Source organism: Lethenteron reissneri, chromosome 38 (assembly GCF_015708825.2).
Source record: "Lethenteron reissneri isolate LAM-NWPU_2019-01 chromosome 38, ASM1570882v1, whole genome shotgun sequence".
Lineage (NCBI taxonomy): Eukaryota > Metazoa > Chordata > Hyperoartia > Petromyzontiformes > Petromyzontidae > Lethenteron > Lethenteron reissneri.
In genome coordinates this window covers 11,024,449-11,077,099 of record NC_083816.1, presented here as the reverse complement: position 1 = coordinate 11,077,099, position 52,651 = coordinate 11,024,449, and the positions used below count along the sequence as shown (strand labels likewise).

The window sequence follows — 52,651 nt, the reverse complement described above, 5'->3', positions numbered from 1 at the left end:
GAGTTTTCTTCAAATTTTAAAACGAAGAGGTCGCATTACTAAGAATAAATAAATACCGTTACACTGTCACCCTGCGGTACAGTACATTAGTTGATGTATATGAATGTAAAGAGCTTGTCAGCTAATCGGATTCCTCCAGCCTCCACATCTGAATATGTAAACAACTGCATTGCGTGTCCGTGCTACCATTTCAACTCGCGTCTTCAAATTCCGGCAGCCGCGATCACATTTACCACTCCGCTTAAGCACGCCCGGGCGGTAGCCCCGCCCCCCTTGTTTCACGTCGCTCGACCAATGGGAGGGGGCGTAACGGAAGCGGCTTCGTTGCGGGCGACGTAACGCGCTCGCTGATTGGTCCCCGCCCGCCCCGCCCCCCTGAGACCACACGGCCTGCATATTAATGAGGCAGGGGGGGGTGGCAGAGACGATTTGGTGTCTTCCATGAAACTCACCCCTCGAAATCTCTCTCTGGCAGTGTCTCTCTTTCTCTCTGTGTGTGTGTGTCCGTGGGGCTTCTCTCTGCTCGCCAAACCCAACGAAGAGGTGGGACGAGGGTTCGCGACGGTGCACTAATTCATTGTGAGTCGTAACTTTTTTTTCTAAATGGTTTCATTTATTGTTGTTTTTAATTAAGTTTCCCCCACGCACAGACACACACAGCCTACCCCTCGTTGTGACTGCATTGGTTGAATTGGACGAGTCGCGGGCAACACGTGTGCGCGTGTAACACGTGCAACAGCTGGTGCACACACACACACACGCGTGTCAACGCGTCGGTACAATTGTTTATTAAAGTGTATTCAAGTGTACGGTATACACAGAGGAATGTGTTACTAGACCACTCTTGTCGATGCTGTGCGTTGTTCGGGAGCTAAAAAGCCAATATCGAGGACTGCTAGCCACTTAGTGGGCTTCAGGAGAGAGCCAGAGGTTCGTGGAGTTTTGCTTTTCCTACAGCGGCATTAATATACAACTTCTAACTACACCAATGTTACATGCGCCGTCAGCGTGTTATACAAAACAAGTGTGTTTATACAAGTGGCTTACTGTGTGTGTGTTTACACATTGGACACTTGCCATGCTAGTGTGTGTGGCTGGCCATACAGCACAAACACAGCATTGCTGTGTGACACTTTGGGAATACATGAAGCAAGTCGTGTTGTAAGTGTATGTACGCACGTGTGTATGTTGAACTTCTTTCGCACCGTACGTAGCCAACACGTGCTAATCGTAGGTACAATAACAACAACTCGCATTTGTAACTGAGTGGCGCACGCGTAGCTAAACGTTCAGTGTAGAATTACAACTCGGAGAACGGGGAGGAGGAAGCAATGAATACGATGGTTGTAACTAATAATGATCTCCGTGTTGCCAGCGATTTAGTCACAAGATACGTAGCGATGTTTTAACGAAGACATGATGCCCAAGTATCATACAAATAGCAGGTAAAGTTAAGCGTTAAGCGCCCTGAATCAGTTTGCTGTGTGTAAAACTTGGTTAGAAATGGTTAAAACAAAAACAACTACTATATTTTTGGTACATTTTCTAGGGATGCCATTCCAGGTATGGTATTATAGGTTAACTGCCGTGTTGTTTTAACGTTTGGTATATCGTCTAGAGACCTGGCTAACAGGAATGTAGTCGGCATCCTGTAGTCAATTTTCGATCTGCTTTGTTTTGACCCCGATGTAAATTGTCTCGTGACTTGCTTCCTGGTCGAGTGTTTGTTACAAGATGTGTCTTTGTTATAAAGTACAAGGTCGCATATCCACCGTGACCAATGAACCGACTTACACCCCCAGTGCAATGTTTGTGCGTGCTGTAGTAACTGGTCATCTGTAGATGTTCACATATCCATCCCATAGCTGCCAACCCATTTTCAGTGCCCTACCTTATTACAGACCAACTCAGACCTTACTGGTCGCCCCGTGCTCTTTATAAATCTCAGCGTTCATCCGACAAAGTCCCATCACAAGGGAGAGAAACACAAAGACAAAACATTTTTTTGGCCGTATTGAAACGTCTGTACGTCGTATTGACCTGAACTCAATTTCCTTATCCAGGAATACGGGGTGAACCGGATGGGTTGACAGGTATGCAACCTTGGGTTGTGCTGTGCGGTGTAGCGTGAGCTTTGATTTTACTCTGTTTATTTTAGCAGGTAAGCCCTCCCCCACTGAGCTATGTAGACCTTTTTCAGAAGCCACCTGGCTATCACAAATAATAGCTCAACGAAGTGGCTTATCATCGTGTGGAAATGTATAGCAGCCAAATACTCTTAAAACTCGTCATGTTGATTCTAAATGTGGATGAAAAAACCGGAGGACCCGGAGAAAAATCCGCGTGACCACAGGGAGAGACACGCAGACTCCAAATATACAGCAGCAGCAGGCGTCAGGATCAGGATCGGGATCGATACCCACGACCTCCTGTATATCAGACGAGGTAGTTAACATCTCATCAGTGTCAGGATCGAACCCACGACCTCGTGTATACCAGACGAGGTAGTTAACATCTCCTAGCCACCGTGATGATGATGATGAGAGACACGCAGACTCCAAATATACAGCAGGGTCGGGATCGGGATCGAACCCACGGCCTCCTGTATACCAGACGAGGTAGTTAACATCTCCTAGCCACCGTGATGATGATGATGAGAGACACGCATACTCCAAATATACAGCAGGGTCGGGATCGGGATCGAACCCACGACCTCCTGTATACCAGACGAGGTAGTTAACATCTCCTAGCCACCGTGATGATGATGAGAGACACGCATACTCCAAATATACAGCAGGCGTCAGGGTTGGGATCGAACCCACGGCCTCCTGTATACCAGGCGAGGTAGTCAACATCTCCTAGCCACCGTGCCACATGTTGTATCTTCACGCCCTCACCCGTATTGCTTTACTCCCTGTGGCTTTTTGACCGAGTACATTCGACACAAGGCCGGCCAGTGTTACAGCGTGGATGAATGTGCCAATGTGAATGTGTCTGTGCATGCTCCCATGTATTCAATGCGTGTTGCAATGTGGCAGGATATGTTACAAGATGATTTCACCGCTGCCAACAGGTGTGTTTAAGTCACCAGTATAGTTATCTCGTGAGACCAGATAGAATAAAAGCATAAGAAGGTCTCGGCTTTATGCTTTCGTGCATTGTAAGCTTAAATCATTTAATGAGTGTGGGAACTGAACACGGGGTTGGAGTTACAGAAGCCAACACGCAGGGCCCCTTTTATCTTGATTTCACGAACACGGATCATTTTACACTATGGGAACCTCATTTGCCAGTAAAAATAATATAATTGGTTTTTTACCCTTCTATCTGGCAACAAAACTGACACCTTTTTACAAGGAGTCATGTTTGCATAGACCGCAATACCTGCAGTCATAATGCAAACAAAAGACATAACTCTGATAATGTCCACTGGCGTCATCTGGACCAACCCATGTGAGACTAGGCTCTAAGGAAAGCTGTCTCGGGTGTGGACCAATCAACTTCAAGGACAGTGCACATTATCAGAGGTATGTCTTTTGTTTGTATTATGACTGCAGGTATTGCGGTCTATGCAAACATGACTCCTTGTAAAAAGGTGTCAGTTTTGTTGCCAGATAGAAGGGTAAAAAAACAATTAAATTGACTTCTGTGCTTATCAGCCCGCCGATCCCAGCTTGATGCCGACTTTAATCTGTCGCGTGGAAACATTGCTGCCGCGTATCGGTTTATTGCTGTCACTGTTTATTTTTCACGAACCGTTGCTTCTGTTAAACATGCAGCAGATATATTTTTTTATCTGAATGATTTCGCTGTAAAAATAAAGTGCGGCTCTCTTGAAGTAACCCTTCACGTTTGGTTGGGTAGTCGGGGAATGTTTTAAGAGTGTGATGCTTACATCTCTCCGAAAATTAACTTTGTACTCCTGTGTTGTGGTTATCGAAATTACACAGTAGAACTACTCCGCCGCTTCGTCTTGGTATTGGGAGGAGTGACAAGACGGTCTTATTATTCTGCGCATTCCACGGTACACTTTTCGAGCTTGCCCCGTGTGATTTCGTGGCCACGCTGTTTGCTCAACTGCGCATGGATGACCCAGGTGAATTGAGAGGGCCGGGGGTGGAGGCTGACGGTTGTCTGCTGCCATCCTGGGCCACGACCAAGTGGGTGGGTGGGTGGGAGGTAGGGTGGGTGGGTGGGTGGGAGGGAGGTAGGTAGGGTGGGTGGGTGGGTGGGAGGTAGGTAGGGTGGGTGGGTGGGTGGGAGGTAGGTAGGGTGGGTGGGTGGGAGGTAGGTAGGGTGGGTGGGTGGGTGGGAGGTAGGTAGGTAGGGTGGGTGGGTGGGAGGTAGGTAGGTAGGGTGGGTGGGTGGGAGGTAGGTAGGTAGGTAGGGTGGGTGGGTGGGTGGGAGGTAGGGTGGGTGGGTGGGAGGTAGGGTGGGTGGGTGGGTGGGAGGTAGGGTGGGTGGATCGGCCACTGAACGGCACGGGGAGTTCGTCTATCCTAGCGTCCGAACATTTAGGTTATTTACTTAATTCCAAAAACACCGCGACACACACACAGACACACAATGATAACACCGGATATTGGGATTAATGTTGTCACCACTTTGTGGGTTGTTCAGCTTATGCAGGCGTAAGTGAGGATAACATTTCAAAAAGTATTTTATCTCAAAAGAAACGAATGATGATTAATGTAATGCTCCTTCACAGGCTCCACGGATCGCGTGACCGTTCTAATCACCGCCCCTGGGTCGGCTGTTTCTGTCATGTGAACTCAAACAGTGCAGAAAGTGCTACACATTAAGACAGATTACACTTAAATTCCCTACATTCTGTAGTTAATATTTTGTAATGAGTAAAACGCTTAGTACTGTACGCAGCTTATCTGGAGCGCTGATTAGTTATGTGAGAATATAACAATGACGTAAAAAATAGAGACATTTGTACTGTAATGTAAAACAGCTACCAGAAAAATTATACAAATAATATGGAAAATTATAGTAACTCTAATTGACACGAAGCCTATACGATTTAAGGCTTGCTTTATATGTGTATACGGATAGCAAGGAGAAAATCTGTAGCGTCACTGGATAAACGATAATAGGAATATGGATGTGTTCTGGTCCTTGTCATCAAATTGTAGAGTTCATACTTCACCACTGGCACAAGACTGCCAGGTAAGACGAGCGTTGATAAATTGGGCAAGCAACCAGCCTATGGCGTGTGTAAGAGTTTCTTTTTTTTTAAATAGTGTACATATTTTGAATTTAAACATAGGTTCCAACTTCTCAAGCCGGCACCTTTAGCCTGTAAATTACATTACAGTACTGTGCTGCCCTTTGACGGTTGTATTTTTTTCATATTTCTAACGAAGTACTGCCTTGCGAACCGGAGTAGCCTTACTGAATCGTGGCACCCGTACCATATGGGTACACGGTGAGACGAAATGTCCTAATAATGATGATGATTGCTGTACACCATAATTTTGCATGTGACATCTAAGTACAGTGAAGCATTGTTGTACCGTGTATGACTTGGGAGTGGCAAGCATAGGTTGTGTTTCCCTGAAGGCCTGCAATGGTTCATTTTACACGCAAACTAACCGCTTGAGTTGAGCAGAGAAGTGAACAAGCAAATTGTGTTTTATGTAGGGACAGTATATATTTTTAATGAAGCTTCAAAACGATTTGACCAAATAATAAATAATAATCACTCGGTAATAATGTACGCCCTTTTTTTCAACTCGCTGTTGGATGATGGCCTCCCAACACCAGGTTGGCCATGGTGGTGGTGGTTGACAGATACTTCACCAGCCTGGTCATTGCGGGTTGTGCCATGGTGGTGGTGGTTGACAGATACTTCACCAGCCTGGTCATTGCGGGTTGTGCCATGGTGGTGGTGCTTGACAGATTCTTCACCAGCCTGGTCATTGCAGGTTGTGCCATGGTGGTGGTGGTGGTTGACAGATACTTCACCAGCCTGGCTATTGCGAGTTGGTCCCCCAGAACGGTTAAGATATCCATAGCAGGGAATCAAACTCAAGTTTCAGAGTTCATATCGGGAGTGCTTCAACCACTATTCCACTCTTCCCCTCCTGACCAAGTTGCATGTAGACTACATTCAATGCTGTACGTATGCTAAACTACTTTTATACATGTAGGCTTTCACGACCAATATGATTCATACATTTTTTTTGGATTAGATCATGTAGGTTTAATGTCAGTTGGTGGAAGGTTATAGATTTGAGTCACATGATGGGTTGGGAACCAGTTCACGACAGTGACAGATATCGCCTTGTCCCTTCAGGGTACTTCAGCCAGCTCAGTAGTAGTAATTTAGTCAGTAGCGTCGTTCAGCCTTCTTGGCCTATTGTATTGCACACAAAGTGTCACACCATTGGTCTTAGTCAGCTGTCATCGATCTAGCCTCTTCCCATGTGATATCCAGCAATTGAAGGTCCTTGGTTATTGATCTCTGCGAGTTCATGCGCCGCTTTTTCCAGATGGCAACCCACTCCATGTATGATCGTACACCTCTGTACATAGCACCTGTGTATGATCCAGGTAGAATTATCTGCTTTAATAGGGGAGAGAGAGAAAAACATGTCAGCTGACTAAGAAGTCCAAGTTGTGTTGATGGAGTGTTTGGTCAAGTTTATTTGCCACAGGCAAAGTCTTTTTAAAAGTTAATTCTAAGTGGGTGGTAATCCATTCGACTTGAATCAACACAGCTGACTGATGTTTTAAACTCCTCACACAGCCTTTGGGTAGTTTGTAAGTAATTGTATTTATAGCAGCGTATTATTGCCTTACACAAATTCTGGCGGCCTTTACCTTGCCAAAAAATGTTTACGGTTTCCTTTGCGTGAAATGCTGCAATAAGTGATATAGAAAGTTGCCTGGCAGCATTGGCCTTGTTTTATAGTAAGTAGTAATGCACCACAGTATTTGTATTTGCACTCAGAGTTGTCAATGCTCGCTGACAAATGTCATCGGGCATTTTTAATGAACAGTTTATTGGTTGAGCAATTTTACGTTAACATCTCAAATGTTAAATATCACATTAAAAGCATATTTTAGTAAGCTATGTGTAAATTCTCCAATATCGCAAAATGTCGTTGAGCGTTATACATAAGCCCATTTTGCATAAAACTAATAATAATTATCTTTATTCATTTAAAGAAGTGTTGCAGCGGCTTCATACTATTGTTCAAGAGGGTCCTGCATTTCGATGTTTGGCCAATTTCATTGCCATGAGTGATTGGCATGTCAGAGTAAACTAAGGTCCCCAGAGAAAACGTGAGCGTACGAGGTGGGAAGAACACCCTCAGCTCTGTACCGATAGATGTTGCCATCTCCTGGGCACCTCGTACATAATACTTGACTTTTAAATCTAGATTTAAAACTCTGTTTTGTGTTTAGTTTGCTATCCTTCCCCTGTACCTCTATCTAATTAGCATTGGTTGGCTACGTATGATGTGAAAGAAGTTCAATATACATACAGAACACATGAAGCCTACAAGGGATTATGGAATTTTAAAGCTGGTCATGAATGTCAGCCGGCATATTTTATAAGGTCAACTAACAGGCATCACACGATAGAGGTTTGAACTGCCTCTGATGATGCAGTCGGTGTGCACGATGTGGCAGGAAGCCAAGCAAGCACGTGCCCTGCTGGTGATCTCCAACAAAGGTGAAAGCGCTGCACAGAAACTAGTGCGTGTGATCATTGTTATAGCCGTAAAGGGATATTTGATATTACATGGCCACTTGCCGACAATGAGTAATTGGATTTGGATTCCCGCCGGGGAGTGCTGGCCCCGTGCCTGTTTGTGTACGACGTAATTTGGACTTGTCTTGCGATCTGCCGAGACTAATTAGCAGACTGCTCTCGTGACAGCGATCCTGAACTGAATACATAATGTGATGGCTCAGAGGTCAAAGTTGAGGTGGTGACCCCGTTAATCCTACAGACAAGGGCGCTATTACACTACGCCTGCCAGCTGTCCTTAAGAAACAGACCCTTGTCCTTGTGTGACTTGACCGTTTCTAACATTTATGGGGCTCTTTAGTAAATGTTTTACAAAGCAGGAGAATGGTCAACTTTATTTGGCTCGGTGTGTAACACTGTCATGCCGATATTGTAATGTTTGAATATTCATAAGCGGGAGTCGTTGTCGTCAATCAGCACTCCATCACACTGTGTGTCAATAGAATGAGTAGCACTTGGTTGTGAGTTGGTTGCCCTCTGGAAATGCTCACCGCCTGCCAGAGGAATGGGGATTTCCACCAATGGCCAAGGGCTTGTTAACAGGAGTCGAGTACCGCTCCAGACCTACCTCTTGTGCAAATCCAATTAATTCAATGTCTTTAAAAAATGCAAGGAATGAATGTGGTGAATGTGTTGTTGGAAAGGCGGTTTATACTTTTTTAGCTGCACAAAAAATCAAAATCTGTGGAAAAACCCCATAAACGATTTTGCCATTTTTCCCACAAAATACTTTATCGATGAAAACATTTTCTACCGATACTCTAGCCTCTGTCCAAGGGCTTCAAAGAGGAGTTGAATACTGACCGCCCCCTGTTCAATTGAGCGAGTAGCTACTTGATATTTCATGTCTCCGTCTTCTTTTACCGCTGTAATCCCGCTTTGCTTTCACTGCTGGCAGTCAAATCACGAGTCTGCAGCCTGACGAAAACGAATCGCACTTCGATGCAAAATGTGTGGTTTCTTCAGGGACCAAACATATTTCGTGGGTGCTGAATGTGAACGAGCCGGGTATTTGAGCTGAAGAACTGTCGAGTAGTCATGAGCAAGCTTAACCTGACCACATACATTACTGCACTACAGTGCACAATGTATGGTACAACTAAAACTCTACAGTATTGCTGACCGCACTGTTCAGTTATTTACACCGAAATAGTATGGTCGTATAGAGGTGCCCATTCCTACAGGCTGCAGTGTATTGGATATTAGGTCGGAGGCTTCAATACGTGTCTCAATTCAAAGTCGTCAGTTCACATGAAGCGGAGTGAATGTCCAAATGGAACCTTTTTTTAGCCAGTATCAAAGCATGAAAAAATAAGGATAGGTTTTTACTCTTACTGGCAATAAAATAAAAGGGGGAAAACGTATTCTAATAAAATAGGTGTTAAGATGTTCTAACACCGAATAGAAACTTTTCGCAAGGAATCATGTCTGCGCTAACATGTACTTGTGGTGAACATGCAAACTAACATGCTCTGATAATATATGGCACTGTCTTTGTGATTGACCTACACCAGAGACAGCCTTCTGTAGGGTGTAGTCTAACCAGTGTCACACCAGAGAACGCCAAAAGGCGAACCCACACCTGTTTTATTGCCAGAAAGGGTAAAAACGCCGCTTGTTTTTTCAGATTTAATCTGTTGAAAAAGCTGATGCAGCTGTACCATCTTAGTCACATTTATGCCACTATCGCCGTATACTCGAGCTTAAGCGAGTGTTTTTTTTCATTCTTTAAGGCTTCAAAGTTCATGCTTAATGGCAAGTTAACGATCCATTGGCCTGCAGACCAGTGCATTCGTCAATGATTTCTACTCTTCCTCTATCCCTTATCTTTAATTACTGTACTGTACTATATTTGCTGTCTTGTTATATACTCTGCAAACGTACAGAGAACCCATTTCACAGATAAAGATACCATAAGGTCTGGTTTGGGCAGGACAGTCCTGGCTTAAGAAAGGCTCTGCTAGTGTCTTAAAGCTTAGAAAAAATGGCATTTTGTCACTGGTTTAAAATGTTACAGCCTCATGATGTGGGAAAAAGGCTATGTGACATCATAATATTTATTTACACTTTAGGAGGAATCCGATGAGCCATAAAGCTCTTTTTCACAGCTGTCCAGACACGTGGGGGCAGTGCTGGTAGAAGAGTGGGTGGCGCCAGCAGCGGAAGCAGCAAATCGACTCGCTCCGCTCGGCGCTAGTGGCTGAGTGGGTGTGGCTCTGTAAACATAGGTGGGGCTTCCACTTGGTTGAGACTCCAAGAAATTTGGTAACTTTAAGTAAAATACACTTTGGGTTATGAATAACCCAACCGGTAATGGATATCTGTGGTAATTTATATGAATACATTAACCAACCCCCACCCGCTTATGCACCAAATTGGCTCACTAGTGACGACATCACATTTATACCTCCATTTAAGAACGAAACAGGAGGATGTATCTACAACTCTGGCTGTTGCCTGATGATGCTCGTGATTACTGGCGAAACGTTGTACTCAAATTGTAAATGTTGTTGGTTCACTCTCCAACACACTGGTGTGTGGAACTTGTAACGAATTGGCACGTATACTGTGTGTAAGCGTTAAATATTTCCTTTCAGAAAGTTTATATTTGTGAAAAATCGACCCTGAAGGGGAATGTTTATTAAATATATGCAATTTGGGCCCCATTTAGAGCTTGTTCTGTGGGTTTTTTTTAAATTCTGTTTACGGGCACGATAGTTTTCAAACACAAAATACAACACTTGTAACTTATTTCCATGCGTTATGAGTACGGGGAATCATTCACCTCATGACATATGTCTAATAAAGCAACGTCAGGCAAAGCAGTCTTTTATCCACGTAAGTAGAGTACTATATTGTACAGTTGTTTGGTAAAATTTTCATCTTAAAAGGCCTAGTTCCTCTCTGTGTGTGTTGCCCATGTTCAACACATTTACCAGCGCAGCCAAGTGCACGAGGCTGAATCCAGCTCCGTTAATAATTGTAACTTTAATTTCACAGGTTACAAATAAAACAATCCTTTCAAATGATATTCTCAAGTAAGTGCTGTCATGTGTTTACGTTTTAAGCGGCGTGTTTATTTTGTGCATTCTAAAACGACTGCTTTTACAAGTGATTCCTCTTATAACCATCGTGCTTTACTCGTTTGTGTCCGGTGATGTTGACACTTGCCGGGCTCTCTCTGTCTCACAGTTCCTATAACCACTGTTTCATAATCAACGTTTTTGGGTTTAGATCGCGTTATTTATAAATGTGTCGTAACCCTCCACCACCCGACATGGCTTTATTTTGGTGATTTCGAAAAAGTTTATTGGTTTGGCCATGTTTGTTTGTTGTAGTACGGAGTAAGACTGATGGCCTTAATCTAAGTTGTCTTGTGGTCGTTGTTGTTGTTGTTTGACTTGCATCCCACTGGGATTTTTGCACACAGCGTTGGTGTACGGTGTTTTTTCTGCAATATGTTGCTGTCTTTTCTTGGATTTTCTGTTTGCACTTAGTCACATTCACTTTAAGATGTTTTCTTGTTCATGTTTTTGATTTTTGTTTGTTGCGGTTGCACCCGATTCAAGAGCCGAATGGCTCACAGGGCTATACTTAATACGTGAACTTGAACTAATGGCTCACAGGGCTATACCTAATACGTGAACTTGAACTAATGGCTCACAGGGCTATACCTAATACATGAACTTGAACTAATGGCTCACAGGGCTATACCTAATACGTGAACTTGAACTAATGGCTCACAGGGCTATACCTAATACATAAACTTGAACTAATGGCTCACAGGGCTATACCTAATACATGAACTTGAACTAATGGCTCACAGGGCTATACCTAATACGTGAACTTGAACTAATGGCTCACAGGGCTATACCTAATACATGAACTTGAACTAATGGCTCACAGGGCTATACCTAATACATGAACTGGAACTAATGGCTCACAGGGCTATACCTAATACGTGAACTTGAACTAATGGCTCACAGGGCTATACCTAATACATGAACTTGAACTAATGGCTCACAGGGCTATACCTAATACATGAACTTGAACTAATGGCTCACAGGGCTATACCTAATACGTGAACTTGAACTAATGGCTCACAGGGCTATACCTAATACATGAACTTGAACTAATGGCTCACAGGGCTATACCTAATACATGAACTTGAACTAATGGCTCACAGGGCTATACCTAATACATGAACTTGAACTAATGGCTCACAGGGCTATACCTAATACATGAACTTGAACTAATGGCTCACAGGGCTATACCTAATACATGAACTTGAACTAATGGCTCACAGGGCTATACCTAATACATGAACTTGAACTAATGGCTCACAGGGCTATACCTAATACATGAACTTGAACTAATGGCTCACAGGGCTATACCTAATACATGAACTTGAACTAATGGCTCACAGGGCTATACCTAATACATGAACTTGAACTAATGGCTCACAGGGCTATACCTAATACATGAACTTGAACTAATGGCTCACAGGGCTATACCTAATACATGAACTTGAACTAATGGCTCACAGGGCTATACCTAATACATGAACTTGAACTAATGGCTCACAGGGCTATACCTAATACATGAACTTGAACTAATGGCTCACAGGGCTATACCTAATACATGAACTTGAACTAATGGCTCACAGGGCTATACCTAATACATGAACTTGAACTAATGGCTCACAGGGCTATACCTAATACATGAACTTGTCTCTTGGCCTTGCACGACTTGGAGGAAACACGGCCAACGATGTTTCCCAGTACAGTATCCACAATCAATGGAATCTACTTCAATTTGAAGACACATACTCTTTGGTTCTTTCGGTAAAGTCACGTAAGTATAAAATCAAATATACCTAAGTGACTTCACCGAAAGAACCATAGAGTATGAATTCCTGCAGTCACGAAAGCTTCAAGTCAAGATTGAAGACTCATCTCCCTGTGTTATATATGTACTTTATAGATGCTACACCACTTACGTGATTTGTTTAATTAAAATCTGAATCTTTATTTATTCTGGATAAATCCGATAAGCTGTGAAGCTCTTTGCCACAGATGTCCAGTAGGGGAGGCGGCCCAGAAAGTTACAACAACGAATACGGTGCTCTGGTATTTGTTTCTAGATTCGGTGTGACGGTGGTTGACTCAAAAAGCCAAGAGTTCACATCTCAATCATGGATTTACTCAGACTCGCATCCTATCCTCCAGGGTCTATAAAAAGGGTACGCTTTTGTGGGAAGTTAACAACATCACCGCAGAGATGCAGCGATGAATTCGGGTAGCGTGCCGGTGCTGGCTCGATTGTGGCATCAACAGACTTTCAGAGATGGTGACAGCTTAGGGGTGCCTACATCCAGCAGTGGATCGAGCCCATTGCTGATGATGATGATGGAGAAAAGGAACCCCCACTTATGGGAATGTGGAATTTTACACCAATGGCTGAGAACCAGAAATGGGCTTCTTCTGTTGAGTATTTTACTCTTGCTATAATAGCAACTTGAAAGTTACTTGCAGGAGACTAGGTTTCAGGCCACCATGTGTGTGTCGACAAGACGTGGTCTATAGCTTTTCCCCAGACATTCATAAAAGCAAGTCCTTTCCGCTAAAAAGTGCCATTGATATTTGAGAGTGAAGTTTACCAACTGCTTGGAGCACTTGAAGTGCCCTTTATTTATATTACGTGTTGCCTTCACACATTTTTGTTTAAGTAGGAAATGGAAAAGGAGCAGTACACTACTCTCTTCCATTATTGCTAACATGATTTCACTGCAGTGCAGTATTTTTTTTATTCACCAGCCCTCTCACGATGCAACAATCCACCAAGCACCGTCAACGGAGATGATTTCGTTGCTCCGTCTCCGTTATCGCCATCCTTTCAGGAATGTTCCCTCCCTTGGCTGATAATCCGTCGTTGGTCTCGACCAACAACCCATCATCCTTTCCAGTGACGTGCCTTGTGCATGCCCACTTCCTGTTATTCACACCATATTTTCCCAATATGACGTCTTTATTACTTGCGTACAATGTCTGATGCATGCGTTCCTCTTTCTGTCTCTTCAGTTTAATTCCGCGAATGCATCTCGCCGTGCTTTTTTGCGTAATTTTCAGCACTCGTTCCTTTTTTTGTAATTTCCCAGGTTTCAAAGCAATGTGTAAAGGGGGTAATACTGATTCTAGATTTGAAGCTTTCGTGACTGCAAGGATTCATATTCTTAGGTTTTTTCGGTAAAGTCACGTAGGTAAAAAATAAAAATTAATAAAAAGTAAAATAAAATTAAAATCACGACGTTTCGGAGGCAACACAAGCTTCCGTCTTCAGGTGGAACCGTCACAGCACGATAGCTGTATCAAGTAACGGAGCTGATTTCGTTGCTCCGTCTCCGTTATCGCCATCCTTTCAGGCGCGTTCCCTCCCTTGGCTGATAATCGTTCGCCCTTAGGCTCGTCTGGATTTTGCTTTTATGCTTTTCATTCAAGCAGCTGGCACACCGTACTTAAAAACAACTGCATCATAATCTAGCACAAGATAAAAAAAAATTTGCACAATCCAGGTGTGGCTGATGAAATAAGCAGGACCTATAATAAACAGATAATCCTCATTAATGCCATCAGATCAGCAGTCAATCTGAATACAATGGTACTTCAGTTATCCCTTCAGGCCACAGCACAATGCGTGTGCACGTGTGCGTGTACTCCACGTGGAAAAAAATACGACTGAGATTGATATCTCCGCATGGACAAAATCAGCAGTTTTTGAGATGGATATCAAACTGTGTGTGTGTGACTGATTTCTGTTGGTCGCTTGTTACGACAAATAGATTAGTACAATAATACTGGATGTAACTGGTTAGTGCTCGGTGTGGATTCTTTTGAGTTTAAGCCTCGTCCAAGGGGTTGATTCAGCCCAGCACCGCTCCAGCATCAATTCAATGACTACCGCATTATTGGGAAGTGAACAGAAGTCACTAAATTGACAACTCATTTATTTGTAACTGTTTTTTTGTGTTTAGTTGTCATTCCCGTGCACCCTCCAATTATCATGGTTGGCAACACAAGAAGTTCAACATCGTGATAATTGGTTCTTTACCCTTCTATCTGGCAACTGAGGTCCCCATAGTGTAGATGCTTGCCCCGAGCTCTCATACTCTGATGGTGCATTGTCCTTGAGTTGTGCGCCTTTTGGCGTCATCTGGTCCAACCCATATGAGACTAGGCTCGAAGGAAAGCTGTCTCGGGTGTGGACCAATCAACTTCAAGGACAGTGCACATTATCAGAGTTATGTTCTTTTGTTTGTATTATGACTGCAGGTATTGCGGTCTATGCAAACATGACTCCTTGCAAAAAGGTGTCAGTTTTGTTGCCAGATAGAAGGGTAAAGAACCAATTATCATATTTTTACTGGCAAATGAGGTCCCCATAGTGTAAGTTCAACATCCACGCCTAGTCCTCATGTGGAGAGGATTGGCCCCTGTCATTGGAATGTGGAAATGCCACCACGGCTGAAATCGGGCACTCCCCCCCCCCCCCCCCCCCCCCACATTGCTCGTTTGAGTAGCTATTCTCGTTGATTCTGACTCGTTTCTTATTTTGTTCGTGTCGGTGCCAACATAGTTGACGACATTCTGCACAGGTAGCATCTTCCCCACAGGTGTAGATGGAGGCATTAAAAGGACTCGCTGGCTTTTCAGCGAGTGCTTTGGTATTTTTTTTCAACAGCACCACTTTTCTCACTCGTCATTGGCCGTATGGCACTTGAATGGCTAAATTGTTGACTGACCGGAAAAAAAACCCCACCATTAGGATTCTTTACTTGCCACTTATCTTGACAGCATCATTGTATAATTGATGATGCATGATGCCCATGTCAAGTCTGTCGGATGTACTATTTCTATTCCTTTACATTGGACATCCATTTTTTCTCTGCACATGACTGACTCTCTCAAGAAAATATGCCCACTCTTTCTGTCCAGCGTCTTGAGATGTCACATTTTGTTAACACTCATTAATTGGCAGACCACCCTAGTATATCGTGGACTGCAGAGCTGGGGGTGGTGGAATTTAGTACGGGCTCACCATGTGGCTGCCTTTCCCACTCGCCTGTGGTTCATCCTCGGCCCTCCGAGTCGTTCTCTGTCTTCGAGAGTGAGCGAACACTGTGTGCTTTACCAGTTCAAATTAATATTAAACTATTATCCATGAATGCTGCAAACACTCCAATTACGCGCGGTCCTAATTTTCTTATTTTGGGCAACTTTGCCATGGAACGGCATCCCATTACCTGCAATATTTTTCATGGGTAAGAGTCGCCGCGCGGCAAATTACGCCAATCATCCGCGTTTTTTGTCGCGCATGAGCGTAGTAAATTTGCGTGTCATAGGATCGTCGATTACGGCTCGCCATATCACAACGGATAAGAGGGGTTCTGTATATAGCACAGAAAAACGAGTTGTGCGTGTGGAGTTTTGTATTTAATGTACCACGTAAACCACCGGTACCATTTGAGGCAATGCTAATTGCTTTGCGCCGCACCACAACTCAAATCACGTAACCCAAACAACCTTCGAATGATTTTTCACATCCCCTGCGGGGCCAGAAGCGATTGTGTCATCGCCCCAACGCTGACACCGACGAGTGAAGACGGCGAGTGGCTTAGGCCCCCCCCCCCCCCACCGCGTCTTGCTCAATGAGACTTTGTACAAGAGTGACGCAGACCCACGTCCTACGCGCACCACACAAATGTCCAGTGTTTGCGCAACCCCTGACGATGCTCATTTGCGCGTTCACATCGCCCATGTGACAGCTGACCGGCTGGACTGATGGGTCCGAGTGGTGGTGGCGGCGCGGTGAGTTTAATATTCGCCGTCAGTTGTGGTCACTGCTGAGGAATTGATGGGTGGCTTTTTGGTCGGAATAATTGGATTGTTGCATTGATAAGAGCCAGTTGTGTTTTGCCGAGGTCACGAGCCCCCGATGTAGTTGTAACTCGCTTGTTTTTGTTTTAAGTTGTGTCGTTTGAATCGCAGGCTGGAGTTTTGTTGCAGTCTTCAATTTACCAGTTCATGTGTGGGATATGTATTTCAATGTGTTTTGGTCTTTCAATTTGGTTCACGTGTTCTCTTATATTTTAATGCCTTTTTCGCTTTCGGTCTTAAACAGAGCAAGATGACATTAACACACCGGTGGGCTGAAGTAGTAAACTAAATGGCACGTTGTTTACATGACAAACCTTACGGGTGGTGGAGGGTTACGACACATTTATACTTACGCGATCTAACTAAAAAACAACTTTATTATGAATAACATTGGTCGCGAAAGCCGACGTGTTAATGTGAAGTTACTTCCTGTTTCAGGAGCCACTTTGCGGTTCGTTTGTACCAGCAGGAATCGGAACGTGGGTTAGTTCATTGTGATGTGAAATATGATTGCCATGTACTGTATAGCTAGGGGTGTTTAATAACTTATTTGTTTAAATGTTAAATTTCCCGTTTTCAAATCAAACAAGGCCTACAAGTGACACATACAAGTCCAATGCTTGAAACGACTATTTAACAAAAGAAATGCATTTTTACCAGGAACTCTTAATTAGTATCCCAACAAAAAATACTACGTACAAACTTTGCTACGGATTGTGACTTCTAATTCACGTCATATGTACGATTACTCCCAACGTGTTGACAGACCCAGAAAAATAATCGGGCATGGGAGATTATTGGTAAATGAATGCCGCTGGTATGGATACGCAATACTCATTTATCTGTCCTTATCATCGGCCTGTGTAAGGAGACGTTGAAATTCATATTTAAAAATACAACACTAACAGGACACAGCATAATACAACACCTGCGCAGTGTGTTATACAAGTCCTGCACTTTTCCAGGTGTGTTCTGCGGCGTCGTGTTTCATAATAAGCAAACGCTCGTGAAAATATGATCACGTGTGTTTATTTCCCAACTTGACCCCTGTAAGTATTGTTGTTGGTGGGCGTGGGCGTCCTGCTCTGAGTGTGACCCCTTTTCCCCACATTTCCCTCTGCGTTTTAACGTTCAGTGCCACCTGTCTATCAAAGTACAAACGTTACAAGTGATCTCTCCCACCACCGATTGATACATCGTCTTAACATACGGAACTGGTTTCTAATTGTCGATTAGAAGATCGGTGCGGGTCTATCGCGTAGCAAGAAAATGTCGAGAATTTTACAGAATTTTCAGGTTTTCGCTATTTTGTGCTGTTTTAAACTACCGGTAATCATCTCAGCTGAACATTCTTGGCTCACGTCATCGCATGCCGTTCGTGGCTCTTCGTTCGTATGGCTGATGTCGATGCAGAGTAACAACTACAATTTCACATTCAGGTGGTCAAGCCAGATAACCGCATCAGGAGCAGCGGAGTAGTGTATCGCTGTGATGTCTTCTTCATATATTTATGGATAGGGCATGGCGTCGTGATACATTGTACTATCTGTTCTGAATGACCACAGTCGTACACTGTGCATCAGGTATCCGCATCTACTGTCATGGTTGGTGCAGTGGATGCGGTTTAGGGGGGGTGGACCATGAGCAGCTTCGTGGAAGATCACACCCAGGGATGTTATGCGTTGGGTTTTCACAACAAGGCGGTGTTTGTGCGTGGCTCTGCACAGTGCTGACTGACCGATGATGGCGTCGTCGCCTGCGAGCGTGCCGGCTGGAAGCGTTCTGCTGCTGCTGCTGCTGCTCTGCGCCCTGTGCGCCTCCCTGGACTCTGGCTACCGCAGTAACGCAGACATCGAGCGTTACCTAAAGGAGGTCAACGGAAAATTCCCCAACATCACCCACGTGTACAACATCGGCAGGTCCTCGCAAGGTGAGACACGTGCGGCCCCGTCGACAGCTAACGTAGTTTTAGCTGCCCGCTCCAATTATCCTCGTCATCATCGTTTGGTCGTCTTCACCATCATCATCGTCCTCATCGTTGGTCGATACCATACATGGCAGCTGTCATCTTCTACGATGCCATCGTCACCGTCATCCTTGGTCATCATTGTTGTCTTTGGCGACTGTCATCATCAGCCACATTAACTGTCATTATCATAATTTTTTTATTATTGTAATGTATTTGATTTTTATTCAGTTTCAAATAATTTGTTTTTTTTGTGCACTTTTTATGTAGTTGACACTTAAACACGTCTTACCATACTATTTTATTTAGATTATTTGTAAAAACAAATGATTATTCGCATAATGCATAGTTACTTTTGTAATCATTATTTTTAGTCATGTTCAGTATCTTCAGCATCAGCAACATCGTTATCTTCATCTTCCTTATCATTTTCGTCATCATCTCTTTGACATTTATCATCACCGCTATTTTCCAATACTGTCATAATCATCATTATTTCAAGATGATTTTAGCATCCATTTGTTCCCAACAGGGGTGACTCTGTGGGTCATTGCGATCGGGAAACACCCACAAAAACACACCATCGGCATTCCGGAGTTCAGATATGTGGGCAACATCCACGGAAACGAGGTGAGTTCTATCCACGCCTTGGTGACACAATAGCACGCACTTACGGGTGAGGAAAATCTATACACACACGTTGCTGCTGGACTTCGATGTATGTTGAACTTCTTTCGCACTGTACGTAGCCAACTGTGCTAATTGGAGGTGCGGGGGTAGGACAACAAACTAAACACAAGCAGTTCGAAAGAAATTCGTTTTCATTGCAGATTTAAAAGTGCATAGCTCCAGCGGCTTCCTAATAGCGGACGGAAGAGCGTTCCAGACGGCCGCATACGCATATCTGAAAGTGTACGATACAAAAAAAATTAAGTGCTCACAAACCGTGAAGACGACAAAGCATTAAACAGCTAGTTAACATTTGGCGGCACGAGGCTACGCGTCTTCCCTCTTGTGTCCTTTGCTGTACAGAGGCGATTCTGGGATAAAAATGGGCCCACCACCTAGAAGGGGAGGACCATTTATAACGTGGTGAAACCGGTATCCACACCCTTGGCGTCTTATTCTAAGTGGCATTGGACTGTAAGCGCAGACCTTGGCAGTCAAGATGACCTCTCGAATATAGATAACGCAAAGTAATACTTTGCTTGTATTCAACCAATGGGATGTGTCGAGTGACAGGTGTGGAAAGAAGGCGAAATGGCAACTCGTGTATCTTTTATACACAACTATAATTTTAAATTGATCGGAACTATATGTAGCCACATCTCAATATATCCTGGACAGAAACATTAGGTATATATAATTCTAAATTTTCTTGACGAGAGGCATTTGGTAGCAGAATTTAAACTTGAATTCCTCACCAATCACCCCATGCCCTCTGAATGTGTTAGGATGTTATCTCCCTCGCCTGGTATACAGGAGGTTGTGGGTTTGATCCCGACCCTGACGCCTGTTGTATATTTGGAGTTTGCATGTCTCTACCCTTCATCATGTGAAGTTTTCTCCGGGTCCTCCGATTTTTCCCTCCACATTTAGAATCATGCGTTGAGATGATTTAGCTGCTATAAATTACCGTGTGATAAGCCACTTCATTGAGCTATCGTGTGTGGCCAGGTCGCTTCTGAAAAAGAGCTATACACTATAGCTCAGCAGGATTTACCTTGTGAATAAAACAGTGGAAATAAAGTAAATCAATAAGTCGAGGTTGTAAATCCTGTCTTCGGAGGACGTCAAGCGTACACCACGCGTGTCCTTGGAGAACACTGTCAGTGGGCGTCAGCTCACGGTGTGCTCCGCTCGTCTCTGCAGTACTGCGCCGCAGTCGCATTTGGGTGTTTTTGCTTTCCGTTTGTGGGAAAGGAAAAAACGAGGTTCCACCTTCCGTAGCCAGTTGATACGATTTGACGTGGCTTGTTGCCTGCTGATCGGCAAGTTTCCAGATTCGGTGGCCTGTGAAGACCCACTCTTTCGGGAATCAAGTTTCAGCTGGTGTCATCTTCCCATGTCTTCTCTGCAAACGTTTATAGAACACCACAAGCATCCCATTATAGCCTCCTTGGCAAGTTACAAAGGGCCCACTGAGAATTGTCCGCTGACTGGCCACTGTTAAACTTTACCTTTGGTCTGGGACCAAAAGGGAGACACCGCTGTCTATTTATAGATATGAGCACGAGCCTCAAGGTTTGAGGTCTCAAATGCCCTCACTTGTTTGTGCCACTTTTCACAATGAGCACGGTGTCCAGCACAAAAACACTGCCCCAACGTCAATTTTCTTCCAATTTGTTCTCGGTTATACCACTGCTGTTGATCGATTAGCCAAAGCCATAATGATGATTGTCCAGTACATTTCGTATTTCGCGCCGTTCTAATAGCGGAAGGGCTATCACGAAGGCACTCTGCGTTTTGCAATTCGCGACCGACTCTTTTGGAACACGGAGAAACACCAGAGCGAAAAGGACTGTTTACAAATACGCAAAATGCGTTTTTCCCCGAAGCTGCCCATCAGCTTCAGTACGGATAATTACAAGCTTGCTGAGAAAACCACTTGTCGGAAAGCATTGCACAATCCATGCCTATGCATGGTTATATCCAACACTTGTTTGTAAATTATATTTTCCCTCAGGTTGTGAGTCGCGAGCTGCTGCTCTTCCTGCTGGACGCGCTGGTGGAGGGATACGGCCACGAGGAGGAAGTGACGCGGCTGGTGGACACCGTGCGCATCCACCTCCTGCCCAGCCTCAACCCCGACGGATTTGCCAGCTCTAGGAATGGAGACTGTGACAGTATCATCGGGAGGTCAGCCGCTCGCTCCTTCGTTCATTCATTCATTTGTGAATTTTTTTTAGTAAGAACTCGCCCCAACTAAAGAGGACATCGAAATACTTTACAGTATAAATTAAATGAAGGTAGTCCTACCTATAAAATCAAGACACATATATTAAAATGAGGGGGACATACTCGAGGAAATGCTCCAAGAAAAAAATTAGTCTTGCAGAGTTTCCCCGAACTGTGCGGTGCTCGGAGCCAATCTGAGGACCGGCAGAAGAAAGTTCCACATCTCAGGCGCCACACTCACAAAGGCCCCTGCTACCGCCCAGCGTAGAATGACAAATTCTAGGTTAAGCGAGCAGGGCCTGGCCTGAGGAGCGCGAGGTTACATCTTGTTGTAATCGGTAATAATAATGATAGAAACAGGGAAGATGAAGAAACAATGCATATGCATGCGTCCCCACCTTCATCAACTCACACCGACCAGCATGGTGAAGTATAGTCAGACAACCACCCACATGGCGTGGGGAGACCCGCACGCAGCAGTGTGGATAGACCCAGAGCTGTAAATTATAATTATTATTTTGCATATATATATGATGTAATAGTAGCAAATATCAACAGTCGCGGGGGCCAGGTGGCTCAGCAGATCATGGCTCCGAGAATCTTGCGTTTCAATCCAGGCAGCCGTCTTTGATTAGACCGGATCCTAAACTGTAATGCGCTGATGGTCTCGTTCTCATCATCAATTAATTGCACCAATAATATACCCGGTGATATTAAATTTGATCCTGAACTCGATTTGCCCAAATTCCTGAGTAGCCTACTTGAATCAAATTAGTTTCAATCTCTGAGAATTTAAAAAAATGGTTTGTCATGCAGCAAACATTGCCCTCTGTAGTGGGATATGCGGGAAAGTGCTAACCCCTACTGTGCAGAGCAGAGATGACAGACCATATTTAGAAATGTTGATAAGAAATGCACTGGCTCTCACAGAAAAGGTGATTCATTATATTATCCTCGCCTTGCCAAAGGTATAACTCCAACGGGAAAGACCTAAACCGAGACTTCCCGGATCCGCTGAGCCTGCCGAGCTCGGCTCCCCGGCAGCCGGAGACGGTGGCCGCCATGCAGTGGGCGCTGAGCGAGCCGTTCGTGCTGTCGGGCGGTCTCCACGGCGGCGCCGTCGTCGCTAGCTACCCCTACGACAACCTTAGCGCTGGTAGGTCCAGTGTGTCGCGCACGCTCAATAACAACATCAACTGCCATTCGCCCGCTAAGTGGCGGTGACATGACTGCGGTGCTTGTGCCGTGCTATGTGCCCTTTAAGGCCTTTTAAGGTCACGTGAAGTGTTGAACGCCCGCTAGCAGGAAGTCACGGGACACACACACAAAGACGAAGATCCCCCATGTAGCCTTAACAGAATGTTGGGGCAAGTGCTGTTAGTGAGTAGCACCTATGAAGGCCGGCGCAGCACACGGGGGTGGGTGGCCAATATCATGCCCGCCGACCGCCTTTTTCTCCCCAGTACTGATGTTTACACACCACACCAGGAAATGCACTGGTTCTATCATTTAAGGCTAAGTCGACCTAGGGGAGGGCCAGAACCGGTTCAGATAATTGTCACTGGTGTTGACTGTGAGCGGGAATCGAACCCGGATCGCCAGATTCGTAGCATAGTGCTCTCACCATTATGCCACCACTACCCATACCAATACCCGCCATTTGACAGACTCAGGTGCCATGGGTTGACCAACCTGAGATAACTGGCAGATGGACTAGCTGTGCCCCCTACTGTGCCGACTCGCTGTATTTAGCTGCCCGGCGCTCCGCTCGTTGTTGTGAGCGTCGCTTCTCTGCCCTCCGTTGTTGTTGGAGGGCGACTACCTCCAACTGACCAGTAGTGTCCTTCACGAGCTTTGCCCATAGAGACCGATCTTGACACCGCTGGTACCGGTCTTCGGCAAGTCCACTCAGCTCCACATTCACACACACACACGTGGCAGCCTGCCAGCTCACAGGTTCGACCGTAACCCTGGTCCTAACCCCAATCCTAACCCTGATCGTAAATCTGACCCTAACCCGAACCCCAATCCTAATCCCTAATCCCAATCCTAACCCTGAATCTAACCCCAATCCTAACCTTTTGCTGGGCGGCACTGGCACAAAGCTGGGATCCTGACATGGCCCAAATCTTAAACCAGCCCTCGCCCTGGCATTCATCCTGACACTAGCTTTAATCCAAATACTAACCATAGCTCTGCCAGCAACCCTAATGCGGACAGCAGTTTTGACTGGCAATAGACCTCAATCTTCGCTATCAGCACCTACTGCTATCCAGGTAATGTTCATCTTTTGTCTGTGTGCATGCGTTTGTGGTGAGAGGTGGCACAATAGTTAGCGCCACTTGCTGTGAACCCGGCTACCTGAGTTCGATTCCCAGACACGCTTAATATCAGTGGCATACATCTCAACCGGTCCTAGCCATCCCCTCAGGTCGACTTGGCATTAAATCAATACCTGTTGTGGGAGACAAAGCCATCCGGGGAGACAACGGTGGCCAGACGCGGTGCTGGCCACATCGCCTCCTCTCACGCCATGCCGACCTTAATAGGTGCTTGCTAACAGTACCTGCCCCAAGAGTCCATAAAGGTTGAACGGCGGGGAACTTTTGTCTTTGTTCACACGTGCGATGCGTGTGTGCGTGGATGTGTGGCGTCGCGAGCAGGCAGCGCTAATTCGTACAGCGCGTCCCCGGACAACGACGTGTTTGTGAGGGTGGCGACGGTCTACGCGTCCAAGCACGGCTCCATGTACCTGGGCAACCAGTGTGGATTCAACTTCCCCGGAGGCATCACCAACGGTGCCAACTGGTACCCGCTCAGCGGTACGGAGTCGCAGCCACGGCCACTCCCATCCATCCCCGTAACCCACACATCCCGGCCACTGCACCCCAGTTCCTGGCACCACACGCGTCCATTTGGGTCCCGGCGTAGGTAACGTCGTCGCTTTTTTGTACGAGTACAGCACTTTTTGTTAATCCACTGCTGGATGAGGAGCTCCCCCACGCTGCCAAGTGTGTCACGCAGGTTACTTTGCCCGTACTTAGCCGCACTGGTCAGTGCGGGTGGCGAATGCAGGTGGCATAGAAGTGCAGCACAACAACGGCTTTTTCCGCACTGCCTCCCGCCGCCCACCACTTGGTTCCGCAGCCCCGCGTTGACGGTCGCCCATACAAGCACTATACAGGCTCCAAATTCTGCTTAGCTTGTACAGTATGACGAGACGGAGTGCATTCCAAGTGATTTGGTCATAGGCAGCCGCTTGTGTATCAGCTGCGTGTGCAGAGCGTCATGCCACACGCTTGCAGTGTGGTGCCTGGGAGACCGAGTTGGTAGTTCACGCAGAGATCGTTACATTTGACGGCTACTTTGCAAGGCTATGATGTGGCTAGTCGTTGAGGTTATATGAACCATCTTTGTGGAAGTGTGAGTTTTATCTGCGTACTCTTGTTTGCTCTCGCACGTGAATATATTAATAACGCATGAGCCAAGAATGCGAAGCCAAACCCTCTTAAAATGGTTTTGAGACCTAGCAAAAGCTGACCACATTATTAAGTGCCAAAAACGAATTGTTATTGCCTCACATTCCAGTGAACTTTGAACTTTAAGACGTAGGCTTTCGCGACCTATAATATTCATAATAGAGGGGTTTTTTTGGGTTAGATCACGTAAATATATAAATGTTGTGGCTTGGCTCTCCAACACATCGGCGTGCTGTACGAGTTACGAATTGTCCACGTTCTGTTTACGTGACAACCCTTACTAGTTGGCTGTGTCAGGTGGTGGCGGGTTTTAACGACACATATATTTACTCGATCTAACCCAAACCCCCAAAAAAACTTTGAACTTAACAAAGACATTTATAGTATCAAAGTCTGGACCATAACATTTCTGGATGAATGTAAACAGTCGTTTTACATTTGAGAAGGCTATCATGCGTCAGTTGAATTGCCAGCAGTTTACTTGTAAAACCTGTCCGCTATTTATATCCCGACAAGAATGTGTTATGTGTTTCCTGGCCAGGTAGCAATCTGTCACGAACAAAAAGAAGCTCTCATGGCATAATATGGCCACTTCTGCCCTACAAGCAACTTTGGCCGCTTATTCTGTTTTCAGTAAAGGTTTTTGCTTAGTGGAGATTTTTGCTGTGATGTAATGGGTTAGCACGCTGGCCTTGCAATCCAGAGCTCGCTGGTTCGATTCTCCCTGGGAGGAACTTGAAACCATGTGCAAGTTTCTTAAATACCCCCGCCTCCCAATCCCCCCTAAACCCGCCCCCCCCCCCCCCCCCCGCGGATGGGTTGTTGTAACTTCCATGTGTGGTGGGGACGTAGGCGGCATGCAGGACTACAGCTACGTGTGGGGCCAGTGCCTGGAGGTGACACTGGAGGTGAGCTGCTGTAAGTTCCCTCCTGCGAGCAGCCTGCCGGACCTGTGGCAGGAGAACCGCGCTGCCCTCCTCGCCTACATCAAGCAAGCACACCTGGGTACGAGGTGGCAGCGACAATGATTTCCACTCTTTAGCCTCGCTGAGCGTAGTAAACTATATATATATAAAACTATGGTAAAACTACACCCTTGCAACTGCTTGCTCATGCCACTGCTGGAGGAATGGCCCTACACTCGAAGGAGCACCCGAGATAATTTTTTGCGTCCTCTTCCCCACTGGCCACAGACGTATTTGAGGGAGGGAGTTACCCACACTTTACCCCACCGCGACTGTCGCGAACCGTTGGTGCTGCTACGTGAACAGAGGCACGGGTGTAGTTATGAAACTTGGCCATGGTTTGCAACTGCCTTGACAGGAGATTGAACTTGCGACTTCTGGATTGCAAGTGCAGCGTGCTAAGCATTAAACCAGGCTGGTCTGTAAAAAATATATATAAATTTACAGCCCTTTGTCAGTCCACTGACATTTAAAGACCTGCCCACGCAGCGTCGGTTGAGGATTGTTTAACCATACATCACCACACCGGTCAATAAGTCACAAGTTCCAGGTGGTTTCACTTAATATAGAAACCTGAGAAGTTTGAGGCCTCCAGGGAGCCATTTCCTGGCGAAGTGCCTAAAAAAAATGGGACCATTAAATTTGCACGTGGCTCTCTCCTTGTACGCAGGGGTCAAAGGTCGCGTGCTCGACAGTAATGGCAACGGGGTGGCCAATGCCCAGGTGCACGTGGTTGGACGCGCCAACATCCTCCCCTTCAACACGACCGCGGACGGGGAGTACTACCGCCTGCTGTTGCCTGGCCAGTACACCCTGCAGGTGAACGCACACTCACGGGCCCACGCGCCAGCCGGCTGAGCAGTTTAAGCCATAATTGGTTTTTTACCCTTCTATCTGGCAACAAAACTGACACCTTTTTTACAAGGAGTCATGTTTACATAGACCACAATACCTGCAGTCATAATGCAAACAAAAAACATAACTCTGATATTGTGCACTGTCACAAGGACAGTGCACATGACTCCTTGTAAAAACGGTGTCAGTTTTGTTGCCAGATAGAAGGGTAAAAAAACAATTATATTTTTACTGGCAAATGAGGTTCCAATGGTGCAGTTTAAGCCAGTCGTGGGGGTTCTCAAGGTCAGGAGCCACAAAGGCCACAGAAGCCTTTTAAGGTCGCGGCCAGTGTTGAGCCCACTCAAGCCTGCTGATGAGCTGTAAAATGCAGAGCTCGTGTTGCAGCATGCAAACTGCCAAATATTTTAAAGCAAATTTGATAACTTATATATCTCTCTAATTGACCTCACGATGTTATTTTTTAAACAAGTTTTTTCGCCTGATTTTAAATTCGCAATCGGGAAATATTTAAATTTGTAGCATCAAAAATAATCTCAATAACCTTAACGCTGGTTTTCACTTAATATGAAAACAGCCCTCACTTCACCCACCACCCTTTTGCCCCACAATACCCGTGCCAGGTGACCGCCAACGGCTTCCAGCCGTTCTCGGTGTCGCTGCTGCTGGAGGACGGCACGGAAAGCTACGCGGCTACAACGTTCGACCTCATGCTGACGCAGTCGAACGCGGTGCCGGCGGTGATCGCCAAGGACGGCAAGGCGGCCGCCGCTGCCGCCAGGCCTTGCCACCCCCTCTTCCCACTCGCTGCCGCTACCGCCGCCGCACTCGCCCCCGTGCTGCTCGCTCGGTGGCACGCGTGACCGTCCTTATAAGTCCGCACGTGGGATATTTATTTGCAGTAAAAATTAAACGGAGCACAAGTGGGCATTGTTTGAAATGAGCACGTAGGAAATGCAGTCGTGTAACCCCTTTTCAGGTTCTGAAGTGTCAGGGGCATGTGGGTCGTAGTAATGTCGCGCGTGTACACAGCGACGTTGTGGCGTGGTTCGTTTGGGCCCTGGCGCAAGGAATTAAATGAGGCCCCCTCTGTCCACCTGACAAGTGTGGTGCTAATGCCAATAGGTGCTCACAAGCAGCCACTGGCCCTAACTCTTCAAAAGCTAAATGGTGGGATTGTTGTCTTTATATATGTTCACACATTTACTATACACTTATATTGACACACCCTTATACATGTATACAAGTTGAGTGTATGTGTATTGTATGTGTTTGTATTCTGTATCAGTGTGCACATGTACATTTGTGGATGTGTAATCATGTGGTCAAGTTTAAAGTGAGTACCATGTGGGAGGTCGGCAGTGACTATCCTCCACGTGGAATGGTCTCTACCATGGCAATGTGGAATATCCACCACTGGCTCAAGATTACCAGTGCTCATTTGTGACTTGACTTTGAATATTCACCTGCGTAACATATTAAGTGAGCACATGAGATTTTGTCTGGCGCATGTTGAAGACTGTGATTGGTGCAGTATTGGGAGAAGTAGTTCATAGCATCATCACCGTCACCATGTCAAGGACTTTACCCATACATTGGTGACCTGGTCTCATTTGTACAGAATAACTTGACTTGTAGCTCCATATCAAGACAACTAGATACAGAATCTGCATGTTAGTTGTGAGATCCTATGCTATTACACCGTGCCTAAAATAATTTGCATCATTGTAACATTTTACATCCATAACTACGTTTTGTCGTGGAATTATGTGCATAGCATTTGTAATCGGCTACGGTCAATCCACGGCCAGATAAAGGCCTTCCCAAGCCACTTCCACTTCTCAAAATCCTGCGATGCGTCGTTCTCGAACACCTGCACATGAACTGGTTTAAACTCCATCTCCTCGTCGACGTACTCTTGGATGCGTACCGTTCCTTGGCCTCCACTCCGTTATTATTGCGGAGCATAATGCTTGCACCAACACGAAATAAGCTTTTGTAGAGATGTTGAACAGTTGATCGTTGTTAATCATTTTGTGCCAGTAATTTTCACCTCGATATACTGTACCGTCATGAAACACTGTTTAATGGAATATTTTAATTCCTGCAAATACCAAAGAGCGTCTGTTTTCGAGGGGTCACTCCGGCTTTCACGCATTAGATGGTGAATCTGCAAAGGATATACTTGTTTATGTTTAAGCTTTGTAAAATGGTCTCACTGGAATCCAAACATGTCTGAAACGAAACTTTTTTTTTTTGTCAAAAGGCTAGAGATCGCTGTCCTGGGGAAAATCTGTCTTCCCACGATACATACAAAGGATCAACTTCTCACGAAAAAATAATATCCCCATTCTACAAAGGCAGCAACAATTAATTATTGGGTTTTTTTTGTGTGCCTGGTACTGCGCTTCATTGCAAACCCATGCCTAAAATGCACTGCGTTTTGGATGCAATAAACCGAGAATACAGCGAGTATGCCATCGTGTGCCAAAAAATACTATAGCGGGGACATGGGTTGGGAACTGCTGACCCCTTCCTCCACATCCTCTCGTAAGATATATACAGTGGTAAACCGTTTCTGGAAGATCAATTCCATAGAATTGTGGATATGAAAATGCAATACAGATATTTTGCACAATTACACTCATTAAAATCTTGGCCGTATTTGTGGAAGCGCGTATGCACCTTTATATTATATATACTAAAACATAAATATAGTTGTCATTTTGTATCAATTTTGTATCAACTTTTTACCATTGCCACACCACGGAAAAGGAGACCATAGATAGGTGGTAATGGATGGGGAAGGGAGCGAGAGAGAGAATAATGGAAAAAATATTAAAACGAATGGAAAAACGTGACCAAATGGTCTGGAAAGATGAAGATGGGGAGGAAGAGGCGACTACCTCGGGGCCTCGACGCTGCACAGTGCAGCGTCTGGTTTCACGGGGGCGGCAGGGGGATGATAATTCGGAGTGGCAGTGTCCAACGGATAAGTCGCGTGATTTACGGGAGCCTCGATGTGATTTGTATACAGTATATATATGGATTACTGCTGTGAAATGTACAGCATGCTTGGTATAATTTGAACTTTTGCAGAACACATTCTTTTAAGGTGACACTTGTGAAGTGTGCTCATTCGAGTTTTTCTGCTGTCTTGGCAAATGATTTATGAGCCCATTTAAAAGGGGGGTAATTGAAAACAGGTTTTTAGCATATGGGCTTTCCAGTTTAATTTTACAAAGCAGCATTTTATGAAATAATACAGCCTTGGGCTGGTATCAACTGCATGGTTTCTCATCGGCAAGCTGTGTCCTCATGAACCAATGCCACTGGGTAAGATGATGTTATGAGCAGGAGCCCATTTGGCAATATCTGATGTTGAAGCAGAAGCATTTGTAACACCCATCATTTCTGATGATTAAATATTTTTTAAAGGGTCTTTCAAAAATCCATTCGTGGAAACATTCAATTTTTCAGATTTGAACCAAAGAACTTCAATATCCTTGCTTCCTGAGAAAGCCAAGTGCAAAATGGAGGTGAACTTATTTTTTTTTTTGGCTAAGGCCACATTTTTGTCAATAAACCCTGCACTCTAATAATTGACTGAATCATTACGCAGCCTACTCCAAAAATTAATTATGAATCGTAATATTGACTGCGAAAACCTGCATGTCTTGACGGATAACTTTGATAAGAACACGAGTACTACTGAAAACCGCAGTTACTCGATCAAAGAAGACAATGTAGTGTCGTGTATTTTTTTACTGCCGTCACTTCCATTTACTTGTGATTGTACATCACTTGTTTTGCAATGCTACACGTGTTTACGAGGAGTGTGTAACGTAAGTTTTGTTTTCCTCACCCCACTGGGTATTGCCATTTAACACGTCAGCTTTCGCGACCAATATCTATAATACGAAACAGGAGGATTTCTCCACAAACCTGGCTTTCCGTCTGATGATGCTAGTTGTCATTACTGGCAAAACGTCGGACTCGGATTGTAAATGTTGTGGATTTGCTCTCCAACACACCGGTGTGCTGTACTAGTAATGAAGTGTCACGTTTTGCTTACGTGACAAACCTTACTAATTAGCTGTGTCGGGTGGCGGCGGGTTCAACGGCACATTTAAGCGATCTAACCACAAAAAAAACTATTTTGGAGGGTATTGCCATGTTAATATAGTTTTCATCTGTTGAACACAACTACAACAGATGCGTTATTGGGGTATCCCGTATAACAATTTTCTCAAGTAGAAAACCAAACTATATTGACACTGATGATTTAAAATAGGTGTTTTGGTCGAGGGTGGTGTGGGTTTACTGTGGGTGAGTTGTGGGTACGGTACCTGCTTTACCAAACCCGTCCTGTTTAAGTTGCAATAAAGCACAGCTTGTATCTGTGCCAGGCACGGGTCATTACAGAAGATGGAAAAATGAAAAATAATTGTTGCCTCTTTTTTGGAAAGGAATGTGATGCTTGTGATCAGATGGGATATGCTCATGGGTAGTGTTGCGATTCCATCGTTGGTAACGGGAATTTAATACTTTTTTCATTAATCTATTTGACAGGAGAATGCGCTGCTATCACTGCGCACATGTTCGTGTGGATCTTATCTGTCACAGAAGGCAGCATTGAATCATATGATGTTACCAGTGTGTTTTAAAATAGTACTAATATGCAATCAAAAAACTATTTCAAATCGTTAACAAAGCTATATATGCAACAGGTGTTAAGGCTAATGACATTACATAATTGTTGCCTCATTAATACGCCATTTAATGACTTAAGATTTTATTTTATAAGGAAAATCCATTTCTTACATGCCAAAGTTCTAAAGATAGATTTAATTTATTACAGCACGAAGGGCCCAATGATCTTTTGGGGTCTATTTCATGGGTGTCCTGCCACGGTACTGATGTTACACAGTACAGATCTTGGTTACTATCATACTTACATAGATCACAATACAGACAGCAAGTATCGGTACAGAAATAGGGAATTGATATAAAACGTAAAACAAAAAATACATGTTAATAAAATACCTCTATGTAAAGATTTATATGGCAATTATCCAAATATGCACCACGTAATTGTGCATTTTTGCACGCTGGCAAGTTGCCTTGATATTTAAAATTACACAGTTGACACCTGCAAGGGACCAATTTTTTAAAATGGTTTCTTGATGAATTCAGTGTAGTTAATACAGGTCGTGAAAGGTTTGCCATACTACGGTATTTTTGGGTTTCTACTATTTTCGAAGATAATTCACATGCAGTGTGCGTTTGCATCTCGGGTGTTTGTGTGGGTGTGTGTTTGATTTTATACTTGGCATGTGTTTGACCAAATTGTCACCAAAGCAGAGCTTTGCACATTTTTTTTACTCTTCAAACATTTAGAATTTAGAACTACCTTCCAATGTTATGCCATGTGCTGTAATTTTGTAATAATTCACAAGATTATGAATATACCATATCGATGAGTTTATGTAACAGAAATGTTATTTTAATGCATCTATCCACCATGGTTTGTATCTATATATTCAAACTGAGGCCATGAATGTACATACACGGTGTTGTGAATTACCCTACTTTGATACAAACATCTCAAATCTCAGGATAACACCAACCGAATCTGTGACGTGTCAGTTTGCACGAACCCTTAAGCTGTGTTCACTTTCATGGTGTTGCCACGTGATAAACAGGTATTTCTATTTATTTATATGAGCTGACCTGACACAATATGCCGTTTATTGTAACAAAAAATAAAACCACCCCCAAATAAACTGCTACTTGTCTTTGAATGAATGGTTGTGTTGGATTTCTGCATTTTTCTTCGGTGAATGAGGCATGTCTGTGTTGTCTTGATCGCAAATCGTCCCACTCTTCCCCTCTCATGAACGCAATAATCTCTGCAACGTGCAACACAGATTTAATCAAACCATGAGCACTAATGTCGCATATATAGGCTGTCGACATGCCAAGCCTACGGCTCCTGGGGTTAGATGAAGCAAAGTGGAAGGGGCTATGTTTCGGATACTGTTCAGCCACAACAGATTAGAAAACGTGGCTAGGTGTTTTTAATGATAATTCATTTTGTGCAAGATGCCAATGACTACCAACAAACACCAGGTCTATGAAGAATAAGAATAGGTTTTACCCTTTCTGGCAATAAAGCAGGTGTTAAGATGTTCAAACACAAAATATAAATCTTTTGCAAGGAATCAAGTCTGCATTAAACACATTCCTGCGGAGGGAGCTGGTAGGAACGTTGGGTTGCTCGGTCAATGGCCAGGGTCAACGGCGGCGTGTATTCCGCAAATATGCCCGACTGTGAGGGCGGGCACAAGCCGGCGTGAGTAGGTTAAACGTTGAGTTTTATAAGGGCACCAGGGGGTGACCAGCCCCTTCCTCCCCACCCAGCCCCACCCCTCCCACCCTCCACCCAGCCCCACCCTCCCCACCAGCCCCTCCCACCCTCCCCACCCAGCCCCTCCCTCCCCTTCCCACCCAGCCCCTCCCCTCCCACTCCCCACCCAGCCCCACCCTCCCCACCCAGCCCCTCCCCACCCAGCCCCTCCCCACCTTCCCCACCCAGCCCCACCCTCCCCACCCAGCCCCTCCCCACCCTCCCCTCTCCACTCAGCCCAATCCCTCCCATTTTTGGATGCACGACGGACGGACGGACACAATAATCCCCTGTGGGCTGGTGAAACCAGGAGGTTCCTACCAGTACCACACGTACTTGGCTCGGATAATATCTGGAATTGTAAATGAAACTGATTGGTCTACACCAGAGACCGCAAGCTTCTTTATGACCGAGTGTCACCAGTGTCAGACCAGGGAACAACGACAAAAGGCAAACAGCACAAAGACAATGCACGTAACAGAACGTGAAGTTATTTATTTTATAAAAAGTATTTTTCATACTTTGATACTGGCAAAAAAGGTTCCATGATATAGCTGCAAATACCAGATGTATTGTGACTCAGCTGCAATCACTCGTAAGAGGCAATTGGGATTTAATTTGATCTGAAAATGTGACGTCACATCAAAAAGCGCAACTTTAAATAAATATAGATAACACGTTCTATTTAATAAAATAGACGTTTTAATAAATGTTTTCTCCTACAACAACAGACTGCAGCGCCACATTAAATACGCACTACAATGACAATAGTTTAAAGCGATTTGAAGCATGTTTTTTTTGGGGGGGGGGCAGAGCTTTGTGACGTCATATTTGAGGGGGGGTTTTTACTTTTTGTGACGCCGTGTGACCAGTGGGGGGGGGGGTCAAAATTCGTCCAAAATCGCGTGACGTCATTTATGGGCGGCCCCTGTGGAGTGATGAGCTTCGGCGCGGTACAAAAAAGTATTGTTGGCATTCATAAAAACTGGTGTGTAATGATCCATCAATTACAATTATTGTGAAAATAATACATGTGCAGAGTTCAAATCAAGAATGTACAGAGTTCTCGTGCCGGGCCGGGGGGGGGGGGGTCACGCAAAGGTCAACGAACCACGCCCTGGAAGATCATTAATTAGAGACGGTCAGTGGGCAAGGAAGACGTGACAAAGGGAATAGGGGGTTAAAGGGGAAACCCCAAAAGATACGTATTGGCAAGGAAAGAGAGGGGAGGAGGGGTGGGTGTTTTATAAAGGGGTGAGGGTAGAGAAAGGCTCGGGGCAGGATTAAAGGCTGGTCGTCAGCAGTGTCCGTGCGCCACAAGCGCGTGTCTTGATCGGCACAATAAAGTCCCCTTGGCAGGATGACTCGCGCGCGTGTGGACTCCCTTCAACACGCGTTGAAACATGTAAACTTAACTCGTGATAATCGTACTTCTGGGAGCAAAGTAAACAAAAACTCAGCACGTACGTGATTAACACTGCCCTAAAAGGAACAATATATATAATCGTGTGCTTGTGCACGACTGCCAGTGCAATATCACCAAATGTATATCTTTTTTGCGAGAGTGAATTGTTATACGTCTTCTAAGAGGTGGATCAGAAAGCTGCTGCTGCTGCTGTACTGCCTCCTGCAGGAGTCACATTGACTTACAGGTGTTCATCACACCTTGTCTCTAAGTGGTAGTCTCTTAAATTCCAAGTTCTCGGAAAGTATGTTGGGGCATTTCGTTAATACCAATTAAATTCCATGTACGGTACTTGATTTATCCAGGGTATTCGTTTGTTGAAATCATCTCCGTTTTGAAGCACATCTGAGGAATTTGAAAATCATGATTGCGGTACAGTATTACACTTTGGATATTTATATTATAATAATTATTTGCAGCCTTTGTCAAGCTACTGCTATTACGAAGTGCTTGGCAAGAGAACCCCCATGACCTGTACAATGTTGGGAGGCCCTCATCCAGCACTGGATTAACATAAGGACTGAGCGTGTATAATAATGTCATTTATTCAGGAAGGTTAAATTGACTTTCAGGTATTTTTTTACGAGGGTCCTATATTGATATGTTTGGCCACTTTCATTAATTTGTTTGTGGGAAAAAAAATATTGACAGCAAATATTAAGAGATAATCCATAGATGGGTTCAACCCACTTTCTGTACTTCCATCTCCTGGGCAACTTTGAGCCCTTGCGGGTTTTGAAGTTGTAATTACACGTCTACGATATGTGAACCTGCCGCCAGAGTGCTGGATTACAGATATGATGTCACCAGGACTGGCTCAAATTCAAAACAAACACAACGAACAAACATATTAGGGTTGAGTGTTGAGAATTTACCTTGGATAATTGTTCACTATTTCGTTTTCCAAATAATTTTAACCCAAGTTTCTACATTTGCTCATTTTTTACTGCTCTCTTCTCCCCCAATTTTGTCTCAACTGGGCCATCAGTGTCATGTCATGAGACAAATAAAAATGTACACCTCTTTCACAACAGTGCAACCCCTTGTGTTAGAGACTGACCCACAGAAGCAGATCTCATAGATCTGCCTCTGAAATCCCTTCGAGTAACCTCTGCTGGGAACAGTAGGGAGTAGCACTTTCCTACCCATCCTGCCACATTCATCGCATTACAATACTATTCATCACATGACAGTCAAACCAATGTATATTTAATTATCAGAATTGGAATAGCCAAATTAACTGCAGAATAAAATGTGATACAATGGCATGTTTAATTTCTGTGCAGTCAATTGGTGAGCGGGCTGAAACCATCGACTCCCTATACCAGAGAACCCGGCTTAATCACCGGGTAGCTGCCTGGATTCACACCACGGATCTCAGTGGAAACAGCGCTGAGCCTGCGGCCACGTCAACATTTTCTGAATTTCACACTGCGGGGATGGCTTAATGCTGACCACAATGGGGAGTGACAACTTATTTACAGAGCCTAAGATGCAGATCTCTAATCTGAATGTGTAACTGCCAAGACAATTGCTGGGGATGTTCAGACAGGTCCAAGAATAGGACTGCATCCTTTATGTGGTGATTGCAATCCCTGGTGTTTGTTGAAAGAGTTTCATAGAAACTTAAACACGTAAAAAAACTATTAGACTATCATGGGACCTCCTTTGCCAATACCAAAATATGAGAATAGGTTTTCCCCTTTTTTTTATGGCAACAAACAGGTGTTAAGATGCTACGACACAAACTGAAACCTTTTAACTAGGAATAATGTCTGATAATTACATATACAGACATGATTCCTTGTCAAAAGAGTTCAGTTTGGTGTTGTAACATCTTAACACCTGTTTGTTGCCAGAACAAAAATGGGAAAACCTATTCTAGTAGACTGTATATGTCTGTACAGTATTGCGGAAATTGATCAGCAGGCCCCGCCTTGCTGAAACAAAAGCAGCCCCACAATGAAAAGTAAAAACCTTGAAAATCACCCACTCATTCTTGAACTAAGTAATGAGGATATATATATTTTTAATTGAACTCAATCAAAATTGGACCTTTTGTTAGTATCAAAGCATTAAAAAATAAGAATAGGTTTTTACCATTTCAGGTAATAAAACAGGTGTTAAAATGTTCAAACACCAAACAGAAAACGTTTGCAAGGAATCAATTCTGCATTTACCACACGTACTTGTGGTGAACATGAAAAGCATGCTCCGATAATACTGTATATGACATTGTATTTGAATCCGATTGATTTAAACCAGACAGCCTTTTTAGGGCCAATGTCAGACCAGAGAACGCCAAAAGGCAAACGGCGCGTAGACAATGCCACTACCAGAGCAATTATTGCTCGGGGCGAGCAGCTACAACATGGGGCATTTATTATCAGAGCATGTTTGTTTGCATATCCGCCAGACTTGGAGGCAGGGTTGGTGGATAATATATGCCAATGAATGATGTACAATCCTACTCCACCTAAGCTATTCCATGCCCATTGACTCCCAGTCATGGGCAATGGAAAGTCTTTAACATTTCATAAGTAATATTATTTTTGCCACTTTATAAATAAAAGTATCATTGTCATCCATTTAATTAAGTCACTGTCAGTCGTGGTGTCAGTATCCTTATTCATCATGTTTGCTTATGAAACACATAAACAGAATATTTAGTTATACTGGAAGAATCCGATGAGCTACAAAACTCTTTTTTCACAGATGTCCATTCGGGGCGGGTTACAACAACAACAACACTGTTTGTGCTACGGCAGGCTATCTGTTTACACCTTGACCACAATTGACACAATGCACTTCAATCACTTAGGCAAGCCTGGGCAGGACAGGTTTGGGCAGGGTCAGGCCATCCCCACGCCCGTGACCCCGAGCCACGTCAACAATAGCCACGCCCACTTTCACACAGGCCCCGCCCCTCCCCTGTGAACGCCCCGCCTCTTTTAGCACTAGCCACGCCCATATTCCACTTGGCCCCGCCTCTATTCCGCCTGGCCCACATCGACAATAACCACGCCCACTTTCACACAGGCCCCGCCCTCCCCTGTGAACGGCCCGCCTCTTTTAGCACTAGCCACGCCCATATTCCACTTGGCCCCGCCTCTATTCCGCCTGGCCCACATCGACAATAACCACGCCCACTTTCACACAGGCCCCGCCCTCCCCTGTGAACGGCCCGCCTCTTTTAACACTAGCCACGCCCGTATTTCACTTGGCCACGCCCATATTTCACATGACCACGCCCATATTTCACTTGGCCACGTCCATATTTCACTTGGCCACGCCCATATTTCACGTGGCCCCGCCTTTATTCTGTCTGGCCCCGCCCTTATTGGAACAGGCCCCGCCCCCTCCCCGCTTTGGCCCCGCCCTCGTGGGACGAACCCTTTTTTATTTTCCACTTTGGCCCTTTGATTTTCACTCCTGCGCCACTCCGCATCAGCTGTTGCCACCGCAGTAGACACCGTGACACGCAGACGACAACAACAACAACAATAGCCACAACAGCTGTAACAATAACAACGTTGGTAAGAATACAGCTGCAGGGTGAGTGAGTACTGTCATGTTGGTCTTAGCAGCGCAGCTGAACTGCGTTGTATGTACGTGTTGAGTGCAAGGCAAAATGACATGACAGAGAGTATACCCGGGGGGGTGGGTGGTGATGATGACAGTACAGTTGAAGCAAAGTGAATTATTAACCACGTGAGAACGTAGCTGCTGCTGCTGGTGGTGATGGTGGTTTTGTGTAAGTCTTCACGTCGCCTCTGCCTATTTTAATTAATGTCCGGTGGTTTAATGCGTTTTTTTAAATTTGCTTAAACATGAGTACTCGCTGTACCGTCTCATAATTGATTGTTTGGCTTCGGCCGCATGAGGTTCATTGCGTGGCCTCACCCCAACAAAAATCAGCTGAACATTGACAACCAAAAAGAAAAGCCACGTTCACAACTGCTGCGTTGGTGTTGTTGTTGCCTTGGCATTGAACGCCGATTCACGACAGACAGGTACAGTACACCGGTCACACACGTGGACATCTCTGTAGCGACTGCTGCACGGTTTGTCGTCTTTATCAACCGGCTGTTTCCGTGCACACGATACTAAGTTGTGACATTGCGGGGTTGTTGTCACAAATCGACATTCGCCACTTAAGTTGCGGTGAGGTCACCACGGCGTTCGTGCCAGGCTGGGTGCACTTGGGATGGGGGTCACGGGACAGACTCGGGGGTGATGGCTTGAACCGAGACGTCTGCAAGATGCGTTTTATCCGCCCGGCGCTCCGATCGTTGTTGTGAGCGTCGCTTTATCTGCCCTCCGTTGTTGTGTTGGAGGGCGACCGCCTGCAACTGCCCCAGTAGCAGCAGCAGCGTCCTTCACGAGCCTTCTTCACGAATCTTCATCCAGAGTCTCTGTGTGTGGTGGTGGTGGGGCACATCTGGGTGCATCTACCTGTCATCTCAGTCAGCCAACGCATGGCACCAGCTGGGGCTGTCCCGTGACCTCTTCCTGTCAGCGAGACTTCGACAACTTCGCACGATAGCCTCAAAGTGCACCTAGCCTGGCACAGGCGCCGGGGTGACGACATCGTTACTTGTTGGCGAATGTCGCGGTGTTAGTGTTGGTTGCCAAGGACCGGTACCAGCGGTGTCAATATCGGCCTCTATGGAGGAGGCTCGTGAAGGACACTGCTGCTGGGCAAGTTGGAGGCTGTCGCCTTCCAAAAACAACGGAGGGCAGAGGAACGATGCTCACAACAACGAGCGGAGCGCCGGGTGGATAAAGCACAGCAAGTTGGCACAGTAGGGGGGCACAGGTGGTGCATCTACCGGTCATTTCAGTCAGCCAACGCATGGCACCTGCTGGGTCTGTCCCGTGACCTCTTCCTGTCGACGAGCCTTCGACACTTCACGTGGCGGCCTCAAAGTGCACCTAGCCTGGCACAGGTGCCGTGGTGACGTCACCGACAGTATATTTGCTACTACACGTGTGTGAGTGTCATGAACCGCGTGGAACTCATGGGCCTTGTCCGGAGCCAATTCTCTAAGCCGAGTCAGAATCGGAATCTTTATTTATAGTGGAGGAATCCGATGACTATAAAGCTCTTTTTTCGCAGATGTCCAGTAGGGGCGGGTCAGAACGGTACAACAACAAACAGTACAAAACACGATAGGAGTGCAAAGTATAGGCAGAAAAAAGGGGAAAACCTATTCTCAAGGTATACAAATCACAAAAAATATATACAATTAAAACTAGACAGTTTTTTTTATCTTACCAGGTAAAGCCCACTGAGATAACTTATTGTTTCAGAAGCGACCTTCCCACAAATGATAGCTCAACAAAGTGGCTTAGGGGCCGTCCATAAATGACGTCACGCGATTTTGGACGATTTTGACCCCCCTCCCATCGTCACACGGCGTCACAAAAAGTCAGCCACCCCCCCTCAAATATGACGTCACAAAGCTCTGCCCCCCCCCCCCAAATTAAAACATGCTTCAAATCGCTTTAAACTATTGTCATTGTAGTGCGTATTTACACGCTGCACTCTGATGTTGTAGGAGAAAACATTTATTGCAAAGTCTATTTAATTAAGTAGAACGTGTTGTCTATATTTATTTAAAGTTGCGAATTTTGATGTGACGTCACATTTCTCAAACCCTACCCCCCCCCCCCTTGTCACACATCGTCACAAATGTCTGGCCCCCCGCCCCCCCTAGGTGCGTGACGTCATTTATGGACGGCCCCTTACACGTGGAATTTTATAGCAAAATAATTATAAACAATCTATTTTAAGAACGGAGAGCAGTGGAGAGACCTCGATCGATTCTGGGACTTGGGGTATCCTGGTCGGGACGGCGACAATTCGCCGAAACGAATTTGAAGGCGGATTGTTTGTTGCATGATCATGGGAAGACGCCGGGAGAGAAAGGATTGGCGGAGCATGTGAACGAGCATGGGGGTGAGGTGAGGGGAGCGGTGGCGCAGCGGTTAGCGCCCTGCGCTCCGAACCCGGCCATCTGGGTTCGATTCCCACTCACGGCCACCACCAGTGACAATTATTTGAACCGGTCCTGGGCCTCCCCAAGTTCGACCCAGCCTCAAATGAGTACCTGGTCTGGTGTGTAATCATCGCCACTGGGGAGACGAAGGCAACCGGGCGTGGTGCTGGCCACACACCCCCCCTCGTGTGCCACAGTTCCGGCCTTCATAGGTGCTGCTCGCAAACGACACTTGCCCCCAATCGTCTGTTAAGGCTATACGGGGGATCTTTGTTTGGTGAGGTGAGAAAGGCAAAGGAGAGAGCGAGGTGGGCAAACCAAGACACGGGGTCTTGGAGGGAGCAAGGCTGGTTGGGAGGAATAGAGCTCTCTGTTGATGAAGAATGCCTGGGCTGGGTCACAGTGCACATGTGTGCACCGGTGTGCGAGTGTTAAATGTGTCCACACTCTTTCACACGGGTGGACTTTACACAGCCAATCAAACAGAAATGGTGTCCGAGGACATATCTTTAACACCAAGGATGGGCAATTCTAGGCATTGAGTCAAAGTCCACTGGTCCCTTTCACCTGTGAATTGTATGTACAGAGTTGCGTGAGTGTTATTGATTGACCATGGAAATGTCGCCACTAGAGACAAAAGTGTTTAGATGTGCCATGCTTTGCTATTGACATATCCACTGCTGGTTGAAGGCTTCTCCATGCTGACGTGCATCAACAATGTGTAAACAATTGCACTCGAATACAACAGGGACGTTTGTACACAAACTTCAACACGTGGCTGTGCGGAAATGCATTGCTGTGTATAGTTCACCAACGCACAGGCTTCCAAGTTCTCAATAATACACTGAAAGCACAATTAGTAATGAACAATTTAAACTATTGAAACATTTCACTGGGGATAATTTGTTCTTACACTCACCCCAGTTTCGGTGTTCGACCTCTGTCAACAGAAGCCGAAAGCTATTCAAAGCCATGGCACCAAAGCGCAAAGCAGCATCGGCAAAGGGCAAACGGCAGAAGAAAGTAAAAGCTGAGGTTGAACCCGAGGTCCCCCCCGCTGTGGACAAGGTCACTGAGACTCGCAAAGCTCTCAAGACTGAACCTGGCAGCAAAGCAAAGGCCAAGATTGACTCCGCTTGCAATCTGGCTAACAAAACGGTAAGGTCCTGTTATATACCGTGTTGCGAGGGTGGTGATGGTAGTTGTTGCTAAATGTTGGTGTCGCACTGCCCGCGGTTAGCACTACGCTGCGCTATGAACCTGGCAGCCCGGGTTCGATTCCCGCTCACGGCCAACAACAGTGACGATTATCTGAACCAGTCGTGGGCCTTCGCTAGCTAGACTCAGCCTCATACGAGTACCTGGTGTGGTGTGTAAACTTCACCACTGGGGAGACAAAGGCGGCCAGGCATGGTGCTGGCCACCTACCCCCTCGTGTGCCGACCTTGCCTTCATAGGTGCTCGCTAACATCACTTGCCCCAACAGTCTGTTGAGGCTATATGGGGGAATCTTTGTCTGTGCCTTGCAAGATATGCCCCTGAGTGTTGCTGGGTGTCCTCGGCAGGGCCTCGAGGTGCACGAAGACTATGACTGCATGCTCAACCAGACCAACATCGGCCACAACAACAACAAGTTCTACATCATCCAGCTCATCGCAGGCGATGGAAAATTCTACACGTGGACACGATGGGGCCGTGTGGTCAGCATGATACCTTCCTCTACTCACACCACTCAATCCACTGCCAATGTGCAGTACTATGCGATGTCTCACTGCATTGCCAAAGGCAAAGTGTCTGCCTGCTGAAATGAGTGTGGAGTGGTGCTCATCTCCACTGGTGGCCCAAATCCAGCAGTGGGTGATTCCACATTCGTATGAGGAGTCAATCGCTCCATATGACAATTCCACCGTGTGTTTTTGAACATGCGTAGAATATTGTAGGTTCTGCAAATTTCAAAGAGTGATGGTTTTCAGTGTTTTGTCAATCCGCTCCCTCGACGAAGGCCTCAATGTGCAGTCGTGGTCATGACGGTTGTTTGATCATAAGTCGCCGTCCAGCTGAGTGGATTGGTGAAGGAGGCATTTGGAGCTGGTCCTGATATCATTTGCCACTGTTTGCTGTCGCTAGGCATCATACGGCACTGAGTTTATAGTGTAGCGTGCTAACCACTGCATCACCAACTTTCCTCTATATGTACACACTTAAATGCAGCACTTATAAGCATCGGATGAACACAGTAAATATATTTTCTTTGTGCTCAAATACATGTCCATGTATACGTGGAGGTTTTATTTTTCTCTCCCCCCCCCCCCTCCTTCATTCTTGCTTTCATCTCTTTCTTTTCATGTATCCTCTTCCTGCATCCCATCGTCCCCTTGTCCGTCCACGTGACTGCAGGGCGAGGGCGGACAAAACGCCATGAAGACCTTCGGCAACGAGGCCGAGGCCATCAAAGACTTCGAGAAGAAGTTCAAGGACAAGACCAAGAACAACTGGCAGCAACGTGGCGAGTTCACGGCGCACCCTGGCAAGTATACGCTCATCGAGATGCAGTACGAAGACGATGAGGAGGAGGGAGAAAAGCCCGTGGTCTCGGTGAGTCCTTCCCCACCACGTTTCAGAGGCAGAGGTGGTTGCAAATAGCCACACAACTTGAATGAATAAATAAATCGATCGATAAACTAAATATAATTATTTACTTTGTCTTTTAAGGAAGGTAAATGTGCTTGGGCAAGACACGTCGCTAGAAGGGATGATGATTGCGAAATCAGAGCACCATGAGAGTTGGAAATTGCTTGCGGAGGCCTTCTTTCAGCAGTGGATTGATCATGGCAGCAGTGGATTAATCATGGTTGATGATAGTGATCTAGGAAAGCCTCAGGAGCTCTCAAGATGATTGTATTTTTTTGGAAGGCGCTGCCTTGAGATTTCCGCCCATTTCTTCGTCATCATGTGTGTAAACCGGAGTAACTCAATAAAACCAATGCGTTTGGCAGGATAAAACTCAATCGTTTCACACGGATCGCTTGATGAATCCACTTGTTGTACTGTCATATCCTGGTCCGAGTCACCTCAAGTGCAAATGTGCATTTCACAATTATCTATGTTATCCACCAACCCTGCATCCAAAACTCTGGATTACAGGAGTCCACCTTCTTACCTGGCCACTGAACATTTCGCCCCTGTAGGAGAGGGCATCATCATCATTATTAACAAGGCTGTGTTGTCACGTTTAGGTGGATATTGTGGATGGCAGCCTCACGAAGAAGGTGATAAAGCCCTGCTCCCTACCGAAGCAGACACAGGACCTCATGTCGCTCATCTTCAGCAACGACATGTTCAAGGATGCCATGAAGGAGATGAATCTGGGTAAAGAGGCATTGGTTGGATGGGTCAGGGGAGTGATAATGTCTGGAGCACTGAGCCAATACAGCTGGCGTCCTGGGTTACAGTCTGGGTGGCCACCAGTTATGGAACTGATGATTATGTATATTGCACATTCCTATTGTTGGGATAAATATATCCATAACACAACACAACTACCCAAACTTCCAGTCAGAAATAAAATCAGTGTCTCCATGCTTATCACTTGGCCACGGTTAACATCATTGGCAAGAATTCCACATTCCTATCTCTATAGAACAGCCGCTGGTGACTTCCCACAAAATGGAAAATCTCATTATTAAAGCTCGGATTTATTATCGCCAAAGTCAAACCTGTGCCAGTGATTTGAACCTGTGACCGTCCAATTGTGAGTTGGCCATTCTAACCATGGCATCACCCTGACCGATGCCTGTATTACAGTAGAATGGTTTATTAAGAATACAGATTTTATAATCTGTTACAATTAGAGTTTTCGATGCAAGATTGGATATTTTTTGTTCTCGTTTTCACCACCTCGTTTGTAATTTCCATATACATTTTTTACAAGCTTTTACTCCCCATCAGCATAATGCTACATTCCTATAATTCCCACACACACACAAGTCAATACACCAACATTTCCCTATCATTTTCTCCTGTCTCCCCTGCTACAGACGTGAAAAAGATGCCCCTGGGGAAGCTGAGCAAGGCTCAGATCGGCCGTGGGTTTGACGCCCTGGAGGCCATCGAGGAGGCCTTGCGTACGGCTGCGGGTCAACGTAACCTAGAGAGCCTCAGCTCCACCTTCTTCACCATCATCCCGCACAACTTTGGGCGCATGCGGCCGCCCGTGATCAATTCGCAAGAGATAATCCGTAACAAGAAGGACATGCTGCTGGTAAAAAAAAGAGAGAGGCCAAGGGGACAGTCGTGCGAGGCGGTTTGGGGGCGTTGAAAATAATCATGTATGTTTGTTTATGATGGATAAGGCTCGCCGAGTTGCAGGACTCATTTCCAGGAGGATCCTGCGTTGAGATATTTGCGAGTGAGAGGAAACAAGAGTGGTCAGAGAAAATATATGCATATGATGGGATGAAATTTGCAAAGATCCACACAGATGGGATTCACCAACTAATGCCTCCAAAGTGCTCCATTATAGGTATTCTCCTACACGGGGATGGCTGGAAACAGCACAGATATACAAATACACGACTTTTATTGTACATTAAATCGATCTAAGTTCACTTTCCATTGGGCAAGGGTCCTTGTCTGTAAACATTGGGCAACTTGCCAATATTGGTTCAAGCAAGCAGGACTGCTGATAAGACATTGAAAGTGAATTACAGATCCAGAGCTTGCTACAAAACAGATGCTGCTGATGATATGCGCTGCCAGAAGGCTTTGTGGTGACTAGGTTGTGTAAAAATAAATGTTTTTATGCGGAGAGACAAATATTGGAGGGAACCATTATTTATTTTATGATGTTCACTTCATTATCAGCTCATGAGAATGCAAAGTCTTACGATTCAGATTAGTTTAAAAGCTATAAATCACTAACATTTAACTGAACCCTGACCTCTGCGTCAGTCTCTGCACTCAAATTAGCAATGATTCGTGCTCGTCTGCATTTTACAAGTCTCATCGTTCCCGTTTTATTCTCCAAGCATCATTTTTACTTCCATGGTCACCACGTCTCATTGCTCTGTGCTCTACCTTCTCCTGCTCTCATCCTTGGATTTCTGTCATCCCTGTGTGATGCTGTCCTTGCATTTCCTGTTTCTGCCTCGTCTGTATCTGGTTCTTATGTCTAATCCCTGTGCCTGTGTCTCATCTTATGTATCATCATCATCAGCTTTGTCTTTTGCTCATAATTATCTCATCCTTGTGTTTTGTTGTGCGGTTGTCACCAGCATTTCCCATGTCTCATCCCTTTATCTTATTGTTGACGTGTCTCATCATCTCCCATGCATCGGCCCTGCGTCTCTCCCGTCCCCGTGTCTTCCCCGGCAGGTGCTGGCAGACATCGTCCTGGCGCAGTCGCTCCAGGCTGACAAGGATCGCGCGGCAGCAGCGGCAGGCGGCGAGGGAGATGTGGGCACCGTCGTGGAGGTCCCACACCCCCTCAACGCCGACTACGACCTGCTCAAGTGCGAACTGGAGCTGCTGGGGGAGGACTCGCACGAGCTCGCAGTGAGTGCTCACGCGCGCGCGCACACTCGCAACGCACCCCCACCCTCACCGCTGGCTCCACGACGAGCTCGAGGCTGCCCTGAACGCACACGCTCGCTCACAGTGTGCACTCGCACGTTGGCTCACGTGCATTTATGCTCTCATGCACAAGCTTGCAACGAGCGCCCGCACGCTCGCTCACACTCACGAGATTTCAGCGAGTGCTTGCTCGCGCATACTCACACGAACGGGCACGAAGCGTGCGTGGTACACGTGAGCGCTTGCGTCGTGGAAGCGGGCGTCAGTCGAGTCGCTTTGTGTTCATTAACGGAAGATGCAACCCACAAAATAAGAACCTGTTATCTTGCTGGCTCGGTATTGTAGCCAAGCTGTGTGTCATGGGCTCTCAAGACAGTGGGCTTGAATCATGGCGGTCACCATGGTAGTGCTCTCATGGTGTCATAACTAGATCGCTGTCGTGGTGCACCTAAAAATGATTTTACTGTAGAATTTTTTCTCGTTAAACGATGCTTCAAAGTCACGTTGGATAGACGTTATGAATGGGATACAACAAGATAAGGGCTGCGTCTCCTTTTACGCTTATGCTGTTCAATGTGCACGTGGGGAGCGGTAGTGTAGCGGTTACCGCGCTGCACTACGAACCCAGCGACCCGAGTTCAATTCCTGCTCACGGCCAACACCAGTGGCGATTTATGCTCAGTAAAACCGGTCCTGGGGCCCCCCTAGGTCGACTCAGACTCAAAAGTGTACCTGGTGCGATGTGTAAACAACGCCACCAGGGAGAAAAAGGCAGTCGGGCGTGGTGCTGGCCATCCACCCCCTCGTGTGTCATGCAGGCCTTCAAAAGGTGCTACTCGCTAACAGCACTTGCCCCAACAGTCTGTTAATGCTACACGGGGGATCTTTGTCTTTGGACCCGCCAGCCTAACAGGTTCTTTCTATGTGCCACTGCAGGTGATTAAGCAGTACGTGTCAGCCACAGCGCCCTCCTACATGAAAGTCAACTGCGTGTGGAAGGTCAACAGAGAGGGAGAGGTACTCGCACATTAACCCCCGAGCCAATTGACAGATCTTAATAAATATTTTTTTATTTCAGTCAGCTTTGTTTCATGGTCTTCCACTGATACTGAACCATTGTCCCCTCCTGTCTGTATATCTCTCTTTCTCTTTGTCTCTTCTACTTTCTCCTTCTCTCTCTCTCTGTGTTTCTCCCTATGGTTCTTTGTTAAATTGTCCCTCTGTCTTCTCTCTATCTGAATCCTTCCCTCTGTATCATTGCTTCTATATCTCTCCATCTTTCTCCCTCTCTGTATCCCTTCATCCTTCTGTTTTGACGTATCTGTATTACTTTCTCCGTCTAATCTCCATCTCGTTCTCTCTTCCTATCTCTGTCACTCCCATCCGCGCCCCCTCCCTCCATCTCCCTCTGTCGGTCCCTGTCATCGACAGTGCGAGCGATTCAAGGCTCACGAAGAGCTGTCGAACCGCCGTCTGCTCTGGCATGGCACCAACATTGCGGTGGTGGCAGCCATCCTGAAGAGCGGCCTGCGCATTATGCCGCACTCGGGCGGGCGGGTGGGATGCGGAATCTACTTCGCGTCGCAGAACGAGAAGTCGGCACAATACAGTGCGTACTGCTGCTGCTCGGGTGCCTCCTGTTGTCGCCGATTGATTTTCTTTTTCAATCTACTGGTCAGAAATTCATCGGGATATCTCTCAGACGTGATTTCGGGTTGCGCAGCATTTTGTTTGGTTGCGGAAGAATTAGTTCAATTCTCGAAGACGCTGCCAGCGTGTGGAGAGCAAAACGTCAGACATCATCCTGAACATCGCGTGGTCCAACCCGAAAACACTTTTGAGAGCATACTCGTAATTTGTTAGGATATTTTTTTTTATCTCACAAATAATGGACTCTTCTTTTGCAGGATATAAGTGTGGGTTGGTAGGTGGGTGTGGGGGATGTACGACTGGGTTGGTTATAGATAGATCGTTTATTGTCATTGTCACCAGTACAACGAAATTTATCATTCACTACTGATATTAACCATGGCCAGGAATCGAACTGGGATCCGTAGTACAGTGGCCTAATCACTGCTCTTCTGCTCCACCCATACAGATGAAAAGTAATTCTCTTTTCAAGCAATGTCTTGATATTTACGACACATTTATGAATCCTTCAAATCAAATCTTTGCGACGTGGGGGGCTCATAATGGCAATGGCAGAGCGTGAAATAGTTCCTGATGATGAGTTTACGTGAAACACTTTCACCGGGATTACTTTCATGCTGAACAACACGCGGTACGACCAGAAAACACTTCAAGGATTATGAAATGCCACATTCTTTTTTTCAGGGGATTCTACTACTATGAATAGTAATGACTTTTAATGTATGTACTGTATGTATGTTGAAGTTATTTCGCAATGTACGTAGCCAACCCTGTGAATAGGAGGTGTGGGGAAAGGACAACAAACTAAACACAAAAAGCAGTTCTAAAGGAATGAGTTTTCATCGGAGTAAGGTAGCATTTAACTTGATGTTGTTGGTGTTTATTTTCTGCTTGGCAGTGGGCTATGCCTGTGATGGCCGGGGAGTGATGTTCCTGAATGAGGTGGTGCTGGGGAATGAGTTCACCATCACGAAGGATGACAGCAGCTTGAAGCAGGCACCCGCAGGCTACAACAGCGTGGTGGCACGCGGTCATGTCGAGCCAGGTACGGATCGCCAGCACCGTCGTCGTCATCATAACCCCTGTCCACTCATGCAAAAGAGGCGTTCTACTGTGGTAACACAAGATTTTAAGCAAAGAAATAATAAAAGTAACAGCCTTGCTCAGGTATGTGCTTTTAAAACTGCTATATGGGGAGCAGGTTGTCTAGAAGAACATAGTTATACCTCATGAAGAGTTAAAGGATGAACGTTTGACCATCAAAATTCATGGGGAAGCCTCTCTTTCATTCTCCATTAAGTCATCGAGAAGGATAATTTTGTTTCTATGTTGCTATGGTAGAAGGCTGAAACCGCAGTTTTCACAGGGTTAGGTTTTGGAAAATATTCTTCCATATTTAGTTAATCAGCGGTGAGCCCTGCCTTCCAGTTTCAATGGGCGATGTGGATATCTGATGCACAAGTGGCGATTAAAGGACAATCCGCACTGCAACTGTGGCAAACTTCAAACAACGGAACACATCGTGAACAGTCCCCCCTTTAATTCACTTCCCGGTAGGACATCAAAATGTTTCACCACATCATAACTGATGTTCATGACTGGATATCTGAACTCTATCTACATTTTGAATGTTGCTATTTTCATGTGACAGAAAAGGATTCTATTTCTGTCTCTTGGCCTCATTCGCAACGTCCTTCCAGAACTTCCTTCTTCGAGCTTCCACCTCTGAAGTAGAGAAGCATTGCAGGATTTTCGACCCGAGATTTTTGCACTTTTGTTACCACCCATGTGGCCCAGTGGTTAGCGCACTGCACTATAAACCCTTCGATCTGAGTTTGATACCCGGTCATGGCGAACAACAGCAGCGATTGATGTTTGAATCGCACTGACCAGCGTGGTGAATTATGGCCAAACAACCCCATGATATACAACAGCACGGGGATGTCTCCATCCAGCAGCGGTGGATTCACACAGGGCTGTAAAATTGTTATTTGTAACATTAATTTATTGTTGTCATCGTTTCCATGGCAGACCCCAAGAAAGACGTGACCCTGGAACTAGATGGAAAGCAGGTGACTGTGCCCCAGGGTCGCCCGGTGCAGGTCGCAAAGTTCAAGCAGAGCAACTTCAGCCACAGCGAGTACCTGGTGTACAACGAGAACCAGTGCCGTATCCGCTACCTGCTGCTCGTCAGCAATAAGTGACCGCCGGCACCACGTGCCAGAGCAGAGTGCTCGGCTCCGCGGGAGAGGTGGTGGTAAACGACGTTAATGATGGTTCAACACAGGTGGGAGAAACACATACACGGGGGCAGACGTGGGAGGAGGTATGTGTGTGTATGTATACAGTGTGATAAATACACACACTATACATATATACTGTAGAGTTGATATATTTATGCAGGGTGTCAATTATTGCTATTTAATTTAAATTTCGAGCTGGGACTATGTCGTTAAATCCACAAACTTAGTAGCATGGAAAATGTTTACCACTTGAGACACACTTGGGTACCGAGATTTGAGAATAAAAAAGGTGCTCTCTGACATCTTGGATTTTATTGTTTCGAATGATTATGTTATGTTGAAGATCACTTGAGCTTTTTGGTTGTTGTTATTATTGCACTTATTTACCCAGCAAATCCTGAGTCTCATCACTTTCGGGAGGGTCCGGCCAAGTTTTCTCAGTCGGGGGTGACGATTACTTTATATATTTCAATTGAGTATTTTGCAATTAATGTTTCAAACATGGCAAATTTGGACCACGATGCTGGCACACAATCGCCTACTCTTGTTAATGACGCCTCGGGAACTTTAACGTCCACTGAAGCAGATGGCGTGTATATGTACGGTTAATACACCCGCTGTATTAATCAGGGTAGCCACTGGATTCAAACCGTGAACTTCTGCAACAAGAGACGAACTCGCTACCCCTAAGCTTTGTCGCCGGTTTAAAAAACGATGTAATTATGACTCACAGGACTCTTGCAAAGGAATGAATCTCAGTGCATTTCCCATGGTTGTTAAAAGGTTTCACTCGTGTGTGTACTACACGATGTATACAAAACACTGTATATTAACACCCTCTGTCTACAACTGTACATGCATACATTCTTGATATACACCCGTGTATGCACGCTCTTGATCTCTCTATTAAGAAGTAAATTTACTTCTTATCTTCAATTGAATCCAATGTGCATGGTAAATTGATATAAATTTACAAAACAGTTAATAATGTCGTTTGAATAAGAGATAATGAATGTTTACACGTTATCACCTGGCATAGGCGAATGTAACCTGTATGGGCTTTATGTAATGAATCACACGTATATTGTGAATGGAGTTAATGATGGCCATGGATTGGACCCATAGACTCACTTTACTGCACAATAGGTGATGCCCACGAGTTGAGTAATCAATTCAGGGCACAGGGCACCTATTAAGATTCAGATGGACACTGTACAGGGATTGAGCAGTGAGGTGCTGTGTCACGTGAGGTCGATTGGTGTGCATCCGGTGATAATGACAGATGCACGAATGCTCCTCGGAAGAACACTTTGAGATAAAGAGTCGCCGGTCCACAACCCTCTGGTGTCCTCGGTGGTGGAGTCACTCAATCCTCAAGAGGAGGGCAGAACACGATGCAGAGTATTCCCCGGTGCAGCGTTGAGTCGATGGTGCATTGCTGAGTCTATGGTGGAGTGTTGAGTCTATCGTCTTTATTAACCTGTCTATCCCCTCGTTACGATCACGGGAAGAGGGATAGGGCGAGCCGGTTACACTAAGTATGTTGAACGCACTAAAATGTTATACAGCACTGAAAATTGAAGCTCAAAGCATAGCTTGAAAATGTGAATAGTTTATCTTTTTTTAATAAATGTTTTTTGCCTTCCCCCCACAATTGTATCTGCATTGTGTTATCGGCGTCGTATTACGAGACAATTCATTCGATGTATAATCGAAAGCAGTGCAACTCCACAGAAGTGGAAATCACTGAGCTACTTTTCATCGCAATCACTTTCAAGATATTTTCAAGTGGCCCTCTGGCGGACACGTTGGAGGGCAGCACTCCAGTCGACTGTCAATCTTGATTTGAAGCTTTCGTGACTGCAGGAATCCAAACTCTTTGGTACATTCGGTAAAGTCACGTAGGTAGAAAAAAAACTAAAATCACGACGTTTCGATGGCAATACAACCTGAGGACGACCGCTTATGTTGTGATCGAAACGTGAGAATTTTTTTTATACCTTAGTGACTTTACCGAAAGATCTAAAGCGTATAGTCGACTTGTGTGTTGCACGATCGGCACACCGATATTTTTCATTGTCAGAGCTCGAATTTAGGCTAATACAACAGCAGACACCAATGATAATATAATCATCCAGAAGCCACCCAATCTTAGCAGATCTCTATTAACATTCCTTCCCTTTATTAATGCTACCCCTATCCCCCTCCCTTTGATGCTGCTATGCTGCTAATGCCCATGCATTATGCAGGATTAGCATTTCACAAATAGCACTAATCGCATTCCTGTATTTCCCATAAATATGCTAAATTCCTCTTGATATGCAGATTATTTTGTCAATGCGCATTCCCCCCCCCCTTCCAACCCAGCTTAAATAGACGCTCCAAGCGTGGTGTTTTTCTTTTAGACGCTGTCGCCTCGACAGACCTGTCTTCACCTGAGGACGGCT

At 45.5% G+C, this 52,651-nt stretch overlaps 2 protein-coding genes across 5 annotated transcripts; both read left to right on the top strand.

Annotated features, from left to right (window-relative positions):
• Positions 1-433: 433 nt before the first annotated feature.
• Positions 434-32,653, top strand: LOC133351600 (carboxypeptidase M-like). 2 transcript variants are annotated; one of them, XM_061566920.1, is made up of 9 exons: positions 434-579; positions 18,429-18,631; positions 19,200-19,297; positions 21,354-21,526; positions 22,534-22,721; positions 24,229-24,387; positions 25,897-26,049; positions 26,680-26,828; positions 27,488-32,653. In XM_061566920.1, the coding sequence occupies exons 2-9, from the start codon at positions 18,442-18,444 to the stop codon at positions 27,725-27,727; spliced, it is 1,350 nt and encodes a 449-aa protein (XP_061422904.1). In that variant the 5' UTR covers positions 434-579; positions 18,429-18,441; the 3' UTR covers positions 27,728-32,653. The 2 variants fall into 2 exon arrangements, with proteins under 2 accessions (XP_061422904.1, XP_061422903.1); XM_061566919.1 differs by lacking the exon at positions 434-579 and adding an exon at positions 16,488-16,632.
• Positions 32,654-38,134: 5,481 nt separating this feature from the next.
• Positions 38,135-51,848, top strand: PARP3 (poly(ADP-ribose) polymerase family member 3). 3 transcript variants are annotated; one of them, XM_061567043.1, is made up of 11 exons: positions 38,135-38,293; positions 41,691-41,898; positions 42,306-42,440; positions 43,138-43,335; positions 43,977-44,109; positions 44,778-45,001; positions 46,114-46,293; positions 47,248-47,328; positions 47,743-47,920; positions 48,860-49,006; positions 49,993-51,848. In XM_061567043.1, the coding sequence occupies exons 2-11, from the start codon at positions 41,713-41,715 to the stop codon at positions 50,163-50,165; spliced, it is 1,635 nt and encodes a 544-aa protein (XP_061423027.1). In that variant the 5' UTR covers positions 38,135-38,293; positions 41,691-41,712; the 3' UTR covers positions 50,166-51,848. The 3 variants fall into 3 exon arrangements, with proteins under 3 accessions (XP_061423027.1, XP_061423028.1, XP_061423026.1); XM_061567044.1 differs by having other exon boundaries at positions 38,156-38,274; XM_061567042.1 differs by lacking the exon at positions 38,135-38,293 and adding an exon at positions 38,423-38,751.
• Positions 51,849-52,651: the final 803 nt, after the last annotated feature.

Excerpts from the sequence above, each read along its gene's own strand:
- LOC133351600 (XM_061566920.1), top strand. The coding sequence starts at position 18,442 with ATGATGGCGTCGTCGCCTGCGAGCGTGCCGGCTGGAAGCGTTCTGCTG. Across the intron at positions 22,722-24,228 it reads CTACGACAACCTTAGCGCTG|GCAGCGCTAATTCGTACAGC; the intron begins GTAGGTCCAGTG and ends CGTCGCGAGCAG. Across the intron at positions 24,388-25,896 it reads CAACTGGTACCCGCTCAGCG|GCGGCATGCAGGACTACAGC; the intron begins GTACGGAGTCGC and ends GTGGGGACGTAG.
- PARP3 (XM_061567042.1), top strand. The coding sequence starts at position 38,618 with ATGAGGTTCATTGCGTGGCCTCACCCCAACAAAAATCAGCTGAACATT. Across the intron at positions 38,752-41,690 it reads CGCCGATTCACGACAGACAG|AAGCCGAAAGCTATTCAAAG; the intron begins GTACAGTACACC and ends CTCTGTCAACAG. Across the intron at positions 43,336-43,976 it reads GAGAAAAGCCCGTGGTCTCG|GTGGATATTGTGGATGGCAG; the intron begins GTGAGTCCTTCC and ends TGTCACGTTTAG.